General features: G+C 41.7%; 2 protein-coding genes across 2 annotated transcripts; both read left to right on the top strand.

Annotated features, from left to right (window-relative positions):
- The first annotated feature begins 15,945 nt into the window (after window positions 1–15,945).
- On the top strand, window positions 15,946–24,297 carry prdm8b (PR domain containing 8b). The gene is made up of 3 exons (XM_055161290.1): window positions 15,946–16,164; window positions 19,867–20,098; window positions 22,683–24,297. Exons 1-3 carry the CDS (start codon window positions 15,946–15,948, stop codon window positions 23,945–23,947), a joined length of 1,716 nt encoding a protein of 571 aa, XP_055017265.1. The 3' UTR covers window positions 23,948–24,297.
- A 14,687-nt stretch (window positions 24,298–38,984) lies between these two features.
- fgf5 (fibroblast growth factor 5) lies at window positions 38,985–70,854 on the top strand. The gene is made up of 4 exons (XM_055161979.1): window positions 38,985–39,259; window positions 50,916–51,019; window positions 67,814–68,073; window positions 70,752–70,854. Exons 1-4 carry the CDS (start codon window positions 39,076–39,078, stop codon window positions 70,852–70,854), a joined length of 651 nt encoding a protein of 216 aa, XP_055017954.1. The 5' UTR covers window positions 38,985–39,075.
- The last annotated feature ends 812 nt before the right edge of the window (window positions 70,855–71,666 follow it).

The raw sequence follows: 71,666 nt of genomic DNA, 5'->3' as shown, positions 1-71,666 counted from the left end.
TGAATTACGACACATTTACACTTTACACACCCACATCTAAACCGAGACTAAACCAGGACTAAACCAGGACTAAACCAGGACTAAACCAGGACTAATTGTACATCTTTTAATCCAACATTTGGCCCACTTTATTCCCGATTCAGACTTGATTTGGTCTTGTTTTAGTCTTGAATTACGACATATTTACACTTTACACACCCACATCTAAACCGAGACTAAACCAGGACTAAACCAGGACTAAACCAGGACTAAACCCAGCCTTACATTAACAGAACTCAAAATCGGGCTCGACCAGGACCAAACGAGGACAAATGTGAACGCACCTTTTAGTCCTGATATAGTCCAGGTTTAGTTTTATCAGGTTTAGTCCAAATTTTGAAGCGTCAAAAATTATGTCCGGATTTAAACCAGGACTAGAACTAAACCTGGACTAAACCGGGTCTCAAATCTGGCCTGCTTGGTCCTGGATTATAGCTCGAAACCAACAAGTAAATATTATTATAACATTAGAACTTAACCAGGACTAAACGAGGATTTACGCAAAAAAAATAAAAATTAAAAAAAAGAAGCAAAACCAGGTCTAAACTAAAAAAATAAAAATAAAATCGGACTAAACCAGGACTAAACCGTGACGAACCGGGCTAGGACTCGAGAGAGGAAGAGGAGGGAGAGGAAGGGGGGGCAAAGAAAAAGACATGATTAAGTGCTCGTGCTGCTTTAATTACAGCGTCACGGGGGGAAAGTGGCGGATTATGCAAATGAGACGACATAAGCACCGGGAACGAGAGCGCGCGGGACCGACGCAAGCATCGCGTTTGACAGCGTGCACGGCGAAGGGTTAAACGCGGACTGAAACTGCGCGGCGTGCACGTTTGCGATAAATGTGCAAAGCGGGAGATGTACGGAAACTAAAAGCTGCTAAATTAAAAATAAATAAATAAATAAATACGAACGTGGAGTTGCATTGCGTTTAGTGTCTTTTTTTTTTTTTTTTTTTTTTTTAAAGCGTAAATACGTAGAAAGCGACATATTTTTACGTTTTTTGTTGTTGTTCACATGTTTGGCCTTGAAATCTAGCGATGTTACATTTCTTAAACATTACGTCATTAACTATTTTACCTTTACCGTAACTATTTTTATTGCTGACATTTTGTGGTTTCGTGGACTCGTTTCGTAATTTCGCTTCTGCCACTGTGCACCCCAAATAAAAATGAGGTTGAAAAGAAAAGATGAAAAACTGTTGCTAGCACGTAAGGAAAACCGATTAATTTGAGTTCACGAGGACGTCACAATTAAATCACGTGTAGTCGATAATTCTGCGCAATTTGTACGTTTCTTGGACTAAAAAGTGTGTGTCGGGAGCAAAGGCCCACGAAGCTGAAGAGCGAGAAAAAAAAAAAAAAAAAAAAGCGAAGGAAGGAATGCACCAGATATAATAATAATATAATATACAAATAACAAATAAATAGGCTGCATACGTTTCTTGGTGATCGTACACAAGAAATCTCTATGCAGGGGTCAGCGAGACGGTTCGTGCAACAATTCGGCAGGAGAGAAAAAAATAATAATAAGAAAAATAAAACTAATAATACGTAAAAAAATGAATAATAATGCGTAAATAAATAAATAAAAATACGCACATTTAAAGGCATTGGGAGTGCACGGCGTGTTACGAGAGCAGAATTAATGAGAAAGAAACTAGGGCCAAAAAAAAAAAAAAAAAAAAAAAAAAAAAATGGGGGGGTAAATCTGGGCCCCAAATGACGCGCGCGGACAGCTGGTTCCAACAATCTGTTCCGGTGAAGATCTATGTCCACGAGCGCAGAGAGACGGGCACGGAACCGGGGCACACACCAACCGACCGACCAACCGACCACCGGCAGAGGGATACGGGGCATGGGCTTTTACGCGCGACGAAAAAACGAGTCTTTACGCGACGACTTTTGATACGATAAGAGAGAGAGAAAAAAAAGTTGTCTGTAATTTGTGCCACGTTTGGGGGAAAGCCAGAGCCGTGGGAATTTATAGTGTTGCAACAGAGTACGAGAACAGCAAGAGATTAAAAAATATAAATATATACGCAAAAAAACAAAAATTAATACACTTTAACTTTATATTGGTAAGATTTACGAGCATGTAACAGGTTTTCGTGTTTTTCTATTTCTGATTTTGGTTTATTCGGATCGAAGTTGTGATCAATATTTACAGTTTTACGTCATTTTCGTGGAAAAAAGTTGCCAAGTAAAGCACAAAAATACACGGAGTTGTGCAGCACTGGAAAAAACGATGTCCAGCTAAATCAAAATGATTTTAATTAACAACGTTTTACTTTTTTTTGAGTCGATTCAACTTGACAAGTAAAATTATCGACCAGTGGGTGTCATGTTTACACTGTTATGCACTTTTAAAATATTACGTGATGTTGTTTATTTGTTTGTGTGATGCTCTCGTAATTTTGTTGTGATTTTATACGACAGTGACAATAAAGGAATTGAACTGAAGCGACGTTAGAATTTAGTTTCTTAATTTAAGTTCAGAAAAGTTGTTGTTTTTCTTACTTTAAGCGCAGCAAGGTGTGTTTTCGTACTTTAACTACTAAAAGTTTTGTTCCACCGATTGATCATTTTACTCGTCAAGTGAAATTTGCTCAAATTGTGATAAAACTTTCTTAATTCAAGTTGTCGTAACTTGGCTAGATTTTGAAAACTCCTAAGTGCAAATAAAATTTACGCACAATTAGGGACTTTTTCTGACAGTTTAAACTTTTATTCAACAAAACGAGGTGTTGACTTTTATTTCTTTTCATTCGTCAAACTGAAATTACTTTGTGAACATTACACTTGCTTGGAAACAGTTTTAGAATTATTTGCTTTATATCAAACTTAGAAGTAACAATACACCTTCCAGAATAAAAAAATATAAATAAAACACAACTTTTTTTTGTGAACTCTTAAGTATAATGATTAAATGAACTATGTTTGAGTACAATTTGTGAAAAGTGTCGTCTAATTTGTCGTATGCGCTTTATTATGATACAAAATGTGCAACAACGAGCAGGTAATGTAAAAATATAGAGTAAAAATGTAGAGTAAAAATAAAATATAGAGTAAAAATGTAGAGTAAAAATTAAATATAGAGTAAAAATGTAGAGTAAAAACAAAATGTAGAGTAAAATGTAGAGTAAACGCAAAATGTAGAGTAAAAATAAAATATAGAGTAAAAATGTAAAGTAAAACAAAATGTAGAGTAAAATGTAGAGTAAACACAAAATGTAGAGTAAAAATGTAGAGTAAAAATAAAATATAAAGTAAAAATAAAATGTAGAGTAAAAATGTAGAGTAAAAATTTAATATAGAGTAAAATGTAGAGTAAAAATATAGAGTAAAAATGTAAAGTAAAAATAAAATGTAGAGTAAAGATGCAGGGCTGCAAAACTCGGCTGCGTTTTTAGATCTTTTTCAGATTCTTTAGCACATTTTAGGAACAAAATCTGAAAGTATAGACATTTAAAACGCCCCAAGACATAAACCCGAATCATTTAATTCCAAAACAATGAAATACTTTTAATTAGGCGAATATAAATTTACAGGAACAACTCGTTAACGAGATCTTAACGACTCTGGATCAGGAGTCTCCAACCTGTAGCTCGGGAGTTTAGACTTAAACTTTATTGATCCACAAGAAAAATTATTTGGACACAGGAGCTCACATGTCACAATAAATAGAATAATTACACAGAGAAAAAATGGAAATGGTGATAATAAATTCTAAATAAGTCGCAAAAATAGCAAGAGTTTCCTGCAGCTCGCCAAAGGGGTTTCTGATTCATACTTATTGCGCTGAATAACTAAAATTTGACTGAATTAAATGCTGATTTCCGTTGAAAATACCAGACTTTGTGCTCTAATAAATAAATAATAGTTTGTGTTTTATAGATATTAACAGTGTTGGGAAGTTTACTTTTAAAATGTAATCCCCTACAGATTACAGATTACACACCCCAAAATGTAGTTTGTAATGTAATCCATTAAATTACTTAAAGTGAGTAATGTAATCTGATTACTTTGGATTACTTGATTTGCTGTAGAGAAACAAAGACGAGGAAATCTTCACATAAAATGTTTTGTCTTTATTTAATCAAATTTAAAATATTATTGATAGAAGACGAGGAGACACGTCCACACAGCAGGATTTAGTCCTGTTAAATCCTGTTTTAGACCTGGTTTAGATCTGGTTTAGACCTGGTTTAGACTGGTTTAGACCTGGTTTAGACCTGGTTTAGACCTGGTTTAGTCCTGGTTTAGTCCTGGTTTTCTGGTCTGGTTTAGATCTTGGTTTAGACCTGGTTTAGACCTGGTTTAGACCTGGTTTTAGACCTGGTTTAGACCTGGTTTAGTCCTGGTTTGGACTTGGTTTAGACCTGGTTTAGATCTGGTTTAGTCCTGGTTTAGACCTGGTTTAGACCTGGTTTAGACCTGGTTTAGTCCTGGTTTAGACCTGGTTTAGTCCTGGTTTAGACCTGGTTTTCTGGTTTAGTCCTGGTTTTAGACCTGGTTTTAGTCCTGGTTTAGACCTGGTTTAGTCCTGGTTTAGACCTGGTTTAGACCTGGTTTAGTCCTGGTTTAGACCTGGTTTTAGACCTGGTTTAGTGTCCGGCAATGAGTGGAATTACTGGGAAAAAAAAAAACTGTAATCCATTTATTTCAACAAAGTAACTGTAATCCAATTACCACTCACTGAAACAGTAACTGTAACTGAATACAGTTACTCATCATTTGTACTCTGATTACTCCGGCACATGTAATCTGTTACTCCTGACAGTGGATGATATTAAGGCCGTAGCTTTTCTATTTACTCGATTTCTTGAGGTCGATAAATTCTTGCCATAGATACACGACAAAAACTCAAACTCCAGACTTAAATTAAGAAAGTTCTATCGTGATTTTAGTAAATTTCACGTGACAAATAAAATTATCTACCAACAGAATGAGAATTTTTGCCGTTAAAATACGAAACTACGTCTTGCCACGATAAAAACTGCGTTGTTGTGTAACTTTTCTGGTGCGTTTCTCGATGTAGAAGTTACGGCTTGGTCTGGAATGTTTCGCAGTGTGGCATTAAACCTTTCTATCTTCACAAAGACCGAATCAGACCCAGTTACAGGTCAGATCTGTGGAGAGGCGACACCACACACAGTCAGAATGCACCGCCGAAAAACAAAATCGAGCCAAGAATTAAGAAAGTTTGATCACGATTTGAGTAAATTTCACTCAAAAAGTAAGATTTTTTGTACTTAAAATATGAAAATACATCTGAATACACTTAGAATAAAGAAAAATAACACCTTTTTGAACTTAAAATAAGAAATAAAATCAAATGTTGCTTGAAATAAGAACAATTTGTCAAGTTAAATCGACTCAAATAAAGTTAAAAGTTCTTAATTTAAGTCATTTGAACTTACCTAGATATTGTTTTTTGTTTTTTTCTGTATTTTGAGCGATAAAACCACCTGCAATTGGATAAACTTAAAGTAGATCAGAGTTTAAAGTCACACCGTGGAACATTCCAGGCACAGCGATGACGTATCCATGGAAACAAAAATGTGACGGAGCCTCAAACTCAAAAAGTTACACAGTAAAATCACAACTCTTGGCACAAAATGTAACGAAAAATAAGTTCTATTGGTCAATTATTTGAGTAAATTTGACTCGATGAGTAAAAAAATAAGTTAAATATTTGTAACTTAAGTCGTATTAACGTAAATGTTGCGTGTTTCAGTGTAGATTTTGGCTCAAACTCTGTAGAATTCACTTTTGTTCACTTGTTTTTTCTAATTCTACTTAATTATTATTGAAATACTTTTACGTTTTGTTGAAGAAGGAAGAGAAAACGTTAAATGTGCATCAGCGTTTTGTTTCGGACGACGTCACTCGAGAATCTGTAGTTTTCATTTCACCGGAGAGACTTTAAAATCATCAGAACATTGGTGTTTGTCGTGTTGTAACGGTGGAAGAAGCACTCGATTTGGAGACTTAAGTAAAAGTCCAGAGACCAAATCAAAAACATACAAAAAAAAGTAAAATGAAAAGTAAAGTGAAAGTGACAGAATCCGTGTGTCGTTTGTGCATTCGTTTTTCAAAATAAAACCAAAAATAAGAAAAAAAAAAACAAAACAAACTATTTTCTTCATTATTTGTCTCCAAAAACAAAACAAAAGGGGGATAAAGAACCGAACCAGGACTAAAACAGGTCAGAGCAGAGCGGAACCAGACTGGGACTGAGACCAGGACTTAGACTGGGAACAGGACCGGGACTGAGACCAGGCCTGAGACCAGGACTGAGACTGGGACCAGACTAGAACTGAGACTGGGACCAGACCAGGACTGAGACTGGGACCAGACCAGGACTGAGACTGGGACCAGACCAGGACTGAGACTGGGACCAGAGCAGGACCAGACCAGGACTGAGACTGGGACCAGACTAGAACTGAGACTTTGACCAGACCAGGACCAGACCAGGACTGAGACTGGGACCAGACTAGAACTGAGACTGGGACCAGACCGGGACCAGACCAGCACTGAGGCCGGGACCGGACTGGGACTAAGACTGGGACCAGACCAGGACTGAGACTGGGACCAGACTAGAACTGAGACTGGGACCAGACCGGGACCAGACCAGGACTGAGGCCGGGACCAGACCAGGACCAGGCTGTGAGTGAGACCGGAACCGGACTGGGACTAAGACTGGGACCAAGACTGGGACTAAGACTGGGACTGAAAACAGTTTCGTCCTGGTTCAGTCCGGCATCTCAGGGAAACGGCCGTTATCCGTTTTTTCCATTTTTCATTTAAAAACAAAATCGAAAACTGAAAAAAATAAATATATATCAATATCTGTTTTTTCATTTTGGTTTTGGAGACAGAAGGACAAAGGTTTTATTTTGAAAAACGAATGAACGAATGACACACGGATTTAAAAGTAAAGTAAAGTGAAAAAATCTGCTGAGGTCAAAGTATTAAAGCAACGTTTAAAATGTACTTAAAGAGTAAAAGTAAAAGTACGTGTGTATATGAAAAGATTGAAGTACATATTCTTTCCTGCACTCGTAAAAGATTTGAGTGAGTTTTGTTTTCTGTAAATATTTCTGTCGTCTTGTCTCCTGTTCCGGGATTTGCGAGTCGTGACTTGGACTCGAGTCAGACTTGAGTCACTATTTTTAGAACTTGAGACTTGACTTGATAAAACGGACTAAGACTTGGGACTCGACTTGGACTTGAAGGTCAGTGACTCGAGAAGCACATTTAAATCTGAATTATTTCTGTTCTGACTTTAATGATTCACTCTAAGATCTTGTCAAGACATTTAAAATGAAAAAATAACATTTCTACAAATCTTATTAATAAATATAATAAAAACTTACTTTACTTACTTTTGAACTCTATAAAACTTGACTTGGACTTGGATATGACTAAGACTCGACTTGGACTTGACTTGGACTTGACTTTTTTGAAAAGACTCGACTTGGAACTTGGACTTGGACGACTTGGACTTGACTTGGACTTGACTTGGACTTATGGACCGACTTGACTGGACTTGGACTTGGACTTGACTTGGACTTATGGACCAGTGACTGACTCGACTTGGACTTGGACTTGGACTTGACTTGGACTTGGACTGACTTGGACTTGGACTTGGACTTGACTTGGACTTATGGACCAGTCGACTGACTTCGACTTGGACTTGACTTGGACTTGACTTGGACTTATGGACCAGTGACTCGAGACTCGACTTGACTTGACTTGGACTTATGGACCAGTGACTCGAGACTTGGACTTGACTTGGATTTATGGACCAGTGACATGAGACTCGACTCGGACTTGAGGTCAAAGACTTGAGACTTACTTGAGACTTGGTCCCAGATCTGTCAACAGGTTTTGGCAAAATACGTGTTAAAACTTCAGCCTAAACTCCTTCGATCTGTAGAAAAACTTGAGCGACGTGTGTAATTTCTGTGTTAATGATTAAATTAACTGACCAAAGAAAAATAAATTAGACTAAAAACTAAAAATTTCATCCGATTTTGAGCTCGTGAAGCTTCAGACGTAGAGATTTTTGATTTTGATTTGAGTTGAATTTTGCTGAAACAACTGAATCGATTGTTTTTGTTTGTAGCTGTTTTTATTTCTATATTTTTATTCGCTCAAACTACAAACGTGTTAAAAATAAACCCTCAGTTTTTTTCAGCAGCTCTCAAACTATAACATCTGAGTAAATATGGAGCCTGTTCATAATATTTAAGTAATAATTCATATCCAGAACATATAAAACATATTGTCTCCATTGGCCTGATTCATCGGCCGGTTTCATTTTGTAGAAACCGTGTGACCTCGCAGTATTAGGACTCGTTCGCTCGGTACTTTTTTTATTTAACCAGTCGTTGCTGTTTGGTCGTGACGTATGTAATGCTCCAAATCTCGTAGGAAGAAGAACAATAACGTCTTTGGTGCAGGTGAATCTGCGTTTCGTTCGTTCATTTGTTTTTCAAAATCAAACCAAAAATAAGAAAACGAAAAAAAACAACTATTTTCTTCATTATTTGTCTCCAAAACCAAAATGAAAAAAACAGATAATGATTCGTTTTTTCAGTTTTCGATTTTGTGTTTAAATGAAAAATAGAAAAAACGGATTACGTGACGTCCGTGACTGCGATGTCGGAATTTTGCACCGCGTACGGACTGAACCAGGACTGATCCAGGTCCGGGACCAGACCGGAACCAGAGTGGGACCAGAGCGGGACTGAGACCAGACCGAGACTGAGACTAGACCGGGACCAGAGCGGGACCAGGCTGGGACCAAACCAGGACCAGAGCGGGACTGAGACTGGGACCAGACCGAGACTGAGACCGGGACTGAGACCGAGACCAGGCTGGGACCAGGCCGGGACCGGAGGCTCAGAGCCCACGACAGGGCCGGAGCTCGAAGGTGAGGCTCGGACCCAAAGCTCGGAGTCCGCCCTGGTACCACTCTGGTCTCGGTCTCAGTCCCGCTCTGGTCCCAGACCTGGATCAGTCCTGGTTCAGTCCGTACGCGGTGCAAAAGTCCGACATCACAGTCACGGACGTCACGTAAACGGGAAACGGCCGTTATCCGTTTTTTCCATTTTTCATTTAAACACAAAATCAAAAACTGAAAAAACGAATCATTATCTGTTTTTTCATTTTGGTTTTGGAGACAAATAATGAAGAAAACTGTTATTTTTTCATTTTCTTATTTTTGGTTTTATATGGAAAAACAAATGAACGAACGACACAGGGATTCAGGTGCTGGGGTTTAGACACATTTTAGGTTTAAACTCACTGGATTTCAGCTTTGAACCTGGCAACCCAAATGAAAGAGTCACGTGAGGCTCGTTCTGCTTTCTGATTGGAGAATCGTCTTGGTCTGGGTCGTTACTCGGAAGTTAAAGGCTGGGGTCATGTGACAACAGAACATTTTAGAATCTCTTTAGTTTAAACGGCGCTGGAGACACGTCAGAACTCTGTACAAAACTTTTCCATGACTTTTTCATGAGCTAAAGTGAATTTTCCATGACTTTACAGCACCTACATGACTTGACTCTGACTTGAGGCCTGTGACTTGAGAAGCACTTATAAAATTATGAATAAATTAAGCTTTATTATTATTATTATATATAGATTTTTTATTATATTTTTTTTCAATTATACTTTTTTATCGTAAGTTATTTTTTTTTTATTATATGCTTTTTTATTATACGTATTTTTTTTATTATAATTATTCTTATTTATATATATATATATATATATATATATATATATATATATATATATATATATATATATATATATTTTTTTTTTATAAGTTGTTGTTTTTTTACTTCATCTTACTCCTTTTGAGCACCAGGTCCCAAATATGTCCATGTACATATCCTTGTTTTGTTTAGTTTTTTTGTTAGTGTTGTTGATTTTTCTTTTCTTGCTCAAACAAATAAATAAAAATATATCAGATTTTTTTTCCTGTTCTGACCATAATGATTCACACTAAGATTTTGTCAGAACATTTAAAAAGGAAAAATGTACCTTTCTACAACTCTTATATAAATACTCATATATAAATATACTATGATTTTTTAAGTACAATTTCGTTCAAAATTCATATAAATTGCCAAAATCTGGGACTTTGGTTTAAAGACTTTGACTTGACTTGGACTCATGGGCCAGTGACTCGAGACTCGACTTGGATTTGACTTGGGACTTGACTCGGACTTGAGGTCAAAGACTTGAGACTTGCAAAACAACGACCTCTGCTTTACGGCTCCTACATGTGTAGAATTGATCCAAATTTTAGGTCTAAATCTGAAATGTTTAACTCTTTCCACTCACCTAATGGTTTGGGATTATAGTTTTTAACATTGAAAACCCTGTCGGTGCTTTTATTTACTGTCGTCTCTTTTAAACAAAAGGCGCAAACGTTCATAATAAAATAATCAGGAGAGTCTCATGAGAACTGAACAGAACGCTGGAGTTGTGTGAAAGAGACACTAAAATTCCAGGACTTTTCCAAAACTTTCATTGAATTTACAAAACTCCATGACTTTTCCAAGTTTGGACAGTGACATTTTCAACTTCCATGACTTTTCCAGGATTTCCATGGCCGCGGGAACTCTGTACTGTAACTGTCAGATGCAGATTTGTTGACCCGTTTTATGGTTCTGATCTCTGTAATTCCTGGACCTGTTCACATGAAACAAAACTGGTACAAAGGTCTGGGTTTTCTCTGGTAGAAGAAATACACAAAAGTGAAATCATTTTTACATTAATTTCAGAAAGTGGAGTCATTATTTAACCTTAAAGTCGTGATTGTTTCAGGTGAAAGGACTTGAAGCCACACATATGATTATAATGGCAGGTTTGTGGAGAAAATCCCAAACAAATAATGAGAAAGTTCAACATTTGGGGCTCAGAAGTTTGGAGATTTTTTCCAGTAGAGTTCTATACAGTTCAAATTCTAAAACATGAACACAACCTACGTTCACTTCCACCGTGTTTTTGTCCTCTTCAGTAAAAAACTATAGACGTAAAGTTTGCATAGTTTGTTTGTCTTTTCTTTTATCTGTGCCTGGGTTGGATCTGTGGTTAAGACTTTAGAACTGGTTTACAGGCTGAAAACGTGTGTCGTTCGTTCATTTGTTTTTCAAAATAAAACCAAAAATAAGAAAATGAAAAAAAACAACAACAACAACTATTTTCTTCATTATTTGTCTCCAAAACCAAAATGAAAAAAAAAAACAGATAATAATTTGTTTTTTCAGTTTGCAATTTTGTGTTTAAATGATAAATGTTGGCCCTTTCTGAAACGTACTGGATGTCGGACTTTTACGCTGCATACGGACTGAACCAGGACTAAACCAGGACTAAACCAGGACTAAACTAGGACTAAACCAGGACTAAACCAGGACTAAACCAGGACTAAACCAGTACTGAGTGTCGGGACGGGCCCGGAGGTTCGCCCGCGTAGACTGTCGGGTGATCAGGACTGAGCCCGGGGCCCGACCAGGACCAGACTGGGGCAGAGACCAGGACTGAGACCGGTTTAGTCCTGTTTTAGTCCTGGTTTAGTCCGTTTTTTTCCATTTTTCATTTAAACACAAAACTGCAAAACTGAAAAAATGAATCATTACCTGTTTTTTTCATTTTGGTTTTAGAGACAAATAATGAAGAAAATTGTTGGTTTTTAATTTTCTTATTTTTGGTTTTACTTTGAAAAACGAATGAACGACTGACGCACGGATTAGACTGGATCTAGGGTTGTACCGGTGTGCGTTTTAAGGTAGATTTTGTCTCGTTCTACTTTAAATCCTGGTCCTGGTTTCCGCTCTGACGTGAACTACAGTGTGCAGATCTAAAGTGACAGAAACATCCTCCAAACAAAAAGAAAAAAGTGATATTCCCGCATTGTTGTGGTTAATTTTGAGCAAATCTCTTTCCTCTTCCCTGTGTAAAGAAGTGAAGCTGAGGTTCATATTAGGAAGAGGAACTGATTTAGGGACCAAATAGTGAAATAAAAACACCAGGATCATGTAGAGTTAGTTTAAATGAACATTTTAAGACCAAAGTGACGAGACAGTTTTTCAATACAAAGAGAATAAGACTTGTCCATTATATTTACACCGTCTATGGGTGAGATAAATTAGATTGTCTTTGTAAATTTGTAAATGAGCTGCTTCGTTTAAGCTGATAATGGTGGAATGCAATGAAGTAAAAGTAGTAAAGCGCTGTACTTCATTAAAAACTTTAGGTATCTGTATGTTTTACTTTTACTTCACTACATTTGAGAGCAGGTGTCTGTACTTTCTACTTCACGGCATTTTTGAACCGGACTGAAAAGTTTAAATGTTTTTATTATAGTCTGAGACCTGCTGAAAATTCCGATTATTGATGATTTTGAACACAGCAAAAAAATTAAAAAAAATAAATAAAAACAGCTGACAAAAACAATTCACTTATTTCTGTTCAACAAAATTCTTATCAAAATCTGTACGTTTGAAGTTTTATTCCACCTCAGAATTCCACGAAATACTTGTACTTTTGTTAGTGTGACCAGATTTTCAAAATAAAAAACTGTGAATAATGAAATTGTGAAAAAAAAAAGCATAATAATTAAGGAAAACTGTTCAGCTCTTGGACCATTCAAGGTTGTATGGAGGATTTTTTTTGGTTTCAAACTGTCAGTCAAAGATTAAAATACCATTACAGAGACGCAGCAGCTTTGTAATTATGATGACCAAAAAAAAAAAAATGAAAATCTATCAACTGTGGACGTGTTGAGGCCAGATAAACATCAGCCAATAGAAAACGAGGCTCCTTCATTTTCTATTGGCTGTTAGGTTGTCAATCAAACTCCCTGGTATAACTGACTCGTCGGAGCGTGGGGATTATGTGGTTTACGCAGCGGTTCTTAGAGGCTTTTTCGAACTGTCGCTTCCTCGCATTTTGCACAAAGTTTGTCGCGGCGGCGGACGAGAATCCACGACCGGTTCGTCGCAAAAGAAAGTCAGTTTTTGAGGTCGCTGAAAGATGAAGAGAAGGGGAAAAGGAGCAAAGCCAAACTGATGCGTCGGTTGCTGAATTACTTCTAGACAGGAAACTTCAACAGTAATTCTGAACGCGCACAAGGACTGTCGCTGTATTTCTCTTCCATTAAAAAAATCCTCTATACAACCTTTCATGACGAATATCTGCGTCAGTTTAGTCACATTTTCTTTGAGTTTCAGTCGTTTTTAAGCAGATTTTTTTTGTATTTTACCTAAACAAATGACAGTTTATGTTTCTCTTTACTGTTGGCAGGGATCAAATCGGTCCAAAAAAGAGACACCGGGGACATTTTTTGTATAAAACTGGGACAAATCGGTGGTTTTGTATAAATCTGCTGGAACACAAGGCTCAAAACTGGGACTGTAATTAAAGACACTCTAACTTTTGACTCTTTAAGTAGATTTTTAAACAGGTACTTTTAAAACTTTTACCTGTATCTGTACTTTTACTTAAATAACAAACTCGAGTATTTCTTCCATCGCTGGGCCCTGAAATAAACAAATCTGATTGGACCACATTTGGACAGATCGATATTTTAATATTTTTAGAGTTACCAGGAGGAAAATCCCTCGTACCGTGTTAAAATACTCTCTGAATGTCGTTATTGAGATGATTTATTTGAGTAAACTGTTCACACGCGGTTATTAAATCTGGTTTTTTCGGCACACAAACGGCGGAAGTCCAGATTTAAAGCGCGATGATTCTGACGATTCTCTGATTCTGACTTCACTTGGTGCGAGGAAACTTGTTATAATTATAAATAACAGTTTTACACCAATTGAGAAGCAATTTGCGAAGAAAAGTGAAGTTAGAAAATTCTCTGCTTCCTTTTAATTATCAACACATTTTTCTATTTTACAGCGAGAATTCTGTCCAAAAGTTCAGCACGATTTACAAAACATTTCTGACGCTTTAAAAGTGATTTCAGCAACAAAATAAAGGTGTTTTCTTATATTTGTATTTGTCAAATCATAATTTCTGTGCACATTAGAGGAGTTTTGCTTGGTAACAAAAAAAAAATCCTTTTGTTTGTTTGTTTAAATAGTTTTGTAGTTATTTTTTTTAATATATATTTAATTATCATGAGTAGTCGGCACTTTAAACTCACCTTTTACGTTCATTTTTAACTTTTCTTTTACATTTTAAACCACATTTTTGAGTCGTCTTGTGATCTTATGATTTGTATGACGATTTTCTACAATTATCCACAACGATAAAAGTTAACCATGATCGCTTGTGGGTAAAAACAACAAAATATTTTATCAGAAGTGCTTTTCGTTTAGACGGTGACTGCGTTTTTGGGACTTAATAACGCAAAAATCTGAAACCGCCTCCAGAGTGGAAAAGTTGAAGACACTCCACTGTAGTGTTTCCGTCGACACTGCCCAAGACGCAAAACTCTGGTCAGATCTGCTCAGGTCACGTACACGTTTACATCACAAACATACAGGACACAGAAACAAACATGTTGGATCATTTCCATGCCTCTAATAAACTGACAGGAAGCAAAACAACAAATGTGAAAAATCTGCCGATACTTTTAGTGAACAGAGAAGGATCTGCTGTCACCGCTGTCAAATTCTGGATGCACCAGGTGGTTTTGAACCATATCACTTTTGTTTCTGGTTCTGATATTGTCATATTTTAGTTTTGGGATTTGGACATTGTAATTGTGTGGTTGTTGGATCCTAACAGCGGAAAATGGGCTTCGAGAAATGTGTTTGCGAACTCCATAAATGCAAAAGTGAATCAGATGTGTGTGACTCAAACCTCCGTTCAAACTGTTTCTCTTCCCAACGGAATTGAAAAATAGTGAAAGGTGAAGGTGATGGGCAGGATTGATCCACAGGAAGAACCAAAAAGGAAACATTTGTCTGACTAAGAAATCATCCCGAGTTTACAGAGAACATTTTGTATGTGGAGCGACAACGAAACAAAATCCTGATCCTTCACTCAACCTCAGTTACGAATTTAAAAAGTCAACGCCAAAGTGAAAGTCTCCAACTGTTCACCAAGAAACACCTTCCACTGCAAAGAGACCAAGACGTGATGTTTCTGTAAAACCACAAGAACAAGAAAGTGCAGCTCAGTCTGTTTGTCTTCTGTACGTCTCACTTAACAAACGAGATTTTGTTTTGTCGTCGCTCCACATACAAAATGTTCTCTGTAAACTCAGGATGATTTCTTAGTCAGACAAATGTTTCCTTTTTGGTTCTTCCTGTGGATCAATCCTGCCCATCACCTTCACCTTTCACTATTTTTCAATTCCGTTGGGAAGAGAAACAGTTTGAACGGAGGTTTGAGTCACACACATCTGATTCACTTTTGCATTTATGGAGTTCGCAAACACATTTCTCGAGTCGTTTTCCGCTGTTTGGATCCAACAACCACAACAATTACGACGTCCGAATCCCAAAACTAAAATATGACAATATCAGAACCAGAAACAAAAGTGATATGGTTCAAAAGACTTGGAAAGATCGACTTTGTCAATAGACACGTCCCACTGGGAAAACAAACATGGAGGTTTGATGTTCACTTTTTCAGAAAATCCTTCTCAGTATGAATTGCGCGATGACCTGAAGTCCGAAATTTGTGACACGTGAATTGCTGATCTCTACTGAACTAAACTACCGCTTCATGACATCACAAAGTGGAACAGGGCATTTGAGCTTCGGAGATGTAGACAGACGAATAATAAAGAGTCACTCGAACATGTGAATGAGACAAAAACAAAACTCCAGGTCTGTTTTTTGAGGCGGGAACAACATTAGAACATCAAAACGTGCCTCGAACGTGTCCCTGACCGTGCGCGTCTCGTCCAGCAGGGGCGATGGAGGAGTGCGGCTCGCAGAAGCTGTCCTGGGACGGCGAGGCGAAGGCGGTGCAGCAGTGTCTGACGGACATCTTCACCAGCGTCTACACCACCTGCGACGTGCCCGAGAGCGCCATCTTCGGGCCGTGCGTCCTCTCGCACACGTCGCTCTACGACAGCATCGCCTTCATCGCGCTCAAGGCCACGGACAAGAGGACGGCGCCGTACATATTCAGGGTGAGGGCGACGGCCGGGCCCGGTGGAGTCCTGGTTCGGTCCTGGTTTGGTCCTAGTGTAGTTCTGGTTTGGTCCTGGTTTAGTCCTGGTGTAGTTCTGGTTTAGTCCGGGTTTGGTCCTGGTGTAGTCCTGTTATTGTCCTGGTTTAGTTTTAGGCTTCAGTCTTGGTGTAGTCCCAGTTTGGTCCTGGTGTAGTTCCAGTTTAGTCCTGGTTTGGTCCCGGTTTAGTCCTGGTGTAGTCTTGGTTTAGTCCTGGTTTAGTCTCGGTTTAGTCCCGGTTTAGTCCTGGTGTAGTCCTGGTGTAGTCCCGGTTTAGTCCTGGTTTAGTCTGGTGTAGTCCGGTTTAGTCCAGTTTAGTCCTGGTGTAGTCTTGGTGTAGTCCGGTTTAGTCCTGGTGTAGTCTTGGTGTAGTCCCGGTTTAGTCCTGGTGTAGTCCCGGTTTAGTCCTGGTTTAGTCCTGGTGTAGTCCCGGTTTAGTCCTGGTGTAGTCCCGGTTTAGTCCTGGTTTAGTCCTGGTGTAGTCCCGGTTTAGTCCTGGTGTAGTCCCGGTTTAGTCCTGGTGTAGTCCCGGTTTAGTCCTGGTGTAGTCCTGGTTTAGTCCTGGTGTAGTCCCGGTTTAGTCCTGGTGTAGTCTCGGTTTAGTCCTGGTGTAGTCCTGGTGTAGTCTCGGTTTAGTCCCGGTTTAGTCCTGGTGTAGTCTCGGTTTAGTCCCGGTTTAGTCCTGGTGTAGTCTCGGTTTAGTCCTGGTTTAGTCCTGGTGTAGTCTCGGTTTAGTCCTGGGTAGTCCTGGTGTAGTCCGGTTTAGTCCCGGTTTAGTCCTGGTGTAGTCTCGGTTTAGTCCTGGTCTGTAGTCTGGTCCCGTTTAGTCCTGGTGTAGTCTCGGTTTAGTCCTGGTTTTAGTCCTGGTGTAGTCTCCGGTTTAGTCCCTTTAGTCCTGGTGTAGTCTTGGTGTAGTCCCGGTTTAGTCCTGGTGTAGTCCTGGTTTAGTCCTGGTGTAGTCCCGGTTTAGTCCTGGTTTTTAGTCCTGTTTAGTCCTGGTGTAGTCCCGGTTTAGTCCTGGTGTAGTCCCGGTTTTAGTCCTGGTTTAGTCCTGGTGTAGTCCCCGGTTTAGTCCTGGTGTAGTCCTGGTTTAGTCCTGGTGTAGTCCCGGTTTAGTCCTGGTGTAGTCCGGTTTAGTCCTGGTTAGTCCTGGTGTAGTCCCGGTTTAGTCCTGGTTTAGTCTCGGTTTAGTCCTGGTGTAGTCCTGGTGTAGTCCTCGGTTTAGTCCTGGTGTAGTCCCTGGTGTAGTCCTGGTTTAGTCCGGTTTAGTCCTGGTGTAGTCCGGTTTAGTCCTGGTTTAGTCCTGGTGTAGTCCTGGTTAGTCCTGGTTTAGTCCTGGTGTAGTCTGGTTTAGTCCCGGTTTAGTCCTGGTGTAGTTTGGTGTAGTCCCGGTTTAGTCCTGGTGTAGTCCTGGTGTAGTCCGGTTTAGTCCTGGTGTAGTCCCGGTTTAGTCCTGGTGTAGTCCCGGTTTAGTCCTGGTGTAGTCCCGGTTTAGTCCTGGTGTAGTCCTGGTGTAGTCCTGGTTTAGTCCTGGTGTAGTCCCGGTTTAGTCCTGGTGTAGTCCCGGTTTAGTCCTGGTATAGTCCTTGTGTAGTTCGAGTCAAGGCCTGTTTTAGTCCTCCTCTAGTGCTAGTTTAATCTGATTTAGTCCTGGTTCAGTCCTGGTTCAGTCCTGGTTCAGTCCTGGTTCAATCCTGGTTCAGACCTGGTCCAGTCCTGGTTCAGACCTGGTTCAGACCTGGTTCAAACCTGGTTCAGAGTCCTGGTCCAGTCCTGGTTCAGACCTGGTTCAGACCTGGTTCAATCCTGGTTCAGTCCTGGTTCAAACCTGGTTCAGACCTGGTCCAGTCCTGGTCCAGACCTGGTTCAGTCCTGGTTCAGACCTGGTTCAGTCCTGGTTCAGTCCTGGTTCCCACCTGGTTCACCTGGTTCAGACCTGGTTCAGTCCTGGTTCGGTCCTGGTTTAGACCTGGTCCAGTCCTGGTTCAGACCTGGTTCAGACCTGGTTCAGACCTGGTTCAGACCTGGTCCAGTCCTGGTTCAGACCTGGTTCAGACCTGGTTCAGACCTGGTCCAGTCCTGGTCCAGTCCTGGTTCAGACCTGGTTCAGACCTGGTTCAGACCTGGTTCAGTCCTGGTCCAGACCTGGTTCAGACCTGGTTTCACTGGTCCTGGTTCAGTCCTGGTTTCAGTCCTGGTTCAGTCCTGGTTCAGACCTGGTTCAGACCTGGTTCAGTCCTGGTTCAGTCCTGGTTCAGACCTGGTTCAGACCTGGTTCAGTCCTGGTTCAGACCTGGTCCACCTGGTCAGTCCTGGTTCAGTCCTGGTTCAGACCTGGTTCAGTCCTGGTTCAGTCCTGGTTCAGTCCTGTTGTGGTCATGAAGCTTTGTTATCAGATTCTGGACTTATTCTTTCCACAGTGAACGATCTGGATTAAAAAAAATAAATAAATTAATATTTATAAAATGGCATGTTTAGAACTAAAATTAAAGCTGCAAGAATTAAATGAACAGTATGTGTTTCTTTAAGGACACATTACTCTGTTCTAACGTCGTTTCCTCGTCACAAACAGACCTGGAGTTTTGTTTTGTTTTATTTGCACGTTTAGTCTAGATTTTAGTTTTTCTCTCAAACTGAAAACACCCCTTTCCACTGGTGCTAAAACTGAAGGAAAAAATAATCCTCTTCTGGTTTTAAATAACAAACACATACTTTTAAACATTCACATAAAATAACAAATGAATCAACCATTTAAAAAAACTAAATATTCAACAGACAGTCCACTAGGGGGCAGCAGACAAATATTTAATTGTATACAACAGGTTTTTCAGGAAAATATTGATTACGTTGGTGGGTAGAGATCTCAGTATGTTGTGTATCAAATATGTTACAAAAGGCTTTAAAGGTTAGAACACGGGTTCAAAGTTTTTTTTGTTTTTTCTTTATTTTTATTTTTATTTCTTTGTATCCTTAATGGAATAAGGAAAAAAAAAAAAAGAAAAGAAAATGGTAACACTTTATAATAACTACACCTTACTTAGCCTTAATAAAGCATGAACAAAGACTTAATTAATAATGAACAAAGATTTAATTAATAATGATTCAAGCTTAGTAAATGCTTAATAAAGCATAATTTGTCTTCACTTTAGAAAAGCTCTCAAAAAGACTTAACTAACAGATAACAGCTGCCTGAATTATCATTACATTGTATTATTAGTAAATCATTCTCTCATAGTTTATTAATGATTAATAAATGCTCAAATGGTTAGTTCATGAGTAATTAAGTATGAAATAATTATGAGTAACTATTTACAGCACAGGCAAATTAAGTGCAAGTGCTAATTAAGGTAGTAATTAAATAGTTACTAAGCGTGAATCATTATTAAGTCTTTGTTCATTATTAATTAAGTGTTTGTTTATGCTTTATTAAGGCTAAATAAGGTGTAGTTATTATAAAGTGTTACCAAAAAAATTCAATACTATCAAAGAGAGATATGTGAAGTGAAAGACAAAGCAAATTGTTGTACGTATGTGATTTGAAACTGCCATCTCTCTATAACTGTTAATAAAAATTTTAATTAAAAAAACAAAAAAAAAGGTCACAAGAATCCATTTAGTGTAATATAAAAATGTTTTACTCATCTTTTTCTGCTGGTGTTTCAGGTGGACACGTCGGCGGCCAGCAGCACCTCCGAGGGCCTGATGTGGCTGCGTCTGGTGCAGTCGTCCCGGGACAGGGAGGAGCAGAACCTGGAGGCGTACGTGAAGAACGGGCAGCTCTTCTACCGCAGCCTGCGCCGCATCGAGAAGGACGAGGAGCTGCTGGTGTGGTACGGCAAAGAGCTCACCGACCTGCTCCTGCTCAGCGCCAGCAGGGCCCCGGCCAAGAGCAAAGGTACGGGGACGCGTCAGGAGCACGTCACCTCATCGACAGAAAGACCTTTATTTTAGATTATTTTACAGAGAGATGTCACCGCTCTGCCCGGAATGTTCCACAGTGTGACTTTAAAGGTTGTATAGAGGATTTTCCAAGGAACGAGAAATCCAGCGACTGTTTGTCCTTTTTCAAATGTTGCGCATGCGTGAAACCACCCCCCCCTCCCCTACAGCTCCTACGTAGAAACACCTCCTCCCTCCTCCTCTTTACGCCAGAAACAGGTTTGTTTACAGCCGGTGCTGCACATGACTTGTAAACAACTAACTACAGTGTTGGTTAGGACAAGACGGAGAAGTGAGGAGCGGGGGGAGCGGGTGTGCGGACATTTTGTTCGCGGACGAGAAGTGAGGAGCAGGGAGAGAGGAGAGGAGAGAGGAGAGAGGAGAGAGGAGAGGGGAGCGGTGCGCGGAGATTCCGTGCCCGGAGAAGTGAGGAGCAGGGGGAAGAGTGGATCGGGCAGCGGGGACAGGAGCAGGAAAGGGGTGCAGAGAAGAGTGTGCGGAGATTCAGTGCGAATGAACTAAGCTACAACACGCAGCAGCAAGCGGACTCTTTCTTTGCCTTGAAAATTAAGTTTTCAGACATAGGATATCGCTTTCGTGTCCTGAAAAACGTTTGTCTCGCTCTTGGAAATAAAGTACGTTTTCATAATAAGCAGAAGTTTCCTGTCCAGGAGTAATTTGTGGACCAGTGCGTCAGTCTTTAGACCCTTCGTCTGCTTCAGTCGCGCCATCGCTGGAATGAATCTTACAAGAATCACCTTAGTTTGGCTTCGCTGCTTTTCCCCTTGTCTTCTTCTTTCAAGCGACCTCAAAAACGGACTTTCTTTTGCGGCGAACTGCTCCTGGATTCTTGTCGCCATTGCAACAAACTTTGTGCGAACTGCGAGGAAGATATAGGTCAAAAAAAAGCCGCTAAGAACTGTTGCGTTGGTGGAGTAAACAGCGTCTGTGCGTCTTGCGTCTGTGGACTGTGTGACAGTCGTACGTAAACCACGTACCGGCGGCGCAGGCAAGTCAGTTACACTAGAAACGTAGGGAGTTTGATTGACAGCCTGTCAGCTCACAGATAACGAGGCAGTGTCGTTATCTATTGGCAAATGTTTAGCCCCACCACGTCCAGAGTTGATGAATTTTTATTCTCTTTGTTTTGGTCATCATAATTACAAGGCGACTGCATCTGTATAATCTATCATTGACAACTTGAAACAAAAAAAACAAAAAAAAAAATCCTCCATACAACCTTTAAACAGCTCGACTTCACATTTTTTTTAATTACAGGTGGTTTTAAAGCTCAAAAATACCAAGAAAAACAGACAAAGCAATAACATCTCCAGAAAAAAGCACCTGAAGGACCCTCCACCAGAAAAGTTACGCTACTTCATTTGGTCCAGTGTCAGAAATTCAACTTGTGCCCAATTTTAAAATGTGACAAAACCAAATAAAAGAAAATCTGTGGAATATTTGCTCCATTTTATAAAATCTCCTGGGTCTTATAAGTGGAATAAAACGGATCCTAATATTTTTCAATTCAAATGTGGTCTTAAACTATTATCTTAAAACTTCCAAATAAACACACAAACTTCATGTGATCAATTTATTTAAAAAAATGAAATTGTCTGAATCACTGAAAATCCGTGTGTCATTCGTTCATTTGTTTTTCAGTATAAAACCAAAAACAAGAAAAAAATGAAAAAAAAAAACAAAAAAACAAAACAATTTTCTTCATTATTTGTTTCAAACCAAAATGAAAAAAAAAAAAAAAAGAACAGATCAAGATTCGTTTTCTACAGTTTTTGATTTTGTGTTTAAATGAAAAATTGAAAAAAACGGATAACGGACTGAACCAGGACTTCAGACCGGACCGGGACCAGACAAGGACTGAGTCGGGGATCAGACCAGGACCAGACCAGGACTGAGACTGGGACCAGACCGGGACCAGACTAGGATCGAGACCAGAACCGGATCAAAACCGAGCCTGCAACCAGATCAGGACTGAGACCGGGACAGAGACCGGGACTGAGACCGAGACCGGAACCTGGACCGAGACCGGGGCTGAGACCAGGACTAGACCAAGACCGAGCCTGTGACCAGACCGGGACCGAGTCGAGTACTGAGACTGGGACCATATCAGGACTGAAAACGGTTTAGTCCTGTTTTGGTCCTGGTTCAGTCCTGGTTCAGTCCGTTCTCTGTTTTTTCCATTTTTCATTTAAACACAAAATCGAAAACTGAAAAAAACAAATCATTATCTGTTTTTTTCATTTTGGTTTTGGAGATAAATAATGAAGAAAATTGTTCTTTTTTCATTTTCTTATTTTTGCTTTTATTTTGAAAAACAAATGAACGAATGATACACAGATTATTGAACTACACTTTTGTCTAGGTGTGTATGTTTAAAATATTATGTGTGTATGTTTACATGCAATAGATTTAATGAAAAAAATAAAATTAAAAATACATGATTTTATTGTTTTAGCCTTGAGTTTCAGTAAATTCTCTGTATTTTTACTAACTCACAGATCTTGTTCCTGTGTCTCCAGGCTCCAGTCACTACGTCTGCCCCGACTGCAGCCAGCGCTTCCAGTTTGAGTTTCCGTATCTGGCCCACCTCCGCTTCCGCTGCACCAAGAGACTCCAGAACATGAGCACGTCCGAGGAGGAGGGCGCCAAAGAGGGGAGTCCGGACCGCCCGGCCGGGAATTCCACCAGCAACCCCCCGGCCCGCTCCAGCCCCAACCCCAACCCCAACCCCAAAATGGGCCGGTCCGAGGGCTACGGCGCCAACCAGGACGGCTCCAAACCGTCCACGGACTTCCACAACCTGGCGCGGGACTTAGAGAACAACCGCACGAGCCCGCCCAGCGACAAAGAGGCGGAAATCTGCAGCGAGAGTTCCGGAAAGAGGAAGTTCTCCGAGATCGACGAGAGCAGGGAAAGGATCGGCGCGGGCGTGTCCAAGTCGAAAGAGGAACTGGCGACGTCGGCGCAGAACTACCGGGGCGCCTACAGCCTGGAGGACCGATCGTTTTCGCCGCCCGCCGAGATCGTGGAAGCCAAACGCAGCGCTTTTACGGAAGTGAAAAAGTCCCCGCAGAGCCTCAAGCACCACAGCAAGAACTCGGAAAACAAAGACGGCGGACGCCCCAACGCGAGCCCGACAGAGAAGCATTTGAACATCCGGCAGGTTCTTTCGGAAACGCAGCCGCCCCAGACGCCGCCCATGGGCAGCGCCTTCACGTCCGTGGGCCAGCAGGGCGGCGCCGGCGGGAACGAGCGTAAGAGCGCGTTCAGCCAGCCGTCGCGTTCCTCCTTCTCCCAAATGTCGTCTCTGGTGATGCCGCCCAAACTGCTGGACTGTCACCCGGCGGTCGGCGACGCCATCTCCTCCAACAGACTCTACCAGGCCGATCATTTAGCCGCGAAGCTCCAGGGGGCCGAGCTGGGCGCCAACTGCCCGGTGCCAGGAGGGGGCGGCATGGCCAAGCAGAACCCGTTCGTCTACGCCACCGCCTTTTGGCCCAAGAACTCGGGGCCGATCCAGCTGCAGATGCCGTCGGCGCTCACCCTGCTCCCGCCCTCCTTCACGTCGCTGTGTTTGCCGGCGCAGAACTGGTGCGCCAAGTGCAACGCCTCGTTCCGCATGACGTCGGACCTGGTGTACCACATGCGCTCGCACCACAAGAAGGAGTACGCCATGGAGCCGCTGGTGAAGAGGAGGCGGGAGGAGAAGCTCAAGTGCCCCATCTGCAACGAGTCGTTCCGGGAGAGGCATCACCTGTCGCGCCACATGACCTCGCACAACTGAGGAGGGACTGTTATCTGAGGAGGCTTCTGTCTGAGGAGGCTTCTGTCTGAGGAGGACTGCTGTGTGAGGAGATTTCTAAATGTGGAAGCTTCCATCTGAGGAGGCTTCTACTGTATCTGGGGAAGCTTCCATCTGAGGAGTTTTTATCTGAGGAAGCTTTTATCTGAGGAGGCTTCTGAGGAAACGTCTAACTGTAGAAGCTTCTATCTGAGGAAGCGTCCATCTGAGCAGGTTTCTATCTGAGGAGGCTTCCATCTGAGGAAGTTTTTTATCTGAGGAGACTTCTATCTGAGGAAGTTTCCACCTGAGGAGGCTTCCGTTTGAACAGGTTTCTATCTGATGAAGCTTTTATTGAGGGGAAGTTCTTATCTGAGAAGACTTCTAACTGTGGAAGCTTCTATCTGAGGAGGCTTCTATCTGAGGAGGCTTCTATCTGAGGAGCTTCTATCTGAGGAGGCTTCTATCTGAGGAAGCTTCTATCTGTGGAAGCTTCTATCTGAGGAGGCTTCTACCTGAGGAAGCTTCTACCTGAGGAGGCTTCTATCTGAGGAGGCTTCTATCTGAGGAGGCTTCTACCTGAGGAGGCTTCTATCTGAGGAGGCTTCTACCTGAGGAAGCTTCTATCTGAGGAAGCTTCTATCTGAGGAAGCTTCTATCTGAGGAGGCTTCTATCTGAGGAGGCTTCTATCTGAGGAAGCTTCTATCTGAGGAGGCTTCTACCTGAGGAAGCTTCTATCTGAGGAAGCTTCTATCTGAGGAGGCTTCTATCTGAGGAGGCCTGCTCACATGAGGCTCACTACGTTTACATGCGCAGAGATCTAACAGAGTGTTAAAGATTGTTCAAACATGCACAAATCACTCCAAACACAACTCTGAGAAGGTCAACGTGAAGATAAAAACTGTAACGTGAATATAGTTACTGTGAAATAATAAAAACAGTCGTTCTGTTTTCCAGACGTGCGCGTAAACACAGTGAACTGAAGAAGCTTGTATCTGAGGAGGCTTCTGTTCCTGTCAGACTCACTACGTTCACATACACAGAGAAACAACCAAATTCAATCTGTCTTCACCAAAAATCAGACCATTCCAGGTCTACAGCGGCTCAAAGAAGCTGTAGGTGCGAGCGAGGGACGACAAGGAGATCAGGGACTTCGTTTTTAGAATCTGGAGATAGAATTGCGAATAAAAACAACCAAAACACCTCAAATTTTAGTTCTTTGGTTGCATTTTGAGAATAAAATTGGAATAGTTACGCTGTTTTCCAGACGTGCATGTAAACGTAGTGACTGAAGAAGCTTGTATCTGAGGAGGCTTCTGTTCATACGAGACTTGAGGAGAACACTGGAGCTCCAACACTTATGGACGTACCACAGCCCCTTTGCACTTCACTTTTTGGAGACTGGACGTGTCTCGTGAAGCAGGTCGGACCAACGGCGACATAAAAACTTTTGGAATTTTTTTTTATTTCAAAACGTCGTAATTGAAGAACTTCGTATTTGTATTTGATAAACACAGCGTCAAAACGAGAGCGACGTTCAGTGTCTGAATCTGTGTGTCATTCATTTGTTTTTCAAAATAAAAACAAAAATAAGAAAACGAAAAAAAAAGACAACTGTTTTCTTCATTATTTATCTCCAAAACCAAAATTATTATTATTATTTTTTTTAGTTTTCGATTTTGTGTTTGTGAAATGAAATGAAATGAAAAACGGAAAAAACGGATAATGGACTAAACCAGGACTGAACCAGGACTAAAAGAGGACTACAACAGGGCTGGTTTAGTCCTGTTGTAGTCCTGGTTTAGTCCTGGTTCAGTCCTGTTGTAGTCCTGGTTCAGTCCTGGTTTAGTCCTGGTTTAGTCCTAGTTTAGTCCTGGTTTAGCTTGAATGAAATTTGACACAGTATTTGTCAAACAGGGCTGAACCAGGATTAAACTGGTCTCAGGCCTGGTCCTGGTTCCAGTCTCAGTCCTGGTCTCAGTCTTGATCTGGTCCCGATCTCAGTCCCAGTCTCAATCCTGGTCCTGGTCCCGGTCTGGTCTTGTCTTGGTCTCAGTCCTGGTCACCAGACAGTCTACGCGGGCACAATTCTGGACCTGTTCAGACGCTTAGTCCTGGTCTAGTCCTGGTCTAGTCCTGGTTTAGTTCTGGTTTAGTCCTGGTTTAGTCCTGGTTTAGTCCTGGTTTAGTCCTGGTTTAGTTTTCTGGTTTAGTCCTGGTTTAGTCCTGGTTTTTGGTTTAGTCCTGGTTTAGTTTTCCATTTAAGACTGGTTTACTGGTTTAATGGTTTACCTGGTTTAGTCCTGGTTTAGTCCTGGTGTTTTAGATCCTGGTTTAGTCTGGTTTATCTCTGGTTTTCCTGGTTTACCTGGTTTAGTCCTGGTTTAGATCTGGTTTATCCTGGTTTAGTCCCTGGTTTACCTGGTTTACCTGGTTTAGTCCCTGGTTTACCTGGTTTAGACCTGGTTTAGTCCTGGTTTATCTGGTTTAGACCTGGTTTAGTCCTGGTTTAGGTCTGGTTTAGACCTGGTTTAGACCTGGTTTAGGTCTGGTTTAGACCTGGTTTAGACCTGGGTTAGACCTGGTTTAGTCCTGGTTTAATCCTGGTTCAGTTCTGGTTTAGATCTGGTTTAATCCTGGTTCAGTTCTGGTTTAGATCTGGTTTAATCCTGGTTCAGTTCTGGTTTAGATCTGGTTTAATCCTGGTTCAGTTCTGGCTTACTGTAGACCTGGTTCAGTCCTGGTTTAGTCCTGGTTTAGACCTGGTTAGACCTGGTTTAGTCCCAGTTTAGTCCTGGTTCAGTCAAAATCGTGGGTTTTATTCAGAGCAACATCTTTTTTCCAGTTATTTTTTTGAAATTCAAGTCACTTGGTAAAAACTGAAGGTTAAAAAAGTAAAAGATAAAAGAACAAAACACAAGTCCAAGTTCTGCCAAAACCACCTCAGGAAAAAAACAACCAAAGACAGAAAGACCAGACTGAAACCATGGAGCTGAAGACTGAAGAGTGAAGCAACCGACAAGTGACACACAAATCCACCTGTCATTTATTTGTTTTTCAAAATAAAACCAAAATTAAGAAAATGAAAAAAAAACGAATATTTTCTTCATTATTTTGTCTCCAAAACTAAAATGAAAAAAAAAAAAAAAAAAACAGAAAATGATTTGTTTTTTCAGTTTTCGATTTTGTGTTTAAATGAAAAATGGAAAAAAACAGATAAAGGACTGAACCAGGATCTGGTTTAGTCTTGGGTTTAGTCCTGGTTTAGTCCTGGTTTAGTCCTGGATTAGTCCTTGGGTTTAGTCCCGGTTTAGTCCTGATTTAGTCTTGGGTTTAGTCCCGGTTTAGTCCTGTTTTAGTCCTGTTTTAGTCCTGGTTTAGTCCTGTTTTAGTCCTGGTTTAGTCCTGGTTTAGTCTTGGGTTTAGTCCCGGTTTAGTCCTGGTTTAGTCTTGGGTTTAGTCCTGTTTTAGTTCTATTTTAGTCCTGTTTTAGTCCTGGTTTAGTCTTGGTTTAGTCTTGGGTTTATTCCTGTTTTAGTTTTCTGTTTTAGTCCTGGTTTAGTCCTTGGGTTTAGTCTTGGGTTTAGTCCTGGTTTAGTCTTGGGTTTAGTCCTGTTTTAGTCCTGTTTTAGTCCTGGTTTAGTCCTGGTTTAGTCTTGGGTTTAGTCCTGTTTTAGTTTATTTTAGTCCTGTTTTAGTCCTGGTTTAGTCCTGCTTTAGTCTTGGGTTTATTCCTGTTTTAGTTCTGTTTTAGTCCTGGTTTTAGTCCTGCTTTAGTCTCCTGGGTTTATAGTCCTGGTTTAGTTCCTGTTTTAGTCCTGTTTTAGTCCTGGTTTAGTTTAGTTTAGTCCTGGTTTAGTCCTGTTTAGTCTTGGGTTTATTCCTGTTTTAGTTTAGTCCTGTTTTAGTCCTGGTTTAGTCCTGTTTTAGTCCCTTGTTTAGTCCTGGTTTAGTCCTGGTTTAGTCCTGGTTTAGTCCTTGGTTTAGTTTAGTCCTGTTTTAGTCCTGGTTTAGTCTTGGTTTAGTCCTGCTTTAGTCTTGGGTTTATTCCTGTTTTAGTCCTGTTTTAGTCCTGGTTTAGTCCTGGTTTAGTCTTGGGTTTATTCCTGGTTTAGTCTTCATGAACAAACCCTTTTTTACTTTTCCTTGAGTATTTCTTGTCAATCTGGTTGTGATTTGAGTCTCTAACATTATTATTATTGATACTACTACTACTACTACTACTACTACTACTACTACTACTACTACTACTACTAACTACTACTACTAATAATAATAATAATAATAATAATAATAATAATAATAATAAACGTAGTAGTTTTATAATTATTTCTAAATCGTCTGTGTTTCTTTGTTTATGATTCGCAGGCAGAGAAACTTAAGCCAATGGCGCCATCGTGTGGACAGTTTTAGGCAAGGCAAGTTTATTTGTACAGCACAATAACACAAAGTAATTCAAAGTGCTTTACAGAATAAGAAATACATTAAAATCATAATAAAAACAAATTAAAATAAAAAAAGAGAGACATAAATTGGAGAGAAGAGTGCGGAATGAAAACCTTTCAGTTATTTGCACAGTTAAACAGAAATGTTTAGAGTCTGGATTTAAACAGCGTCACAGAAGAGTCTGTCTCACATGTTCAGACTGTTCCAGGTTTTAGCTGCATGAACCTGAAACTCTGACTCCCCTTGTTTAGTCGTGACTCTGGGCACCAGCAGGAGTTGGTCCCTGAGCTCCTCAGAGTGTGAGATGTTCATATGACACTAACATGTCACAGATGGACTTTGGTGCTCGGCCATGGAGACACTTGTACAAACAGAGCTGCTTTAAAGTCTCTGAGCCACAGGAGCCAGAGCAGAGACCTGAGACCAGGACTTATGTGCTCGTACTTCCTAGTTCGAGTCAGGACCCGAGCTGCAGCGTTCTGGATGTTCTGGATGTTCTGGATGTTCTGGATGTTCTGGATGTTCTGGATGTTCTGGATGTTCTGCAGCGTCTCACAGCTCGTTTGGAGAGACCAGTGAGCAGAACATTACAGTATCTAACCTCCTGGAGACAAACGCATGGATAAGTTTCTCCAAGTCTGATTTAGACAGTAAACCTTTGATTTTTGCTATGTTTTTTAGATGGTAAAAGGCTGCAGATGTTATTGATTTGATGTGGCTGTTAAAGTTCAAGTCTGAGTCCATTATTACCCTGAGATTTCTTGCCTGATTTGAAGGTTTTAGAGAGAGAGACTGGAGGTGATGCTGACACTGTCCCTTTGTTTCTGTGGACCAAACACTATGACTTCAGTCTTGTCAGAGTTTAGCTGGAGAAAGTTGTTTTGCATCCACACACTGATCTGTTGGATGCAGTGACCAAGTGACTCCACTGGTCCATAGTCTCCTGCTGCCAGAGAGACGTAGATCTGAGTGTCGTCTGCATAATTGTGGTAGGACACGTTATTGCTGCTTATTAACTGGCCTAATGGCAGCATGTAGAGATTGAACAACAGGGGGGCCCAGGATTGACCCCTGAGGCACCCCACAGGTCAGGGCCATGTCATCTGAGACACAGTTTCCAATTTCAACAAAATACTTCCTGTCTTCTAGATAGGACTTGAACCAGTTTAGTACAGTACCAGAGATGCCCACCCAGTCCTCTAGTCTCTGTAAGAGGATCCCATGATGGACAGTGTCAAAAGCAGCACTCAGATCTAACAGGATCAAGACTGAGACTTTGCCTGCATCAGTGTTGAGGCGGATGTCATTTGTCACCTTGATAAGCGCAGTCTCAGTGCTGTGGTTATTAAACTGCACACAGACGCAGGACGCAGTGTTTGTGTTTGTTTTTCACCTCATATTTTCTTTAAAGGAACTGACACAAACATCTTCACGTGTCCCTGTGAGTCGGATGCCCTCCCATCTTCATATGTCCCTGGTTTTACTCATATTTTTACTTTAGCAATCTTATATTCAGTGTTGGGAAGTTTACTTTTAAAATGTAATCCCCTACAGGTAACGTAATCTGAATACTTTGGATTACTTGATTTGCTGTAGAGAAACAAAGACGAGGAAATCTTCACATAAGAAGTTTTATCTGGTAAAAGAAAATAAAAAGTCCAGATTTTACTGAACCAAATTAAAAGTATTATTGATAGAAGAAGAAGAAACACGTCCACACAGCAGGATTTAGTCCTGGTTAACACCTGTTTTATGTCTAGTTTAGATCTAGTTTAGACCTGGTTTTAGTCCTGGTTTAGACCTGTTTTAGACCTAGTTTATGTCTAGTTTAGATCTAGTTTAGACCGGGTTTAAGTCCTGGATTTAGTCCTGGTTTAGACCTGGTTTAGACCTGGTTTAGATCTAGTTTAGATCTGGTTTTAGTCCTGGTTTAGACCTGTTTTAGACCTGGTTTATGTCTAGTTTAGATCCAGTTTAGACCTGGTTTAGATCTAGTTTAGATCTAGTTTAGATCTAGTTTATACCTGGGGATTTAGCCCAAAATGTGAAAACAGGAAAATCCCTCTGTGTAATCCATTTATTTCATCAAAGTAACTGTAATCCAATTACCACTCACTGAAACAGTAACTGTAACTGAATACAGTTACTCATCATTTGTACTCTGATTACTTAACTCCGGTACATGTAATCTGTTACTCCCCAGCACTGCTTATATTACACAAAATGGACTCTCTCAGAAACAGTGAAATATGAACCTTGAAACTGTAAAATACACACAGTTTCTTTTAACTAATCCTAATATTTGTACTAAAGGTCAAAAACTGGTCAAATAACACTGAAGTTCAACAAATCTATTAGAAATTCTTTAACATCTGAGGCTTCATTTATATATTTTAAAGCCGTGATTGTCTCGTTCTTTCGATATTGTCCAACAGGTTCATCTGGTCTTAATTTATGTTATTTGTTTCTTTTTTCAGACCAAGAATTTGTTTCCATCCCTGACAGTTTGTTCTGCTCCTGCGCTCATCCTCAGAGTCTCGTGATTTAAACAGGTTTTGGTTCTGTCTTCCTTTCGGCGGAGGCAGGACGACAGCGCCACCTGCAGTCCCACTTCCTCAGGATCAAAAAAAAAAAAAAAAAAAAAAGGAGAGGAGGGTCCGGTTTGGGGACCACAGGATCATCTCTGCTGTTTAGAGATGATGTCGTCCTGTTGGCTTCATCAGACCAGGACCTGCAGCTCTGAGGCGGTTTGACCCGAGTGTGAAGCGTCTGGGATGAAGATCGGCTCCTCCAAATCCGAGGTTGTGGTTCTCGAGCGGAGAAAGGCGTCTTGTCGTCTCTGGGCGGGTGGAGAGTCTCTGCCTCAAGTGGAGGAGTTTAAGTCTGTCAGGGTCTTGTTCTGGAGCGAGGGGAGGAGGGAGCGTGAGATTGACAGGTGGACAGGTGCAGCGTGGGCAGTGATGCGGTCACTGTATCGGACCGTTGTGGTGAAGAGTGACCTGAGTCTGGACTTAGCATCAGTCTCCGTTCCTCCCCTCACCTCTGGTCATGAGCTCTGAGTAATGACCGACGATACAAGTGACACAAATGAGTTTCCTCCGCAGGGTGTCCAGGCGTCTCCCTTAGAGACAGAGTGAGGAGCTCGGAGTAGAGCCGCTGCTCCTCCACGTGGAGAGGAGCGTCTGAGGGGAGGACGTCTGTTCTGATGTCTCCTGGACGTCTCCCTCAGGAGATGTTTATGTCCCACCGGGAGGAGGCCCCGGGGAAGACCCAGGACACTGGAGGGACTATGTCTCTGGACTGACCTGGGAACACCTCGGGATCCCCCCGGAGGAGCTGGAGGAAGTGTCTGGGGTGAAGGAAGTCTGGGAGTCCCTGTTTAGACTGATGCCCCCACGACCTGACCTCAGATAAGAGGAAGAAGATGGATGTGATGACTGAGACTGAACTGGACTGTGGTTTTACTTTTTGATTGATTGGTTGGATGAGCCTTAATAGAAACATTTATGACATTGACCTGTTCAGGGGTTTGCTCCAACCTGCACAAACACATGATTCTCTGTGTAGCTCAATGTTTTTATGAGCATATAAACCTTATAAAAAAATGTCGAGGAGAAAATTCAGTTTGTCGACTGGACAAAAGTTTTGTTTTAGGTTTGAGGATGGAGTTGTAAATAGAAGGTGGATGGAGTCTGAGTCTCCAGTTCTGTTTAGAAGAAGGATTCTGTTTCTTATCAAAAACAGCTTCTTTCACTCCCATGGAACAGTTGGAGACCAGCAGGGGGCTCCTCTACGGAAGGACACATGCATTTTATTTCTAGTGCAACAAAAACATCTAATGAAATAAATACGTGTGTTTTACTTTATGTTTGAGCTGAAATTTGAACATGTTGGAGTTTTAAAGCTGCATTGTGTAACTTTTCTGCACAGCAAAAAGTGAAGTGTTGAAACTGATTCTCACAGAATCAGGTTTAACATTTTCTCAGAGTTTATCTGACTCCACTCTGTTCTAGAGTTAATTTAACATTTGTGTAAATGTTAATTAAGTAACACTGGACCAAAGTTCCTGTTTAACCCGAAATCTAGAGTTATATGAGCATTTTGAGAGTAAACAGATAACACTTTGTAGAGTTATCCTGATTTAGCGAAACAACACACAGAGGTGTTTTATTTTTACACTTTATTTTAGTTAATTTAAGATGAAATTATGAACAAAACTGGTTGAAACTGTTCTCTCACAGGAGTTTGAAGTAGTGGGAGGAGCCAAATTAACACTAAGAGAAGTTGAATTAACTTCAACCAAATCAACTCTGGCAAATAATCCCAACGTGTACCTCCATTTAACTTTCATATAGTTAGAATAACACTTACTGTGTTAAAAACAACTCTGAAATAATTGACCCTGGAATTTGGAACTTTAACCCTCCAGTTTTTGCTGTGTGGTGGAGGCTCCGTCAGACGCTTCTTTTCTCCATGGAGATGTTATTGCTTTGTCTGGAATGTTCCACAGTACGGCATTAAACCCTCGGTCTACAGTGTCTTCTATCTATCTCCATGGAGACGAAACCAGACCGAGCCGTAAAACCACCTGTAGTTGAATAAATGTAAGGTAGAGCTGTTTAATGTCACACTGTGGAACATTCCAGGCAGAGCAGTGACGTATCCATGGAAACAAGCAGGTGACGGTTTATTAAAGAGCCGTATTTCTGTCATTTCTAACGTCGTTTCCTCGTCACAAACAGACCCGGAGTTGTGTTGTTTTTTTGTTTCATTCACACGAGTTTAACACACAAAACCTGCACATTCACACTGAGTTCTTCTCTCAAACTGTCGCTGGAAACACTCTGTTCCACCTTGTGATGTCATACGGTGATACAGGAAGTGCTCCACTGTGTTTTTTAACTCCACACGCCTTCACCAGAATCATTTGGATCACTTCAGCCGAGAAGTTGCAGAACATTCAAAAAATAAGGATCTGTTGACTTGAAAACTACCACTTCATGACATCACAAGGTGGAACAGAGCATTTTGAGGTTTGGAGAAATAAACAGAGAAATAATAAAGAGTTAAACAAACATGTGAATGAAACAAAACACAACTCCAGAGTTTATTTTGAGTAATATCAGACCTTTTATTTTGATATTGCTGGAAATGGGCAGAATCAGAAGTTTGAGTAACTTGAGAAGTATTAGTAGTATGTGTAGTACTTGTAGTATGTGCAGTACTTGTAGTATGTGTAGTACTTGTAGTATGTGCAGTAGTATGTAGTAGTATGTGTAGTACTTGTAGTATGTGCAGTACTTGTAAGTATGTGTAGTACTTGTAGTATGTGCAGTAGTAGTAGTAGTAGTATGTGTAGTACTTGTAGTATGTGCAGTACTTGTAAGTATGTGTAGTACTTGTAGTATGTGTAGTACTTGTAGTATGTGCAGTACTTGTAGTATGTGTAGTACTTGTAGTATGTGTAGTACTTGTAGTATGTGTAGTATTAGTAGTATGTGTAGTACTTGTAGTATGTGCAGTACTTGTAGTATGTGTAGTACTTGTAGTATGTGTAGTAGTAGTAGTAGTATGTGTAGTACTTGTAGTATGTGCAGTAGTAGTAGTAGTATGTGTAGTACTTGTAGTATGTGTAGTACTTGTAGTATGTGCAGTAGTAGTAGTAGTATGTGTAGTACTTGTAGTATGTGCAGTAGTAGTAGTAGTATGTGTAGTACTTGTAGTATGTGTAGTACTTGTAGTATGTGTAGTACTTGTAGTATGTGCAGTAGTAGTAGTAGTATGTGCAGTACTTGTAGTATGTGTAGTATGTGCAGTAGTAGTGTAGTATGTGTAGTATGTAGTATGTAGTATGTAGTAGTAGTAGTAGTAGTATGTGTAGTACTTGTAGTATGTGTAGTACTTGTAGTATGTGCAGTAGTAGTAGTAGTATGTGTAGTACTTGTAGTATGTGCAGTACTTGTAGTATGTGCAGTAGTAGTAGTAGTATGTGTAGTACTTGTAGTATGTGCAGTAGTAGTAGTAGTATGTGTAGTACTTGTAGTATGTGCAGTACTTGTAGTATGTGCAGTACTTGTAGTATGTGCAGTACTTGTAGTATGTGTAGTACTTGTAGTATGTGCAGTATTATGGAGTACGTCATGTTGGTGGTGACAGAAACATGAGGTCATCTGATCCACATGAGACCAACAGAATGTGACAGACCCAGTCCAGACCTGGTTCAGTCCTGGTTTAGTCCTGGTTCGGACCTGGTTTAGTCCTGGTTCGGACCTGGTTTAGTCCTGGTTCTGGTTTAGTCCTGGTTTAGTCCTAGTTTAGTCCTGGTTTAGTCTTGGTTTAGTCCTGGTTTAGTCCTGGTTTAGTCCTAGTTTAGTCCTGGTTTAGTCCTGGTTTAGTCCTGGTTTAGTCTTGGTTTAGTCCTGTTTTAGTCCTGGTTTAGTCCTGGTTTTAATCCTGGTTTAGTCCTGGTTTAGTCTTGGTTTAGTCCTGGTTTAGTCCTGGTTTAGTCCTGGTTTAGTCTTGGTTTAATCCTAGTTTAGTCCTGGTTTAGTCCTGGTTCAGTCCTGGTTTAGACCTGGTTTAGTCCTGGTTTAGACCTGGTTTTAATCCTGGTGTAGTCCTGGTTTAGTCTTGGTTTAGACCTGGTTTAGACCTGGTTTTAATCCTGGTTTAGTCCTGGTTCAGTCCTGGTTTAGTCCTGGTTTAGTTTAGTCCTGGTTTAGTCCTGGTTTAGAGTCCTGGTTTAGTCCTGGAGTCCTGGTTTAGTCCTGGTTTAGTCCTGGTTTAGTCCTGGTTCAGTCCTGGTTTAGTCCTGGTTTAGTCCTGGTTCAGTCCTGGTTTAGTCCTGGTTCAGTCCTGCCTGTCCCTCCTCTGAACTCCAGACGAGAGGAGCAGGAGATGGATGGAGCACCTGATCCTGGTCCTGATCCGGGTCCTGAGTCCGGGTCCTGGTTCAGACCTGGTTGTGATCCGGGCGCTGATGGAGGTCACATTTTTGCTCCGGGGTCAAGAATCCACCCGCTGCTCCGTCCCTTCACCCCCAACTCCTGTGTTTGAGCGGAAAACGTCCTCAAAATGTCGCCCGTGGTCGAGTTCTCACGACATCACAACGTTCTTTAATATTTAGAGTTTAAAGTCCATCTGGAGACGGGTCAGAACTGATGGAATTTTCTGTTTACAAAGCTGCACTGTGGAACTTTTCCGGTGGTTGTTTCTTATTTTAAGAGCAAAAAGTCGTTGTTTTTCTTATTTGAAGTGAAGCGAGACGTGTTTTCAGTTTCATGTGTTTTTATTCATCTGTAAACAGATTCATTCAAACGACACATGTTCACACTTTTTTCATTTTTATGCAGATAAAACATAACTTATAAAGTAACTAACAAAAACAAATCACTCAAGAAATAAGAGTAGAGTCATACAATATAATAATAATAGAATGATAAAAAATATATATATACTACTACTAATATTAAAAACAAATACAAATAAAATATATAAAATAATAATAATAATAATAATAATAATAATAATAATAATAATAATAATAATAATAAAATGATAAAAATATACTACTGCTAATATTAATAACAAATAAAAATAAAATAAATACATAAATAATATAAAATAAAATAAAAAGGTTTAGACTGTTTTTAAAAAGTCAATAAATGGCTGCCACTTTCTAAAAAATGTCTTTATGTTCCTTTCTTGGAGGAAACAATCTCTACTTTCAAAAAGGACAAAGTCTGATCCCGTCAGATCTCAGGAGTTCAGCAGGTCTGGGTCTGGGTCTGGTCTGGGTCTGGGTCTGGGTCTGGACTTGGATGGAGACACTGGGAAAATCAGGAGCCACAGGAGGCGCCAGTCACAAAACTGTTGTTGTGTCCTTAGGCAAGACACTTCACCCACATTGCCTAGTATGAAAGTGGTGTGAGTGTGAGTGTTGGTGGTGGTCGGAGGGACAATGGTGCAGATTGGCAGCAGTGCTTCTGTCAGTCTGCCCCAGGGCAGCTGTGGCTACAGTAGTAGTTTACCATCAGCAGGTACAGAGTAAATGAATAATGCTGAATAATGATCTGTAAAGCGTTTTTGTGACAAAAATGTCTGTGAAAAGTGCTATAGAAATAAAGACTTACTTACTCCATTGGGTGGGGCTTTTGTTGATTTCCAATGTAAAACCTGCAGCTGTAACGGTGAAGAGCTGGAGAAGTCTTCTGGAAGACCAAAGATTGTCACATCGCCGATACAAGCGACTGAAATGAGTTTCCTCCGCAGGGTGTCTGGGCGCTCCCTTAGAGAGGAGCTCAGTCACACGGGAGGAGCTCGGAGTAGAGCCGCTGCTCCTCCACGTGTAGAGGAGCGTCTGAGGGGAGGACGTCTGTTCTGATGTCTCCTGGACGTCTCCCTCAGGAGGTGTTCAAGTCCCATCAGGAGGAGGCCCTGAGGAAGACCCAGGACACACTGGAGGGACTATGTCTGGTGCTGGTGGTGGTGAGCTGGAGGAAGTGTCTGGGGTGAAGGAAGTCTGGGAGTCTCTGCTTAGACTGTTGGCCCCGAGACCCGACCTCAGATAAGAGGAAGAACATGCATGGATGGATGGAAGTTGCAGGAAACACCCAAACCATGAAAAAAGTGTGACTTATTGTCTGAAAAATACATTATCCACTTTAGAAAGTACAGATACTTCAGTACTTAAGTACCGTACTTTAGTTTAGTTGTAGTTCGTCGCGTTCCCCCAGTACCACACACACACAGACCCAAACAGGACGTGTGTGGACTTGGCGTGACGCGGCGCTGGGCGATGTCGTGTGAGGTAAACCGCCTTTAATCCCGCTCCAGAGTGAGACTCGTACACTGTTCCACACTCTTCTACTTTTGTTGCATAATCTCCACGGCGACGCTCTTTGTCTCAGGCCTGTTTTGATTGGTCCGGCGGCGTAATGAGATAATGAGAGTGTGCGAGGCCCGGACAGCTCATCAGTCACAGCCCCACACAGGAGCAGTGTTCCACAGCGGGAATTGAACCCTCACACACACACGTCTGTATGATGGATGCTCCTCGCTCCAATACAACTCTTCCAATAACAAACACACAAAACACGGCTCTTTGGAGTTTGGAGGAAACAGCGGAGGGACGTGACCAAGTACAAGTAGTACACAGTACTCTGCTGGAGTGTACGTCTGAGGTATTTGTACTTCACTTAAGTACATTTGAAACATTTTTACTTTTACTTCACTACATTTGAGAGCAAGTGTCTGGACTTTCTACTTCACTTTCAAACAGGAATAAAAAGTCAAACTATTTTTATTATAGTTTAAGAAATTTTCAAAAGATTGTGGAGTTTATTTTAAACACATTTGTACTTTGAGCAACACAAATACACAAAAAAATCAAAACAGCTGGAAAAAAAAAAAGATTGTTTCCGTTGAACAAAATTCTGCACAAATCTGTATCAAACCCACCACATTTGAACTTTTATTAGAGCTCAAAATCTGCCTGAAATACTTAAGTAGTACTTAATAAGTTGATAAGTTGTTGTTGTTTTTTTTAACACAAAAAGTGTTATTTTAAGTATTTGAAAGTTAAATGGGCATTTGATTTGGGTTATTTGCCAGAGTTGATAAGGTTGAAGTTAATTCAACTTCCCTTAGTGTTAATTCAACTTTCTCTTGTGTTAATTCAACTTCCTCTAGTGTTAATTCAACTTCCTCTTGTGTTAATTCAACTTCCGTTAGTGTTAATTCAACTTCCCTTAGTGTTAATTCAACTTCTCTTAGTGTTAATTCAACTTCAGTTAGTGTTCATTTGTTTCCTCCCACCCTCCACTTCAAACTCCCGTGAGAGAAGACCAGTTTGAACCAGTTTTGTTCATAATTTCATCTTAAATTAACTCAAATAAAGTGTAAAAATAAAACACCTCTGTGTGTTGTTTAGTTAAATCAGGATAACTCTACAAAGTGTTTTTTGTTTACTCTCAAAACGTTAAAACTCTTGATTCTGGATTAAACAGAAACTTTGGTCCAGTGTTACTTAATTGAACATTTCCAAAAATGTTAAATTAACTCTAGAACAGATTGGACTCAGATAAACCCAGAGAAAGTGTTAAAACTGATTCTGTGAGTCATTTTTAACACTCCGCTTTTTGCTGTGTATAATTATGTCTTATTTGACCATTTTTGCTCTTTTTTTTTTCTATTTTATTTAGAATTATTTTTACCATTTATAATTTTTACGCTTTGTTTTTATATTTAGTTTTTATATTTTATTGTGATGTGTGAGTTTCTGTGTCCAAATCATTTCCTTTGTGGATCAATAAAGTTTGTCTAAGTCTAAGTACAGATACTTGATACTTTTCCTTCGTTACGTTCCAGTGCGGGTTTTGTTTACGTTACGCGGGACATATTTAGAAGAACAAGAGGCGGGCTCGTGCTGTCTCCTCTTCCTCTGACAGGGGCAGTGACAGGGGCTGACAGGGGCAGTGACAGGGACTGACAGGGGCAGAGCGGGAGGCATCTGTTGGAGGAGGTTCTCGCGTCGTGCGTAAAACCCGAAGCGCGCCGTGCGTCCAGCGGCACATCCACGCGCCCCGTCCGCGAGCCCGGACCGCGGCTGGAGCGCGTGCCACGGGGAGGGGGGGACCATGCCGCGAGGACGAGCCGGCGGAGGAGCGTCGCCGCGGCACGAAGCATGAACGTGGCGCTGTACGTCGTGACCGTGGCTCAGTGCGTCTACGCCGCGTCCGTGGGAGTGGGGCGCGCGGCCGTGGAGGGACGCAGGACGTGCAGGCTCTACTGTCGCGTGGGCATCGGCTTCCACCTGCAGATCCACGAGGACGGGCGCGTGAACGGCAGCCACGAGCCCAACCACCTCAGTAAGTTTGGAGTGCTCTTCATCGCTCTTCATCATGTCCGAGGACGTAGCGACGCGTCCGCATCACGATTTAACACCGGATTTTTTTTTTTATTTTTATAGAACGATCAGGTTTTCAAAAAAAAAAAAAAAAAAAAAAAAAACTGGGTTAGTGTCGGTTCGTACGAATAAAATTGTGACTCGAGTGCGTAATTACGGAAAACTGTTCAGCACTCGACCCATTCACAGAGTTGGGAAGGTGACTTTTAAAATGTAATCCCCTACAGATTACAGATTACACACCCCAAAATGTAGTTTGTAACGTAATCCATTAAATTACTTAAAGTGAGTAATGTAATCTGAATACTTTGGATTATTTGATTTGCTGTAGAGAAGCAAAGACGAGGAAATCTTCACATAAGAAGTTTTGTCTGATAAAAGAAAATAAAAAGTCCAGATTTTACTGAACCAAATTAAAAATATTATTGATAGAAAACGAGGAGACACATCCTGTTAAATCCTGGTTTAGTCCTGGTTTAGACCTGGTTTAGTCCTGGCTTAGACCCAGTTTAGACCTGATTTTAGTCCTGGTTTAGACCTGGTTTAGACCTGGTTTAGTCCTGGTTTTAGTCCTGGTTTAGACCTGGTTTAGACCTGGTTTAGTACTGGTTTAGACCTGGTTTAGTCCTGGTTTAGTCCTGGTTTTAGTCCTGCTTTAGACCTAGTTTAGACCTGGTTTTAGTCCTGGTTTAGTCTTGGTTTAGTCCTGGTTTTAGTCCTGCTTTAGTCCTGGTTTAGACCTGGTTTAGTTTCCGGCAATGAGTGGAATTACCAAAAAAAAAAAAAAAAAAAAAAAAGGGAATAGCCCAAAATGTGAAAACAGGAAAATCCCTCTGTGTAATCCATTTATTTCAACAAAGTAACTGTAATCCAATTACCACTCACTGAAACAGTAACTGTAACTGAATACAGTTACTCATCATTTGTACTCTGATTACATAACTCCAGTACATGTAATCTGTAATTACTGTAAATTAAAAATACGTGCAAGTATAACTGAAAACCTTTAGTATCAATTAGGCGTAAATCTATTCAGTGATATATCGTGATTAGGAGTGTGCAAAAATACCGAAATATCAAAGTATTAGGGGTGTAACAATATCTGATATCGTCACCATATGAACCTCACCGTACAATATTTATTGCGACATCGTGGGAAAGCTCATATCTAAATCTCTTGGTTTGATATTTTCACAATATAAATCTCACGATACGATATTTACTGTGATATTTTGTGGAGGTTAATATTCTACTTTTAGTTTTAATCGAAAGAATTAAGACTTAAAAGTGCTTAGAAGTGTCGTGATGATTCATGATTATTATTATTGTGAGAACTTTGACGATACGATATCATGATATTTCAGTTATTGTTACATCCCTACAATATATCGTATCGTTTAATGTGATGATACAGTGTCGATATCGTGGGCTGCTGTATAAATATATCTCCAAGAGTATATATATATATATATATAGTTTTTTTATTTTTTTTTTATTTTACTAAACCAGTACAGACATGTCAAACTCAGGCCTGGGGGCCAAATTTGGCCCTCGATATAATTATATTTGTCCTGTGAGATCAAATCTAATCTGTATTAGAGCTGCTCACCCACTACAGACAGACTATAAAGAAATAAATTATTTAAAATGTTGTTATTATTTTATATTCTGTTTGTTCTGGGTTAAGTGTTTAAGTAAAACTATTATTAAACATTTATTTGAATAAGAAAATGTTTAACATTATTTATATCGAAAGAAGAGAAAACATGCAGATGTTGATTAAATGTTTCAATAAATATTTAGTTTGACCCACGACTTAGTCCCAGTTTTTAATTTTGGCCTCTGTGAATTTGAGTTTGACACCCTTGTTTTAGATTATAAATTTAGACTTTAAACTTTAAAAAAAAAAGTGAGGCAACCATTTACCTCAAATTTTTAAATGACTGCTTAATTGTTCAGGTTTAGAATCAAAACAGACGACAGTTTATGTGTCTCTTTACTGTTGGCAGGATCAGATTGGTCAAAAATAGAGACACCTGTGACATTTCTTGTATAAAACTGGGACAAATCAGTGGTTTTGTGTAAATCTGTTGGGACACAGGACACAGGACTTAAAACTGGGACTGTCTCGAGTAAAAAGGGACGTCTGGACACTGTAAACCAGATTAAAGAGTGAAGTGGGAAACACTGTGAAATAAAAATGGACACTGGACTATGATTATAACAGCGCAGAGTCCAGCAAAGACGTCCAACACACGTCTCTGTTTATCTGAGTCAATCTGTTCTAGAGTTAATTTAACATTTTTGGAAATGTTCATGAAGTAACACTGGACCAAAGTTCCTGTTTAACCCCAAATCCAGAGTTATATTAATGTTTTGAGAGTGAACAGATAACACTCTGTAGAGTTATCCTGATTTAACTAAACAACACACAGAGGTGTTTTATTTATACACTTTATTTGAGTTAATTTAAAATGAAATTATGAACAAAACTGTTGAATTTACACTAGAGGAAGTGGAATTAACTTCAGCCAAATCAACTCTGGCAAATAACCCAACTCCAACACACATTTAACTTTCAGATAGTTAAAATAAGACCTTTTGTGTTCAAATAAATATGAAATATTTTACCGTGAAATTTTACCCCTCCAGTTGTTGCTGTGTGGTTCTTTAAGTTAAAGTTCAGTTCTGGCGTCTCTCTCTTTTGTAAAACTGTATAAATGTTGATCATGATCTGACTTCAGTCTCAGAAAATCTCCTCAGTGATTTTGAAAAATTAATGAGCAGCGACTGGTGTTTATTATTCAGGGGGGCAACAGATCTGTGGCTCCTGTGGCTCCTGTGGCTCCTGTGGCTCCTGTGGCTCCTGTGGCTCCTGTGGCTCCTGTGGCTCCTGAGGGCACAGACTGTGAATGAGAATCTTAAAAAGTCGTTCAATTTGTGTTGGTCCTTGGAGTCGTTTAGATGAATGAGCCGGAGAAATTGTTTATTAGAAAACTGCACAGCATGAGACTGAACCAGGACTAAACCAGGACTGAACCAGGACTAAACCAGGACTGAACCAGGACTGAACCAGGACTGAACCAGGACTGAACCAGGACTGAACCAGGACTGAACCAGGACTAAACCAGGAGGAACCAGGACTAACCAGGACTGAACCAGGAACCAGGACTGAACCAGGAACCAGGACTAAACCAGGACTGAACCAGGACTGAACCAGGACTGAACCAGGACTGAACCAGGACTAAACCAGGACTAAACCAGGACTGAACCAGGACTGAACCAGGACTAAACCAGGACTGAACCAGGACTGACTAAACCAGGACTGAACTAAACCAGGACTGAACCAGGACTAAACCAGGAACCAGGACTGAACCAGGACTAAACCAGGACTGAACCAGGACTGAACCAGGACTGAACCAGGACTGAACCAGGACTAAACCAGGACTGAACCAGGACTAAACCAGGACTGAACCAGGACTAAACCAGGACTGAACCAGGACTGAACCAGGACTGAACCAGGACTGAACCAGGACTGAACCAGGACTGAAACCAGGACTGAACCAGGACTAGGACTCAAGGACTGAACCAGGACTAAACCAGGACTGAACCAGGACTACTGAACCAGGACTGAACCAGGACTACCAGGACTAAACCAGGACTGAACCAGGACTAATCAAGGACTGAACCAGGACTGAACCAGGACTAATACCAGGACTAAACCAGGACTGAATCAGGACTAATACCAGGACTAAACCAGGACTGAACCAGGACTGAATCAGGACTGAACCAGGACTAATCAAGGACTGAACCAGGACTGAACCAGGACTAATACCAGGACTAAACCAGGACTGAACCAGGACTAATACCAGGACTAAACCAGGACTAAACCAGGAACTAAACCAGGACTAAACCAGAACTAAACCAGGACTGAACCAGGACTGAACCAGAACTAAACCAGGACTAACCATGGAACCATTGTTTATTGGAAGGGTCCACTTCGTTTTCAGTGGGTCTGTGGTTCGAGTCCCAGAGTGGATGAGCTCTCTGGAGTTTGCACGTATCAAAAATTCCTGAAGAGGTTTCACAGTCCTCCGTGCATGTTTGAGTCATTTAGTGATCTCTCTCTCAGACCCTCGTTGTCCAAAGCTCCGCCCACAAGTATTTTCAAATGAAAAAAAGAAGAAAAAAAAAAAACGAATCATATCTGAAGAAGTGACACAAGAAACAGAAATAAACTGAAAGCCTGATCTCATGTGTTTAGTTCTTGGACCGGAGGCCGATGGGAATATCAGGAGCTGTTGTTATGTCCTTTGGCAAGACACTTCACCCACATTGCCTCGTATGAATGTGGTGATGAGTGTCAGCGGTGGTTGGAGCAGTTGCTGGATCTATTCTTACTTAAAGGGTCCATTTTACACCATTTTCTGGTCTGATGTCAGGCGGTAAAACAGGGAGAGCTCCACTGTGTTTTTAAACTCCGTACACCTGCACTACTATCATTTGGATAAGAGATGGGACAAGATTTCGTGCCACAAAATTGAGTGTGAGATTTTTTTTCCATGTTTTTTTTTTTCTGTTCATTGTATTTATGGACAGAATCTCTTGGAGCAGTCAGGGGCCGGAGGGGGTCCGGTTTGGGGACCACAGGATCATCTCTGCTGTTTAGAGATGATGTCGTCCTGTTGGCTTCATCAGACCAGGACCTGCAGCTCTGGGGCGGTTTGACCCGAGTGTGAAGCGTCTGGGATGAAGATCGGCTCCTCCAAATCCGAGGTTGTGGTTCTCGAGCGGAGAAAGGCGTCTTGTCGTCTCCGGGCGGGTGGAGAGTCTCTGCCTCAAGTGGAGGAGTTTAAGTCTGTCGGGGTCTTGTTCTGGAGTGAGGGGAGGAGGGAGCGTGAGATTGACAGGTGGACAGGTGCAGCGTGGGCAGTGATGCGGTCACTGTATCGGACCGTTGTGGTGAAGAGTGAGCTGAGTCTGGACTTAGCATCAGTCTCCGTTCCTCCCCTCACCTCTGGTCATGACCCAAAAGACCAGATCCATGATACAAGCGACACAAATGAGTTTCCTCCGCAGGGTGTCTGGGTGCTCCCTTAGACACAGAGTGAGGAGCTCAGTCACACGGGAGGAGCTCGGAGTAGAGCCGCTGCTCCTCCATGTCGAGGAGCGTCTGAGGGGAGGACGTCTGTTCTGATGTCTCCTGGGCGTCTCCCTCAGGAGGTGTTCATGTCCCACCGGGAGGAGGCCCCGGGGAAGACCCAGGACACACTGGAGGGACTATGTCTCTGGACTGGTTTGGGAACACCTCGGGGTCCCCCGAAGGAGCTGGAGGAAGCGTCTGGGGTGAAGGAAGTCTGGGAGTCCCTGCTTAGACTGATGCCCCCATGACCTGGCCCCGGATAAGAGGAAGAAAATAGATGGATGGATGTTTGGATGACTGTATAAAAAGTGAAGCACTGGTGATTTTTTGAGAAGCTGTCGTCACAGAAAGAAGAGCTACAACAACAACAAATTTAAATAAAGTCAAATCAAAAACTGTGAGAGTAAAATTGGGAACTGGATTAAAGTATTTATTTATCTCTAGTTTATCAAATCCAAAAGGCCTGAACCAGAACTAAACTAAAACTAAACCAAGACTAAACCAGAACTAAGAATGGCACTATTGTTTGTTTTACTCAAGTAGAAGTAAAAGTACACAATCTGAAGAGTACTGCAGTTTTAGTCAAAATACTTCGGTGGTGCAACAGTGTAATTACCGTCTTATACTGCAGTAATAAAAGTGTAATTAGTGTCTTATACTGCAGTAATAAAAGTGTAATTACCGTCTTATACTGCAGTAATAAAAGTGTAATTAGTGTCTTATACTGCAGTAATTAAAGTGTAATTACCTGTCTTATACTGCAGTAATTAAAGTGTAATTACCGTCTTATACTGCAGTAATTAAAAGTGTAATTACGTCTTATACTGCAGTAATTAAAGTGTAATTACCGTCTTATACTGCAGTAATAAAGTGTAATTACTGTCTTATACTGCAGTAATTAAAGTGTAATTACCGTCTTATACTGCAGTAATTAAAGTGTAATTACCGTCTTATACTGCAGTAATTAAAAGTGTAATTACTGTCTTATACTGCAGTAATTAAAGTGTAATTACCGTTTTATACTGCAGTAATAAAAGTGTAATTACTGTCTTTATACTGCAGTAATTAAAGTGTAATTACCGTTTTATACTGTAGTAATAAAAGTGTAATTACCGTGTTGCGTGCCGTAGCGTTGAGTCATCGCTCGTGTAACTGAATCCTCCTGAATTCTGGCGCTGGTGACTCAGGCCGGAGTGAAGCTGCGTGGGATTATCCCGGCGGTGCTGACACGCGTTGCTCAAAGGCACAGGGGCGATGACGGGGCTCGTTGGGGGCTGAGGTCACTCTTGGCAGGTACAGAATCTGGTGGGGCTATTTTGGGCTAAGACAGGTGCGCTCCCGATCGGTGCGCCTGTCAGCACGCGGCCCGCTCACAAAGACACGAGCTCATGACGCCGGACGCCAAAAACACGAGGACGTTAGTGGTTCTGACGCCGCAGAGGCTTAAAGGAGCGAGAGACGTTTAGATTTGGCAGATTTGTGTCGTCAGATTTAAAAAAAACGTTCAAATCAAAAGACTTTTACTTTTAGCAGTTATGGTAAACCAGAACTAAACCAGGACTAAACCAGGTCTAAACCAGGTCTAAGCCAGGACTGAGCCAGGACTAAACCAGGACTGAACCAGGTCTAAACCAGGACTGAACCAGGTCTAAACCAGGACTGCCAGGACTGAACAGGACTGAACCAGGACTGAGCCAGGACTGAGCCAGGACTAAACCAGGACTAAACCAGGTCTAAACCAGGACTGAGCCAGGACTGAGCCAGGACTGAACCAGGTCTAAACCAGGACTGAGCCAGGACTGAACCAGACTGCCAGGACTGACCAGGACTGAAACCAGGACTAACCACTGAACCAGGACTGAACCAGGACTAAACCAGGTCTAAACCAGGACTGAGCCAGGACTAAACCAGACTAAACCAGGACTAAACCAGGACTGAGCCAAACTGAGCCAGGACTGAACCAGGACTAAACCAGGTCTAAACCAGGACTGAGCCAGGACTGAACCAGGACTAACCAGGACTCCAGGACTGACCAGGACTGAACCAGGTAAACCAGGACTGAGCCAGGACTGAGCCAGGTCTAAACCAGGACTAAACCAGGTCTAAACCAGGACTGAGCCAGGACTGAGCCAGGTCTAAACCAGGACTAAACCAGGTCTAAACCTAGGACTGAGCCAGGACTAAACTGTTTTCAATCCAGGTCGAAGTCCTGGTCTAAGTCCTGGTCTCAGTCCCGGTCTCAATCCCAGTCTCAGTCCTGGTCCTGTTCTCGGTCTCAGTCCCGGTCTCAGTCCCGGTCTCAGTCGGTCGGTCTCAGTCCTGGTCTCAGTCCCTGGTCTCAGTCCTGGTCTGGTTCCAATCTGGTCCCAGTCTTGGTTCAGTCCATTATCAATTTTTTCCATTTTTCATTTAAACACAAAATCAAAAACTGAACAAACGAATCATTATCTGTTTTTTCATTTTGGTTTTGGAGACAAATAATGAAGAAAATAGTTGTTGTTTTTTTTGTCATTTTCTTATTTTTGGTTTTATTTTGAAAAACGAATGACACACGCATTCGTCAGGCTTGGAGTCTCATCAGCGGAGGAAAAGTGAGGTTAGAGTTTATTCATATTTGGGGGGATGGATGTATTCAGGACAAACTGGAGGAGTTATTGAAATGATTATCAAAGAAATGTCCGAGCGTGACTGCAGACGGTCCCGACTCCAACGTCAATGAAAAACAAAGAGCCTGCGAGAAAAATACAAGGAGGATAAAGACTCGAACAAACGAAGTGACCGTAGACGTGTGACCTGAACATTTTACCAACAACTGGACCAGATTTTGGGACACGAGCCCAGAGTTTAGACGACTCCCGTAAACACTGAGCACTAGTGTTATACGTTTTTTACAACCTCTATTCCCTGTATCATATTTTGATGAACTTTTGGCTGATGTTCGCTGTGGCTGTAGTCGTGAATGTTTTAATCTAAACATACAGAGAACCTGATATTTGTTAATTAGCCCTGGGATAACGTTACGTCTGATGTTCGCCAACTGGCTCCACTATGTTTTCTAACATATAGGTGCAATTTCCCGTTCAAAGGAGGTGTTTCTACACAATATTATACAGCAGCGTTCGGTTCCCGAATTCAAGACATTTTTACAATAGATTTTAATTAACCCACTTGTTGTTCTGTTGTAGCTTCTTGTGCTTTTACTCTGTTTTTACTCTGCTACAAACTTGAGCTGCGCAGTCTTGATCTTGATCGATGTTTCTTCTGCTCGATGAATAATGTCTGTGAAGTGATGACGTATTTTTGACAGTAAAGTTCCGTCTGTGAATTCGTATTCGTACTGATGAAAGCGTAATCGTAAATTTTCATTTCGTGACTGTAATTCATGACGTTGTAATTTTTCAATTCGTATTCTGATGGATAAAATACACACAATATATTTTACGTACGACTGGACTCATTTGAGAGTTTACAAATATTTATTTTATGCGCAACTACAGCCAAATATGCACGGATTTACCAAATACGCATGGATTTCTATTTTATGCACACGAATATTTTTGACAGCTTTCTTACTCCATAGGAATTGACCTTCAGTTGGTCATATTTTTGACAAAAGTCCCCCCGGACTCAAAATGAAGTTTTGGTAAAGTCTCCCAACAACCAGAATAAAACTGTTAGAAGGTTCATATCTGTTCAATCATAAAATAACCAAAGGCAATTTTCTCTTTAATCACACAGGAACAAAACACATAATCAGGGTAAAGATCAGATAAAATACAAAACTAAACGTCAAAAAATGATGATTGTCAGTGAATCGAATGGTTTATAAAGTGAAACAAGAATAGAAAGTGAAACTCCAGTTTATTATGACGACAGTACAACTTTTTATTGATCCATTTTCAGTCACATTGACTTGTAATGGTCCTTGTGAGAACTTAACACGGTTTCACGTTTGTTACGACCCAGCTCGTTTGGGGTCAGGGAAGTAAGAAAAATAAAAACCAAGATGTAAAATGGAATAAATTAAATAATGTTTAACAGGAAGGTAAAAGGTAAATTAACAAAAGACTAAAAATATACAGAAAGCAACGTAAATTAAGAAACAGAATGTGGGGAAGCTGGCCCAAGTGGTCAAAATGAGAGTCCAGTGCAAAGTTGTCCTTCACCAAACCAAATTCTTTATTGGATCCTTCCAAGTCGTGGGCAAAATTATATACATATTTACAAAAAAAGAACTGTGCTTAACTAAACAAAAGCAACAGAAAATAACGCAACAAAAGAAAATACCCACAGGCACCTGGCTGCACTGATGGTGACCTCCCTACTGATTAAACTGCCTCTACTTATATACCCCCCAGAGAGGAAGCCCCTCCCCCTGGGTCCACACCAACTTACGGGGAAAACTGTAGCAATTTCCTTTCCTTACTGGTGTGCTGCCTTAAATTATTTTCTGAAGCCTAATCCCCCTTTTAAACTGAACAGTGTCCAACTTAACTAGATACACTGAAACCAAAACTCTAATAACCCATTTGATAAAACAAAGAACCATTTCCGAGGCTTCCCTCCACATGGTCTGGGCCAACACCTCCCCCTGAGCCTATAAATATGGCTGCCAAAGGACACGCCCCCTCTTTTGTTCCCAGACCATGTGGAGTCACAGGTAAAGGTGGTAAGTTTAAACAAAAATGAAGGGATATAACCAAATAAAATGAATTTAAAGTAACTGTGTGAATGTGATCAATTAAACAAAGACTAAATAAAACAAACCCGGGATAGTTATTATTTAGCTGTTTAGTTGATATAGATGGATGTAACTGAACTAGGGTGAAAAATGGGGACAAAGGCCGTCTTTGTCACACAGAACAACAGAATAAACGGAGTTTTGTGCCAGAAAAAGGGTCACGCAGGCGCACACAAAAACGAGTGGTAAAACTTAGGGACACAGACTAAACCAAAACACAAGTTCCCCAAATTAAACCACATAAACCCACAAACAGAATCAAGTGACCAAACAGGTCGAACAGGTGCTGGTCGTCTCCTTAAATAGTTGGAGGTGGCTGCAGGTGAGGTGGGCGTCGACCTGCCCCACCAATCACAGACCAGGGCTCCTGCAGCACAAATCCAGGTGTGTCAGACTTATTTAGAAAACACAGAACAAACTGGAACTAAGGCCTGGGGCTGTAACAACATTTCATATCATTGGCTGTAATGTGTATTTAATATTTTTTTGTTTGGGTTAGGGTTGGGGGTTCAAAAAGTTATGACCTTACAGAACACGCTCGCTTTTGGACCGTTTAATGAGTGTGTACACATGCACATCAATAACCCGGTTATTAGCCATACCCCGGTTCTGTCAGTGTTCGTGTTACTGTGTTTACATGAGCACTGAGAAACCGGGACACTCATATTCGCGTGTACATGATCAAATGGAGTGTCCCGGTTTCTTGACATAATCTTACAAATGCGCAGGCGCAGAAATGAACTTAAATCAATTTCATAAACCAGGAAAAATACAAACCGTGAGCTCCTTTAGCATAAGAAGCTAAGGAGCTACGAGATCTCCCACAATCCACTGTGCAGATTCTTCATTAAAATCTTCTCATAAATAAACTCAACTTTACAACATATAAACCATAAACACTATAGACACATCAGCCCGTTTGATCAGATCATTCAGCTGTGATCACATTTGTTTACGTTTTACAGAAATGAAACTTAAGACCGTTTGGCTAATTAGCATAAACTGTTAGCGGCGATAAAAAACAACTCGCTCCTTGCGCCGCTGATGCGATCAGTTTCTTTTGGACTAAATGACTCGACTCTGTGGATTATGTGTGTTATTTCTGTGACAGAAGAGGTGCTGATGATGGTGAGTGTGTTCCGTGCGTATAGAGTATAGGAGATAGTTCATGTTTTAGCTTTTCAGCGTCACACGAGTGCAGATTGTACGTGTGCAGGTTTAGTTCAGCTCTTAATTTTACAGTCATTTCACTCGTTTGGTCACTTTATTTATGTTGGTCAATTTATTTATGTCACTACTGTTGTGGTGAAAGGCTGGAAAGTGTCTTTTGGACGCATGCGACTCAACTTTATGTTGCAGTAACCGGGGATACTGCGTTTACATGACACAAGTATCCTGGTTACTGTTGGAATAAACCAGCTACAGTAACCTGGTTTCTAATAACCGGGACACTGCCATAACCGGGTTACTGAAACCGGGTTACTGTGTTTACATGCACCATCAAGAAACCGGGATACTCAAAAAACCCGATCATAACCGGGTTATTGATGTGCATGTAAACGCACTCAATGTTCTCACTGGAGTCACATACAAGTCACATTTAACTGGAAATGTAAACGACCTCGAAAAAACATCGGATTTCACAAAAAAATTCCTAATTGAACATTAAGCCCTGCAGTCTGAACGTAGACGTAGACATGATCCTGACCCGTCCCTCGTCTCTGTCTGTCGCAGGCGTCTTGGAGCTGTTCTCCGTGTCTCAGGGCGTCATCGGGATCAGAGGAGTTCACGCCGACAGATACATGTGCATGAACCACCGAGGAAGACTCCACGCCACGGTACGGACCAGGACTGGACCAGGACTAAACCAGGACTAAACCAGGACTAAACCAGGACTAGGACCAGGACTAAACCAGGACTGAACCAGGACTAAACCAGGACTGAACCAGGACAGGACTAAACCAGGACTGAACCAGGACTAAACCAGGACTAAACCAGGACTACCAGGACTGAACCAGGACTAAACCAGGACTAAACCAGGACTAAACCAGGACTAACCAGGAACCAGGACTAAACCAGGACTGAACCAGGACTAAACCAGGACTAAACCAGGACTAAACAGGACTAAACCAGGACTAAACCAGGACTGACTAAACCAGGACTAAACCAGGAACCAGGACTGAACCAGGACTCCAGGAACCAGGACTAAACCAGGACTAAACCAGGACTAAACCAGGACTAAACCAGGACTAAACCAGGACTAAACCAGGACTAAACCAGGACTAAACCAGGACTAAAACCAGGACTAAACCAGGACTAAACCAGGACTGAACCAGGACTAAACCAGGACTAAACCAGGACTAAACCAGGACTGAACCAGGACTAAACCAGGACTAAACCAGGACTAAACCAGGACTAACCAGGACTAAACCAGGACTAAAACCAGGACTAAACCAGGACTGAACCAGGACTAAACCAGGACTAAACCAGGACTGAACCAGGACTAAACCAGGACTAAACCAGGACTAAACCAGGACTAACCAGGAAAACCAGGACTAAACCAGGACTAAACCAGGACTAAACCAGGACTAAACCAGGACTGAACCAGGACTAAACCAGGACTAAACCAGGACTAAACCAGGACTAAACCAGGACTAAACCAGGACTGAACCAGGACTAAACCAGGACTGAAACCAGGACTCAGGACTAAACCAGGACTAAACCAGGACTAAACCAGGACTAAACCAGGACTAAACCAGGACTAAACCAGGACTGAACCAGGACTAAACCAGGACTAAACCAGGACTAAACCAGGACTAAACCAGGACTGAACCAGGACTAAACCAGGGACCAGGACTAAACCAGGACTAAACTCAGGACTAAACCCAGGACTGAACCAGGACCAGGACCAGGACTAAACCAGGACTAAAACCAGGACTAAACCAGGACTGACTAAACCAGGACTAAACCAGGACTAAACTCAGGACTAAACCCAGGGACTGAACCAGGAGGACTAAACCAGGACTAAACCAGGACTCAGGACTAAACCAGGACTAAACCAGGAACCAGGACTAAACCAGGACTAAACCAGGACTGAACCAGGACTAAACCAGGACTAAACCAGGACTAAACCAGGACTAAACCAGGACTCAGGACTAAACCAGGACTAAACCAGGACTAAACCAGGACTAAACCAGACTGAACCAGGACTAAACCAGGACTAAACCAGGACTAAACCAGGACTAAACCAGGACTGAACCAGGAACCAGGACTAAACCAGGACTAAACCAGGACTAAAACCAGGACTAGGACTGGACCAGGACTAAACCAGGACTAAACCAGGACTAAACCAGGACTAAACCAGGACTAAACCAGGACTAAACCAGGACTGAACCAGGACTAAACCAGGATTAAACAAGGTCTAAACCAAGATTAACCCAAGACTAAACCAGGACTAAACCAGGACTAAACCAGGACTAAACCAGGACTAAACAGTTTACTCATCATGTTTCACTTCTGTCCTGTCATAAAAACCCTTTGATTAGTTTTTAGTCTTTAGTCTGGCCCACAGAGCGATGGACTAAACCAGGACTCAGATCGATTTTAGAAATAATCCACAGCATTAAACCAGATCTGAAGTGGGTTTAAACCGGACCCACGCGCGGTCTAAACCCGGTCTGGAGCGCGACATGTATTTACATCGGCATTCCGTCGCTCCGGCCTCTGATAACACCGTCGGGGTTATGCTAAAAGCGCAGATCCGGTGTCCACTTCAGTCGCATGCACTTCATATTTGGAGGATTTAAAAGCTCAGGAGCCTCGGGGGGACGGGCCGTGGGGGGGGGGGGGGTATGTGGGGCATCCAGCACACGCCGTCCTCCTCCACACACACACACACACACACTGACAGACACTAGAGCTGTAACTGTATTGAGAAGTAAAACAATGCACTGTGCAACCCAACATTTTACTACGCGACGTTTGGTAGTGGCTTAGTGTTTAAACTTGAAGTTACCTGCTTTTACTACTCGCTTCAGTCATAGACGTATACAGTGATCCCTCGCTATATCGCGCTTCACCTATCGCGGCCTCGCTGCTTCGCGGAATTTTTTACAGTGCTTTATTTTTTACAGTGAATCCTGATTGGCTTAGGGGCGTTACTGTTGTCTAGAAGTGAAAAAGGTTTATATTGGTTTTTCATTACACCCATGCCAACAGTTTTCGTTTCTGTACATTCTGCCAAATTTACGTTCGCAAATTTTTCTCCGTGACAAAACCCACAATGTCAAAGAAACGTTCTGGATGTCCGTTTATAAAAATCTTCTTGCTCAGAAAAAGAAAGAGGCCAACAACTACCCATAACGATGTTCTTCTCTCGGAGAAAGACCCCTGCGCAGCCTTCAGTAGAAAAAGACGCTACAGCGCAGCGGAGTCAGGACGAAGAGGCGCAGCTGGAGGGACTGTGAAATACGCGAGTGACAATGTTTCCCACCTTGTATTCATTACTACAACTAACACCGTTCTTTAAACTATTATAGTTATTTGTAAGAAAACGTTAATATTTCTATTTCTTTAACACATGTTGGGCCTGAAAAGAGGTTTTATTTTTTGTTTCATTCTGCAGTTCAGTATTGCATTGTAAAATCACAGTAAAAAAATAAAGCTGACTACTTCGCGGATTTCACCTATTGCGGGTTATTTTTGGAACGTATCCCCCGCGATAAACGAGGGTTCACTGTAAACATCTACACATGTCTATGGGTTCAATGATAACATCAATGTACAAGTATTACTGTGACGTATGTTAGACCAGATGTGGACAGTTCCTCGTGGAAGGAAAAGAAAACAGGAGGCGTTCCCGTTTATGGAAGAAACACCCGTTTATGTTCTACAGACTGATGATGTTGCTCGGAGGAGGCGTCGCCGTTGTACAGTGTCTTGGCGACTTGGTTTGCTGACCTTGTGGATATGATTCCTGCTGCCTCGTCCCTTATCTTTCCTCGCCCCTTTGCCACAACTTTCCTCTTACACCACAGCAGCTACCGTGACATCGTTGCTTCCTCCCAATCACAAAACTGAAGTCATTTTACCAAAACTCCTAAAAACTGCCTCCATTTCCTGCCCTGCACCATATATATATATTTTTTTTTTTACGTCACTTCAAAATAGGGATTTCAGAGCAATGACATCTGTTCCATGGCTTTTTCAGTGAAGCTGAGGCTGATCGGACGCAGCGCAGAGAATAGAGCCTGATAAAGGCAGAACTATTCAATCGTCTAATGTAGATTTTCTGCCACAAAACTTATGCCTCAAATCTTTGGCGTTTAAACTGTAACAGCGCTTGGGGGTCATAGCGCAAATCGACGGGTAGGTCATTTCGACAAGACACCGGCTCCATCTACGCTACAATTCACTTTGTATTGAAAAAAAACGTCGCACCTCCTTTCCAGATTCCTCCATGACTCTCTCTGTGTGATCCTGATGTTTGAGTTTTGCTCTTTTGTCCATAAACCATTTCTCCTTTGGAACCCGGCTACAAATTCGTCCTAATAACTGAAAGCCTTGTAAACTTTTAAACTGATTATTTGATTTAAGTGACCTCCATTAAAGGTTGTATGGAGGATTTTTTAAAATATTTTTTTTCAAATTGTCAATGAAAGTTAAAAATAGAATTATAAAGAAGAAGCAGCCTTGTAATTATGATGACCAAAAAAAAAAAAAAAAGAAAAGAAAAATCTATCAAGTGTGGACGTAGTGAGGGCAGATAAACATCAGCCAATAGAAAACAAGGCTACCTCTTTATCTATTGGCTGTTAGGTTGTCAATCAAATTCCCTACTTTTCTAGCGTTGCTGACTTGCCGACGCGCTGGGATTGTGTGGTTTATGTTCGCGGTTCATGTTTAGCGGTTCTTGGCGTCTTTTTTGAACTGTAGCTCTCAGTTTGCACAAATTTTGTTTTAATGGCAGAGAAGAATTCACGACCGGTTCGCCACAAAAGAAAGTCAGTTTTTGACGTTGCTAAAAGAAGAAGAGAAGGGGAAAAGGTGCGAAGCGCAACATTTAAAAAAGGACAAACAGTCGCTGCATTTCTCTTTCCTCGGAAAATCTTCTATACAACCTTTAACTATCAGCTATTTGTCCATAAAAATAAAAAAAAGTTAGTGAACCTGAAAAGAATAATGTTGATTTCACTCACAATAAATCAAAGTTTTAAAACTGGGTCAGAATCATGAGTATTTCAGTATTTGTCATAAAGCTGTGAGTCTGTTTATCTCGTCCGCTCCAAATGCCACGCGCTTTCTGTGAACTTTTAAAACATGAGCGAGTTCGTCCCACGGAGCCCAGGATAATCTCCAAAACCCGGAAAACTCGGATCAGTCCAGACCAGAGACCAGAGACCAGAGAGACCAGAGACCAGAGACCAAAGACCAGAGACCAAAGACCAGAGACCAGAGAACAGAGACCAGAGAGACCAAAGAGAGACCAGAGACCAAAGAACCAGAGACCAAGAGACCAGAGACCAGAAAAGACCAGAGACCAAAGACCAGAGACCAGAGAGACCAGAGACCAAAGACCAGAGACCAAAGAGACCAGAGACCAAAGAACAGAGACCAAGAGACCAGAGACCAGAGAGACCAGAGACCAAGAGACCAGAGACCAGAGACCAGAGACCAAAGACCAGAGACCAAGAGACCAGAGACCAGAGACCAGACCAAGACCAGAGACCAGAGACCAAAGACCAGAGACCAAAGACCAGAGACCAGAGACCAAAGACCAGAGACCAGAGACCAGAGACCAAAGACCAGAGACCAGAGACCAGAGAACCAGAGACCAAAGAACAGAGACCAGAAGAACCAGAGACCAGAGACCAGAGACCAAAGACCAGAGACCAGAGACCAGAAGACCAGAGACCAAAGACCAAAGACCAGAGACCAGAGACCAGAGACCAAAGAACAGAGACCAGACATGGAGCAGCTCGGCACAACTTGGGTTTAATCCTGCGAAGACTGGGTTTGGTGTTGGTGTTGGTTTAGACCTGGTTTAGACCTGGTTTAGACCTGGTTTAGACCTGGTTTGGTTTGGTTTAGTCCCGGTTTCCGGTTTAGACCTGGTTTAGACCTGGTTTTGGTTTGACCTGGTTTAGTCGGTTTAGACCTGGTTTAGACCTGGACCTGGTTTAGACCTGGTTTAGTCCTGGTTTAGACCTGGTTTAGACCTGGTTTAGACCTGGTTTGTTTAGTCCTGGTTTAGACCTGGTTTAGTCCTGGTTTAGACCTGGTTTAGACCTGGTTTAGACCTGGTTTAGACCTGGTTTAGTCCCGGTTTAGACCTGGTTTAGACCTGGTTTAGTCCCGGTTTAGACCTGGTTTAGACCTGGTTTAGACCTGGTTTAGACCTGGTTTAGACCTGGTTTAGTCCCAGTTTAGACCTGGTTTAGACCTGGTTTAGTCCTGGTTTTGTGGTGTTTGGGTCACAGACTCAGGTATGTTGTTGTGTCCATTGGCAAAACACTTGAGTGTGTGAAGTCGTGTTTGTTGTTGTTAGTTTGGATTCAGAGTTGGGATGGTGGTTTATGGGCGACCAGACTTTCAGAATTAAAAACTGGGAACTGGGACACACCTGCATTTTTTTGTTTTTGTTTTTCTTCCTTATGTTCATGTTCCAGTCATGGTGGAAGTAGGTGTAGCGGTTCATGTATTTGTGTCAAACCGTTTCATTACGAGACGTTTGGTTCGGTGCAGGGTTGTGAGTTCGTATAATTTGTATGTGTTTATATTCCATCACTACATGTGCAGCTACACGGAGGCTCGGTTCTTTAATATTCATGAGGGACTTGTCCTTGATTGGGGCAGTGTTTCCTGCAGCGCTTTATAGTTAGAGCGACCATCTTCACAACAACTGCCCCCCGACTTGACTATGTCCCTCCAAACCACAAGAATCCTCTCAAAACTACGGTCGTTGCACCGCGGTCCTCACTTTGACCTTTTGAAGGTTGTTGCTTTTTCTAGCGAAAGGATTTTTTCAACCACTGGGGACGTCGTACCTGCAGCAGATCTGCACTTACTGCAGACAATGTGGACGAGTTGGTTTTTCTGGGCAAAAATCTGAAGATTGAGTAAAAGTTCATGCTGGAACTGTTAATGCTGCACTTTACTTTTTGAAAAGTTTCATTTACTGTTTACAAGTAATTTATCTTTTATAATATTTCATACATTTGTTGCTTATTTGAGAATATTATTTATTATATTTATTTATATTAATTATATAAATTTATTTAACTTATTAATTTTACCAAGTAGCACTCTGCATTTATTTAATTTTCCCATTTGTGTAATATTAAAACAAATTGTTGGTTTAATATAAACCCAAATAAACAACAAGCAAATGGTTTTGCTCCCAAACTGTACCAAAAATGAACCGAACCATGACCTCAAAACCGAGGGACGTACCAAACCGTGATGTTTGTATACTCCTACATCCCTAGTTTCTATAATTTAGTAACAAATGGCAATATATTCCTCTCTTTACTGTTGGCGTGGATCAAATTGGTCAGAAATTAGGACAATTTCTTGAATAAAACTGGGACAAATCAGTGGTTTTGTATAAATCCGCTGGGACAGAGGACACAGTCTCAAAACTGGGACTGTCCCGGGTGAACAGGGACGTGTGGGCACCCGGCTGCGCGTTGGCCTCGTTGCACAGTGGCACAAACCGATTAGAGGCGTCTGCAGCGTCTGATAGTCGACTTATCCATGAGGAGGGTTTTCATGTTCTCCTTGGGCTAAAGTTCTGAGCTTTCTATACACTGAGAGTGAAACAAACTGCAGGTTAAAGCTCAGGGTTGTGTTTGTTGCAGAAATACAAGATTCAAATTACACTGTGGGATATGTGTGAATATGTGAAAACAAGTCTATAGTCTGATATTTGTTGGAATGGAACAAGTGTCCGTTTAACATCATGTAAATATGCTGTAGAAACACTTGTATTTGGGCTGCGTGTACAATAAAACATACTTATTATCCTGCAAAATTGACCTTTCAGAGCTTTTAATCAGTGTTATACTTGTTTCTTGTCACGATTTACCTCCTCGAAGTTGTACCTGGAGTGATTTGTGTGTGTAGAAGAGTTAAAGGAGGGTTATTATAGGCCACATCAGGAGGTATCAACTCTCAGAGGAGCGTGACAGTAACGACACGATGACACAGTCTGTGGGTTTGTGGCTGGTGTCGTATATTAACAGTGACACAAGTGCAAAGAACACATAAACCCAGATAAGTACTTTGATTAGAAATTCAACTGTTTGTTTTCCACATATAAATACTCCGTTCACAGTCAACAACAGAAGTGTCCAAGAGAATTCAACCGTCCAGTGCAAACTCACCCACCAAAAATACTGCGACAGAAGTAAGAGAATCACTACAACTTCCACAATGAGTAACAGTTTGAGTGTCCAAAGTAGCAACCAGAGAGTTTGTGAAGTGTCCATTTAGAGTTTAGAACGGTTTGGGAAAGTGAGCAGTGGATTTGGAGAGGTACTGGGACTGGCTGCAGCAACACTCCTACCAGACGCAGAAAGATGAAGTTGACAGTGATACAGCTCAGGTTCTGGGAGGTTCCATGAGGTTCTATGCTGTTCTGGGCTGGTTCTAGCTCACCATCGTGTGGGTTTGTACCCGACTGGGCTCATCTGACCTGAATAAATAGAGATTATCCAGCTCGTATTCTGAGTTCATTCAGTGTCACTGTGTACACATTAAATTATTTAATAGCAAACACAATTTACATAAGTGTAAATAAACAACATTCACGTGACACTTTTGCTTTAAGGTGCATTGAATTAATATGTACAATAGTAAACAAGAGCAAGATGCACTTGGAAAATATTCATCAAATTGGCTTCAAAAGCTTTTTCCAGGCAAAACTAGAATGACCAGAATGTTCTTTAAAGGGCTGTAACAGCATCTGAATGTACTTTGACAACTGACGAGTAAAAAAACTGATCAACAAGAGCAAGACACTCGCGAGTTTCTCAACGCTCTTTATGATCCTGAAGCAGGTAGAACTCTGCTCCTGCGGCGAGAAACAGAACTCTAAAAGAATAACATGCAGTTTAAGTTTTAGAGCAGATAAAGTTTATAAAAGTGAGTATTGGTGACAGTAACATGTGGCTCCTCCTCAAACTGAACACTGGACACAAGCACAGGACGTTTGTACTGAGCACTGAGAAGAAACTGACTGACTGAGACCACAGTGTGTGTAGTGTGTGTGTGTAGTGTGTGTGTGTGTAGTGTGTGTAGTGTGTGTGTGTGTGTGTAGTGTGTAGTGTGTGTAGTGTGTGTGTGTGTGTGTGTGTAGTGTGTGTATGTGTGTGTAGTGTGTAGTGTGTAGTGTGTGCGTTTCTTTTAGCAGATAAAACAAAACTTCTTACGTCAAGATTCTGGTCTTTTCTTCTCTACAGTAAAACAAAAGTCTGTTCATGGAGACTTTGGCTCAACAAACAATTTGAAGAAAACAAACAGGAATTTTCAGGATGTGGTTGGAACATTCCTGTAGTTTTAAAAAACATGACAATATCAAGTAATCCAAAGTATTTAGATTACGTTACTCACCCAAAGTAATTTCATAAATTACGTTACAAAGTACATTTTGGGGTATGTAATATGTAATCTGTAGGGGATTACATTTTAAAAGTAAACTTCCCAACACCGTCCACACTTTGTTGTCACAGCGTTTACGGCCTCGTCTGCTCCCGCTGGACACCACAGTTTTCTAACGCAGAAGTCGGTGCACTTGTTTCTTTTATTAGGTCGTTTTAGATCAATATTGTGATTTTAAATGTGCAAAATGTAACATAAAGATCCCTGTGTGTCACAGAGTATAACTCTAGAGCACACACCAGTGCAGTATGTCTCCTTTAAACGATCGTCTGTCTGTCTGCTCCCGCGCCGGCCCCAGGGGATTATGGGAAAGTCCCTAACGCCGTGTGACAAATGCAGCTCTGTGTGTCCGACAGCTGCACGTGTATTTTACAAGTCTGATCATTTTAACGGGTCTGTCCAGGAACCGTCCTCTGTAGAAACTCTCCAGGGACTCGTGTTTGCTCTGAGGCCTGTTCTCGTAACAGGATCTATGTCACAGAAGATCTCCCGATGAAATGTTCACCGCCAAATGTTCTCCACAATATTATTTTATCTTAAAGACGAGCTATTACGCAAAACGTTAACACTCCAAAACATTCCTGAAGAGGTTTTAGATTTCATCCTTGCGTGTCTGAATGTTCTTACAACTTTTCGTAGTATTCACGCTTACGTCAGAAACAAAGAAGAAGTTTGGAAACACGCGATGATAACTTAAAGGTTGTATGGAGGATTTTTTTTAAGTTTCAAATTGTCAATGAAAGTTTAAAATACCATTACAGAGACACAGCAGCCTTGTAATTATGATGACCAAAAAAAAGAAAAAAAAAAAGAATGAAAATCTATCAGCTGTGGACGTAGTGAGGCCAGATAAATATCAGCCAATAGATAACGAGGCTGCCTCATTTTCTATTGGCTGTTAGGTTGTCAATCAAACTCCCTACGTTTCTAGAGTAACTGACTCGCCAGCGTGAGGGGATTATGTGGTTTATGCAGCGATTCTTAGAGGCTTTTTAAAACTATAGCTTCCTTGCAATTCGCACAAAGTTTGTTGTGATGGCGGACGAGAGTCCATAACCAGTTTGCCACAAAAGAAAGTCAATTTCTGAGGTCGCTGAAAGAAGAAGAGAAGGGGAAAAGGAGCAAAACCAAACTGAGGTGATTCTTGGAGATTCCTTCCAGCAAATGCGTGACTGAAGCAGACAAAGTGTCTAAAAACTGATGCATCGGTCGCTAATTTATTTCTATTTCGCATGCACAACATTTGAAAAAGGACTGTCGCTGTATTTCTCTTTCCTTAAAAAATCCTCTATACAACCTTTAAGGCAGAGTACTGATGCTCATTTGAGGGCTCAGAACTGGGACTGTCCTGGGTAAATCGGGACGTCTTGGCACCTGCAAAACTGAAATGTGTTCAGGTTAAGGTCATCGTTCCTGGAGAGAGCCTACTTCTTTTCATTTGACCCATCCTTCAAGTGGGACCACCAGATCTTCTTCTCGTCTTGGTCAGGACCTCAGTTGGAGGATTTGACCTAATGTGCATGTTTTGGGTTGATGAGGGAAACCTGAGTGTTGCAGAAGTTTCCAGCATGTCCAAGAAGGGGTGGGAGTAAACCAAACTTTAGAACGAGCCAATTACATAATAATTTAGTAGAAATTAAACAAATCCAGAATATGAAACGAGAAAAAAATTAAACCAATGAATTTTCACAACCCTTTAACTCAACTTAAAGGTTGTATGGAGGATTTTTTTTTAGGTTCAAATTGTCATTGAAAGTTTAAAATACCATTACAGAGACACAGTAGCCTTGTAATTATGATGACCAAAAAAAAAAAAGAATGAAAATCTATCAACTGTGATCGTAGTGAGTCCAGACAAACATCAGCCAATAGATAATGAGACTATCTCTTTATCTATTGGCTGTTATGTTGTCAATCAAACTCCCTATGTTTCTAGTGTAACTGACTCGCCGGAGCTCGGGGATTATGTGGTTTTTGCAGCGGTTCTTAGAGGCTTTTTCAAACTGTCGCTTCCTTGCAATTCGCACAAAGTTTGTTGCGATGGCGGACGAGAATCCACGACCAGTTCGCCGCAAAAGAAAGTCCGTTTTTGAGGTCGCTGAAAGAAGAAAAGAAGGAGAAAAGGGGCGAAGACAAACTGAGGTGATTCTTGGAAAGTCCTTCCAGCGATGGCGCGACTGAAGCAGACGAAGGGTCTAAAAACTGACGTGTCGGTCACTAAATTACTTCTAGACAGGTCACTTCAACAGTAATTCTGAACGCGCATTGGATGTAAAACAAGCGTGATTTCTAGAGTAAAGAGGCGGGAGGAGGTGTTTCTACTGATGGAGCTGTGGAGGAGGAAGGTGGTGTCACACAAGCACAACATTTGACAAAGGACTGTCGCTGTGTTTTTCTTCCCTGAAAAAATCCTCTATACAACCTTTAACTAATATATTTGATTTGCACAGGATATCTGTCAAGTTTGAATCTGGTAAGGCAAACTCTCCCTCCCTTTTTTCCAAAAAGGAAACATCAGCATATATCAGATCAGCCGTGTGTAGATTAACTGTCTGTGACACTGTAAGATTACGGACGTAACTCTGGCCTCTTAGTAGCCCAGGAAAGCACCCGAGGGTCAACAAAAACGAAGAAAAGAAAACAAGTTCTTCACCTTTTTTTAATTGGCCACATCATGAGCAGATCTGACAGCATGTCCCCACGACAGACAACAGACAACAACACCGTGACAAAAAAATTCCCCTTATATAGCTTGGCCTAAACCACTAAGCCCCAAACAGGTAAATTTAAACTTTTAAAAACTACTAAATATAAGATTATACGATTTACAACTATTTACATTTCATCAACTAATATTGCACTTTGTAACATCAGGATTATCAGTTTTTCACTATTAATTCATGTATTAGTTAGATAGTTTAAACCATTTTGACAGTTAAACCTCCCCTTCCCACAGTAGCACTTGGCAGAGTCCAGATCAGGGCGACGGGATGCACCTGGCCGCCACTGATAAGGACACGCCTCCAAATCAGTGCCTCCACCAATCACCTGACGAGTGAGGGTGTGGTCTGCCGCTCCCTCACAGACACCGAAAGTGTTGTCGAAGTTTTCAGCTTGTCCAAGGAAGGGTGGAAGTAAAAGACTGGAGACCAACTGGACGTCTTAAAGGTTGTATGGAGGATTTTTTTTTTTTTTTTTCAAATTGTCGATGAAAGTTCAAAATAAAATTATAGAGATGCAGCAGCCTTGTAATTATGATGACCAAAAAAAAAAAAAAAAAGAATGAAAATCCATCAACTGTGGACATGGTGGGGGCAGATAAACATCAGCCAATACAAAATAAGGCCACCTCTTTATCTACTGGCTGCTGGGTTGTCAGTCAAACTCCCTATGTTTCTAGCGTCACTGACTTGCCGGTGCGCTGGGATTACGTGGTTTACGTTCGCCTCTCACGCACTGATGCTGTTTACTCAACCAACACAGCGGTTCTTAGCGTCTTTTTCGAACTGTAGCTTCGTCTCACACAAAGTTTTGCACAAAGTTTGCTGTAATGGGAGACAAGAATTCACGACCAGTTCGCCACAAAAGAAAGTCTGTTTTTGACGTCTCTGAAAGAAGAGGAGAAGGGGAAGAGGAGCGAAGCGTGACATTTGAAAATGGACAAACAGTCGCTGCATTTCTCTTTCCTTGGAAAATCTTCTATACAACCTTTAAGCAGGAGAAGTTTATTTCCTGTCAATAAAACAGCCGTGAACATAGTGTGATTTCAAAAATGAAAATAGTCTGATCTTTGAGTGTTCAAGCCCTTTGTCTATACTTCCAAAGGAGGAGGTTTATAAAGTGAGTGTGCTGAGACTCTGAAGACCAATAGGCACCAGTTGGACAGAAATATGCCACAGTTTAAATCAGGAGTGTCAAACATACGGCCCAGGGGCCAGATCCGGCCCTCCAAGACCTTTAATCTGACCCTCAGCTGATTTTCTACTGAGATATTATATTTATATTATATTTTCTATTGAAATCTTGTTAATTTTCTGTGGTGTTTATCACAGCAGCGTCTCCAGCGTCTCTGTACGTGGCCCCTCCCACCAGAGCAGCACAAATGAAGACTTGTCTCTTTCCAAACGCTCTTAAAGGACGATCGTTTTGACTGTTGACCGTGACACCCTCATCAGAAAAATGTCCAACATGAGAAAAGTGGAGCCGAGTGCAGAATTTTACAACAAAAATAAACTTCCCTGCACTCTCATATTTATATTCTTTTCCTTGGTTGGCAGCACTTCAGCTTTTTTATTTTTCAATATTCTGCCATTCCCACACACAAGGTAATTATTAAGTTGTGGCAGTGATCTTATCTTATTTTCATGGACCGGCTGTGTGACAGACGCGGCCTGTGTGGTTTAGTCCTGGTTTAGTCCTGGTTTAGTCCTGGTTAAATCCTGGTTAAATCCTGGTTTACACCTGGTTTTAGTTCTGGTTTAGACCTAGTTTAGACCTGATTTAGTCCCGGTTTTAGATCTGGTTTAGACCTAGTTTAGACCTGATTTAGTCCCGGTTTTAGGTCTGGTTTAGACCTAGTTTAGACCTGATTTAGTCCCGGTTTTACTTCTGGTTTAGACCTAGTTTAGACCTGATTTAGTCCCGGTTTTAGTTCTGGTTTAGACCTAGTTTAGACCTGATTTAGTCCTGGTTTTAGGTCTGGTTTAGACCTAGTTTAGATCTGATTTAGTCCGGTTTTAGGTCTGGTTTAGACCTGGTTTAGACCTGATTTAGTCCCGGTTTAGGTCTGGTTTAGACCTGGTTTAGACCTGATTTAGTCCCGGTTTTAGGTCTGGTTTAGACCTAATTTAGACCTGATTTAGTCCTGGTTTTAGTTCTGGTTTAGACCTAGTTTAGACCTGATTTAGTCCGGTTTTAGGTCTGGTTTAGACCTGGTTTAGACCTGATTTAGTCCCGGTTTTAGGTCTGGTTTAGACCTGGTTTAGACCTGATTTAGTCCCGGTTTTAGGTCTGGTTTAGACCTGGTTTAGACCTGATTTAGTCCCGGTTTTAGTTCTGGTTTAGACCTAGTTTAGACCTGATTTAGTCCTGGTTTTAGTTCTGGTTTAGACCTAGTTTAGACCTGATTTAGTCCCGGTTTTAGGTCTGGTTTAGACCTAGTTTAGACCTGATTAGTCCCGGTTTTAGGTCTGGTTTAGACCTAGTTTAGACCTGATTTAGTCCCGGTTTTAGGTCTGGTTTAGACCTAGTTTAGACCTGATTTAGTCCCGGTTTTAGGTCTGGTTTAGACCTGATTTAGTCCCGGTTTTAGGTCTGGTTTAGACCTAGTTTAGACCTGATTTAGTCCCGGTTTTAGGTCTGGTTTTGACCTGGTTTAGACCTGATTTAATCCTGGTTTTAGATCTGGTTTAGACCTGGTTTAGACCTGATTTAGTCCCGGTTTTAGGTCTGGTTTAGACCTAATTTAGACCTGATTTAGTCCTGGTTTTAGTTCTGGTTTAGACCTAGTTTAGACCTGATTTAGTCCCGGTTTTAGTTCTGGTTTAGACCTAGTTTAGACCTGATTTAGTCCCGGTTTTAGTTCTGGTTTAGACCTAGTTTAGACCTGATTTAGTCCCGGTTTTAGGTCTGGTTTAGACCTAGTTTAGACCTGATTTAGTCCCGGTTTTAGGTCTGGTTTAGACCTAGTTTAGACCTGATTTAGTCCCGGTTTTAGTCTGACCTAGTTTAGACCTGATTTAATCCTGGTTTTAGATCTGGTTTAGACCTGGTTTAGACCTGATTTAGTCCGGTTTTAGGTCTGGTTTAGACCTAATTTAGACCTGATTTAGTCCTGGTTTTAGTTCTGGTTTAGACCTAGTTTAGACCTGATTTAGTCCCGGTTTTAGTTCTGGTTTAGACCTAGTTTAGACCTGATTTAGTCCTGGTTTTAGGTCTGGTTTAGACCTAGTTTAGACCTGATTTAGTCCTGGTTTTAGGTCTGGTTTAGACCTAGTTTAGACCTGATTTAGTCCCGGTTTTAGTTCTGGTTTAGACCTAGTTTAGACCTGATTTAGTCCTGGTTTTAGTTCTGGTTTAGACCTAGTTTAGACCTGATTTAGTCCCGGTTTTAGGTCTGGTTTAGACCTAGTTTAGACCTGATTTAGTCCCGGTTTTAGGTCTGGTTTAGACCTAGTTTAGATCTGATTTAGTCCCGGTTTTAGTTCTGGTTTAGACCTAGTTTAGACCTGATTTAGTCCCGGTTTTAGGTCTGGTTTAGACCTAGTTTAGACCTGATTTAGTCCCGGTTTTAGGTCTGGTTTAGACCTAGTTTAGACCTGATTTAGTCCCAGTTTTAGGTCTGGTTTAGACCTAGTTTAGACCTGATTTAGTCCCGGTTTTAGTTCTGATTTAGACCTAGTTTAGACCTGATTTAGTCCCGGTTTTAGGTCTGGTTTAGACCTAGTTTAGACCTGATTTAGTCCCAGTTTTAGGTCTGGTTTAGACCTAGTTTAGACCTGATTTAGTTTCGGTTTTAGTTCTGGTTTAGACCTAGTTTAGACCTGATTTAGTCCCGGTTTTAGTTCTGGTTTAGACCTAGTTTAGACCTGATTTAGTCCCGGTTTTAGGTCTGGTTTAGACCTAGTTTAGACCTGATTTAGTCCCGGTTTTAGGTCTGGTTTAGACCTAGTTTAGACCTGATTTAGTCCCGGTTTTAGGTCTGGTTTAGACCTAGTTTTAGACCTGATTTAGTCCCGGTTTTAGGTCTGGTTTAGACCTAGTTTAGACCTGATTTAGTCCCGGTTTTACTGGTTTGGACCTGGTTTAGACCTGATTTAGTCCTGGTTTTAGGTCTGGTTTAGACCTGGTTTAGACCTGATTTAGTCCCGGTTTTAGGTCTGGTTTAGACCTGGTTTAGACCTGATTTAGTCCCGGTTTTAGGTCTGGTTTAGACCTGGTTTAGACCTGATTTAGTCCCGGTTTTAGGTCTGGTTTAGACCTAATTTAGACCTGATTTAGTCCTGGTTTTAGTTCTGGTTTAGACCTAGTTTAGACCTGATTTAGTCCCGGTTTTAGTCTGGTTTAGACCTGATTTAGTCCGGTTTTAGGTCTGGTTTAGACCTGGTTTAGACCTGATTTAGTCCCGGTTTTAGGTCTGGTTTAGACCTGTTTAGACCTGATTTAGTCCTGGTTTTAGGTCTGGTTTAGACCTAGTTTAGACCTGATTTAGTCCTGGTTTTAGTCTGGTTTAGACCTAGTTTAGACCTGATTTAGTCCCGGTTTTAGGTCTGGTTTAGACCTAGTTTAGACCTGATTTAGTCCCGGTTTTAGGTCTGGTTTAGACCTAGTTTAGACCTGATTTAGTCCCGGTTTTAGTTCTGGTTTAGACCTAGTTTAGACCTGATTTAGTCCCGGTTTTAGGTCTGGTTTAGACCTAGTTTAGACCTGATTTAGTCCCGGTTTTAGGTCTGGTTTAGACCTAGTTTAGACCTGATTTAGTCCCGGTTTTAGTTCTGGTTTAGACCTAGTTTAGACCTGATTTAGTCCGGTTTTAGTCTGGTTTAGACCTAGTTTAGACCTGATTTAGACCTGTTTAGTTTAGACCTGTTTAGACCTTTTAGTGGTTTTAGGTCTGGTTTAGACCTAGTTTAGACCTGATTTAGTCCCGGTTTTACGGTCTGGTTTAGAGGCAGTGTATATGGGGCAAAAAAAGGTGACGCTCCAAACTATGAGTAGGTTGTCAGAACGGCGGCATCAAAAAGTGTCGGGATGGAGGTTTGTTGGAATAACGGAATGTTGGGGTGGCGTCTGTCGGAATAAGGGTTGTACTTCCTGAGATGTACTTGGAGGGTAAATTACTTCTTAAATCCTCTTCCACTGAGTGTTCGATCTATCGAGACACAGGGAGAACATTAGTAATCCTCCGTCTTTAAAGTTCACCTGAGTCCATTTTGACTAATAAATGTCTTTTAAACCCCCGTCTTGTGTTGCAGGAGCACTTCTCCGAGGACTGTCAGTTCCGTGAGCGTTTCCAGGAGAACAGTTACAACACGTACGCGTCGGTGGCTCACGGGGCCCCGCGCTCCGGACGACAGTGGTACGTGGCCCTCAACAAGCGCGGCAAGGCCAAGATGGGCTCCAGTCCCCGGGTCCGCTCCCAGCACGTGTCTACGCACTTCCTGCCCCGCGGAGGCCTGAGCGGGCACGGAGGTCTGGGCTTCACCATCGCCCAGGAGCAGGGGCAGGGGCAGGGGCAGGGGCAGGGGCAGGGGCAGGGGCAGGGGCAGGGGCAGGGGCAGGGGCAGGGGCAGGGCAGGGCAGGGCAGGGGCAGGGGCAGGACAGGAGCGCCGGCAGGACCAAAGGGCTCTCGAGGGGCTCCCTGAAGGAGGCTGCAGCGAGCGTCAACGCGCCGGTGAAAAGGACAGTGAAATACTGGCCCAAGTATCGCTTCGGATAACAGGATTACTCAGACTTTGAGGCGACGTTGGAGCGATCGAGACTGAGGAGAAGCGCCGAGGTCGTTCCTGGATCCTGGAGGAGCTGAAGGGAGTTTTGACGAGAGCAGAGTCGGAGTCGGGAGACGCCTTCAAACGTGAGTTTAAACCACAGTTTAAAACCACAGCCAAAGTTTACATGAGAGCTTTAATTCTGAATAAAAATAATTTTAATTCTGAATAAAAATAATTTTAAATTCTGAATAAAATAAATCCCACTTTAAAAAAGACCATGTAAAGACTCAACTCCTGATTATTCGGAATTAAACTTAATCCGTGTGTTTTCAATGAAAAAAACAACAAAAAAAGAAAATGAAAAAAAAAAAAAAATTATGTCTTTATTATTTGTCTCCAAAACCAAAATGAAAAAACAGATAATGATTTTTTTTTTTTTTTTTTTTTTTTTTTAATCTTTTTCCAGTTTTTGATTTTGAACCAGGACTGAACCGTTTCAGTCCCGATCTTGTCCCAGTCTCAGTCCTGGTCCTGTTCCCACTGTGGTCCGGTCTAAGTCCTGGTCTCAGTCCCAGTCTGGATCTAGTCCGGTTCCTGGACCTGTTTTAGTCCTTCAGTCCCGGTTTAGTACCGGTTTAGTCCTGGTTTAGTCCTGCTTTAGACCTGGTTTAGACCCGGTTTAGTTCTGTTTTAGTCCTGGTTTAGTCCTGTTTTAGACCCGGTTTAGTCAGGACAGAACCAGGACTAAACCAGGACTGAACCAGGACTAAACCGTTTTCAGTCCTAGTCTGGTCCCAGTCTCAGTCCTGGTCCCAGTCCTGGTCTGGTCCCGGTCTGGTCCCGGTTTGGTCCCGGTCTCAGTCCCGGTTTTGATCCTGGTCTGGTCCTGGTCTCAATCCTGGTCTCAATTTTGATCTCAGTCCGGGTCCTGGTCCCTGGACCTGTTTTAGTCCTGGTTTAGTCCTGGTTCAGGCCGTAATCCGTTTTTTTTTTCCCATTTTTTCATTTAAACACAAAATCGAAAACTGAAAAAACGAATCATTTTCTGTTTTTTCATTTTGGTTTTGGAGACAAATAATGAAGAAAACAGTTGTTTTTTCGTTTTCTTATTTTTGGTTTTATTTTGAAAAACAAATGAACGAACGACACGCGGATTCTTTACCTCTAATATTCCAAAGTGTGGCATTAAAATCGCCATAGAAACAAGCAGGAGGTGAGATCTGTGGAGCGGCGAGCCCACTCACACACTCACAGTCAGAATGTGCGTTTTTAAAGGCGTTTTTGACAATTTAAAGGTTGTATAGAGGATTTTCCAAGGAAGGAGAAATCCAGCGACTGTTTGTCCTTTTTCAAATGTTGCTCCTGCGTGAAACCACCTCCCCTCCCCCCACAGCTCCTACGTAGAAACACCTCCTCCCTCCTCCTCCTTACGCCAGAAACAGGTTTGTTTACAGCCGCTGCACATGACTTGTAAACAACTAACTACAGTGTTGGTTAGACAAGACGGAGAAGTGAGGAGCAGGGGGAAGAGTGGATCGGGCAGCGGGGACAGGAGCAGGAAAGGGGTGCAGAGAAGAGTGTGCGCGGAGATTCAGTGCGAATGAACTAACTACAACACGCAGCAGCAAGCGGACTCTTTCTTTGCCTTGAAAATTACGTTTTCAGACATAGGATATCGCATTCGTGTCCTGAAAAACGTTTGTCTAACTCTTGGAAATAAAGTACGTTTTCATAATAAGCAGAAGTTTCCTGTCCAGGAGTAATTTGTGGACCAGTGGTTCAGTCTTTAGACCCTTCGTCTGCTTCAGTCGCGCCATCGCTGGAATGAATCTTCAAGAATCACCTTAGTTTGGCTTCGCTGCTTTTCCCCTTGTCTTTCTTCTTTCAGCGACCTCAAAAACGGACTTTCTTTTGCGGCGAACTGCTCCTGGATTCTTGTCGCCATCGCAACAAACTTTGTGCGAACTGCGAGGAAGATATAGGTCAAAAAAAGCCGCTAAGAACTGTTGCGTTGGTGGAGTAAACAGCGTCTGTGCGTCTTGCGTCTGTGGACTGTGTGACAGTCGTACGTAAACCACGTACCGGCGGCGCAGGCAAGTCAGTTACACTAGAAACGTAGGGAGTTTGATTGACAGCCTGTCAGCTCACAGATAACGAGGCAGTGTCGTTATCTATTGGCAAATGTTTAGCCCCACCACGTCCAGAGTTGATGAATTTTTATTCTCTTTTTTTTGGTCATCATAATTACAAGGCGACTGCATCTATAATCTATCACTGACAATTTGAAACAAAAAACAAACAAAAAAAATCCTCCATACAACCTTTAAAACACCCACAGTCCAATAAGTGCGTCTTTAGTTTAAGCGTTTCCACGGTAACGGGCCCCCAGCCTGGAAAGTTACGCAGTGCGGCTTTAAGGACCCTGACTCGTCTAACTGAGTGTGTGTTTTTTTTTTTTGTTTTGTTTTTTTTTCCGTTCAGGAGTTGTGGAGCGAGCGTCTCTCTGAGCCTCGGATCTGTGACTCCGACGACGACGCCGACGAAAACATCAAACTCTGAAGAACTGCACTCTGAGATTTACTGACGGAGGAGAGAGAGAAAGAAAGAAAGAAAGAAAGAGTGTGAAGAGTGAATGAGAGAACAAAAGAGAGAAAGAGAACGAAACGGGAGAGGAGAAGAGAGGAGATGAAGCGAGTGTCAGGAATGAATGAAGGAATGAGAGCGATGAGAAGAGAGAGAAGAGAAAGAGTGTGAGGAGTGAACGAGAGAGAAAGAAAGAGAGCGAGGAGAGGAGGGGGAAGAGGGGAGGAGAGAAAAAGGGAGAGAGAGAGAGTGTGAGGAGAGAGAAAGAAAGGGAGAAAGAGAACAAAACGGGAGAGGAGAAGAGAAGGAGTGAAGCGAGTGTGAGAAGTGAATGAGAGAATGAAAGAGAGTGAGGAGAAGAGAGAGATGAAGAGAAAGAAAGAAAGAGGGAGAGAGAGAGAGAGTGTGAGGAGTGAATGAGTGAACGAAAGAGAGCGATGAGGAGAGAGAAAGAGAACGAATCAGGAGAGGAGAAGAGAGAGAAGAAGAAGTGAGGGAGAGGAGTGAATGAGAGAATGAAAAAGAGTGATGAGAGAGAGAGAAGAGGAGGGGAGGAGAGAAAAAAGAGGGAGAGAGAAAGAGTGTGAGGAGTGAACGAGAGAACGAAAGAGAGCGATGAGGAGAAAGAAAGAAAGAAAGGGAGAAAGAGAACGAACCAGGAGAGGAGAAGAGAAAGAATGAAGAGAGTGTGAGGGATGAGTGAGTGAACGAAAGAGGAGAGAAAAGGAGAGAAAGAAAAGGGAGAGAGAAAGAGTGTGAGGAGTGAACGAGAGAAAACGAAAGAGCGTGAGGAGAAGAGAGAGAAAAGGGGAG

Source organism: Boleophthalmus pectinirostris, unplaced genomic scaffold (assembly GCF_026225935.1).
Source record: "Boleophthalmus pectinirostris isolate CB_2022bp ecotype Guang Dong unplaced genomic scaffold, ASM2622593v1 HiC_scaffold_4, whole genome shotgun sequence".
Classification (NCBI taxonomy): Eukaryota; Metazoa; Chordata; class Actinopteri; order Gobiiformes; family Gobiidae; genus Boleophthalmus; species Boleophthalmus pectinirostris.
This window is presented reverse-complemented; position numbering and strand designations above follow the sequence as displayed.

Coding starts and splice junctions, on each gene's coding strand:
- prdm8b (XM_055161290.1), top strand. CDS start 15,946: ATGGAGGAGTGCGGCTCGCAGAAGCTGTCCTGGGACGGCGAGGCGAAG. Junction 16,165..19,866: donor CGGCGCCGTACATATTCAGG/GTGAGGGCGACG, acceptor CTGGTGTTTCAG/GTGGACACGTCGGCGGCCAG. Junction 20,099..22,682: donor GGCCCCGGCCAAGAGCAAAG/GTACGGGGACGC, acceptor CTGTGTCTCCAG/GCTCCAGTCACTACGTCTGC.
- fgf5 (XM_055161979.1), top strand. CDS start 39,076: ATGAACGTGGCGCTGTACGTCGTGACCGTGGCTCAGTGCGTCTACGCC. Junction 39,260..50,915: donor CCACGAGCCCAACCACCTCA/GTAAGTTTGGAG, acceptor TGTCTGTCGCAG/GCGTCTTGGAGCTGTTCTCC. Junction 51,020..67,813: donor GAGGAAGACTCCACGCCACG/GTACGGACCAGG, acceptor CTTGTGTTGCAG/GAGCACTTCTCCGAGGACTG.